We start from the raw sequence: 72,089 nt of genomic DNA on the forward strand, positions 1-72,089 counted from the left end.
AAACTCGTTATAGTACATTAGTATTTAATAAATTAATTTTATAGACACAGTATCAATATACTAGGTAGGTACTTATATGCCATGTGTATTATTATATTTTATTGAATAGACCAAATAGATACCTACATAGTACATATTATACGTATAGTTGCAGAATACACTTTAGTATGTGTTTACTGTTATGCATAAACTGTTTTTCTTTTTTTTAATTGATAATTAAAAAGTAAACCATATTTATTAAATTAATTATGTATATGTATTATTATAATCATCATGAACTGCAATATAGGAGTGACTGTACAATGTACATAATATGTTGATTTTAAATTTATACAGTATGTTCGATGTTTATTTCATAAATAATAAAGAATTGAATATAGGACGTTAATTCTATTTGACATCACTCAAAAATGAGTGATAAGTTTTTAAGAATATGAAGACCATTATTTTGCGAAAATGTCCATCTCTTTTATCAAAACTCTATTTCTAAGAATACAATTTGTATTTTAATACAATTATTTATTTAACTACTACTGGTAATATACTTTTCTATTAGGGGCCAATAAGTATATCTAATAAGTAATAGGTGTCTTAAAATAATTTTAGACCATTTACATAGCAATAGCCTAACTGTAGCGTGTTTTTTTTTAAATCTAATTTGATTTGTAGTTCATGAATGTTCTCTTTATAACATAGTAAGGAGGTACTGAATAGTAAATAGTTATTATGAATAAAAACAATTTGTATGCCTTTTACCGGAAATGCAATTTTAATTGTTTGTAATGATTAACAATTTCTTGAAATACATCTGCGCTATCTGCAAATAATTTTTCAAATTTTTTGTTTAGACTGTACATGAAATTTAAAATTGTTTTACTAGAATAAATTAATTCTTTTATAGTTTTTAGATTTAATAAAGTTTAACGATATTTCAACATTCGGTAATGAATAGATCCATTTAAAAATAATACATTTATTAATAATTAAATTTCAAGTTATTAGTTTAAAAAAAATGTATTATGATATATTAATGTAACCTTATTCTTTAATACTGATAAGTAAATACCACAAGTAGTTCCTTAACTTTTTTCCTATTAAAATAAACATATAATATCTAATATAAATTAATAGGGTGAGCATCGAGTATCAGACCGTCACAGTGATCAAGCACACGAAGAACAATTTTATGGAATGCTCTGTAACCCATAAAAAAAATTAAGTATCTATTGAAGCCGCTAAAACAAACCTACAATATGTATCATTGATTGTAAATACTAGTGTTAATATGCTATTATAGTATTATTTATTAATGTATAAAATTGTTTGCTATGACCTCTGTAATCGTACAATTTTTGCTCAGTCTATTTTGCTATCAGGTTATTTTTTCTGTGAATTTTTTTTTAAAATTATTATCGAATTCTGCGTTTATTGTTTAGATACACTTAAAGGTCTTTTCAATGCTGTATTTTTATTCGTTTAAGCATACTAGCGCCATCTATTAAATTACTTAAGTGTCAATATTGTTACATTTTGTCACAAGATATAAATTGATTATTATGAATTATGATTCAGAGTCAGAGTATAAATATGAACTAAGCGAATCATATTTTATTTAAACATCTAAGACTAGCATTTAATTGTAGTTGCTTATCTTACTACTAGTTATATTTATATTTATAAATTGCACTAACTATTTACATATCCTCGGTGATTATTTATACGTACCATCTAGATATATAAGTCATAAGTAAATTACATAAACTAATACTTAATGATTAACAGGCCTTTTATAAGTGTTTTATTATTTATTGTTTTCCACTTTTATGCAATCATTTTTATTAACGCATCATTATCAACATTAGGGACGTTGTGATCATAAAACCACTCACACTCACACTACATGTGTATACATGCGCATATCTACTCGCTAACGTATAATAGATAAATAATATTTATGTCACAATGTAGATTAATACCGTGCTCTAATTAATAAAGAATATAATATAACCAATGGCCCATCATTATTATCATATATTATAATTTATAATATAATATGATTATTAATCACTTATAAGTTCATGACTAAAACTAAGCGCATAAATATTAAATAAGTAGGGTACGACATTTTTGCAAACAATTATTTATAAATACATTTGTATCCAAAGGTACTAAATCATCCCATAAAAAAAAAAACAAAAGGTTATAAAATATACTGAAATATATGCCAATATATTATGTAGATTGTAAATAATAGTTATACGAAAGAAAATATCTACCCATTTGATATAAGTATAAAATAAATAGGTATACACGCGCGAGTACTTATTGATTTGCATAGTCGTAATACAAGTTGGTACTAACATGTAAGACAATGTTGAGCCCTTCCAAATAAAATTTTATTTTCAAAACTCAAAATCGATTAAACACGGTTAACTTTTCAAGTAGCATCATCACTACTATGGTAAAAAATGTAATACATTTTCTAGAGGGGGGGGGCTTACACTTGCCTTAGTTAGCTATATCTACTTAGTTTTGTGGTAATTATGATAACTGATGACAATAATTTCTCTTAAGTATTCAAAAATGTGTCTATCGAGTATCACAACGATCGATTATACCACGTACTTACTATAGGAGTAAATTGGTGGGGCTTAGGGGATTTAAGGAGACCTATCTACCCTAAACAGTTTTATAGCCCCCTCCTAAAATATTGAAGTTTATCAAAAAAAATTTAGATTTTTTGTTAGAGAAAATAATACAATTTATTTTGTTATAATTTTTAAGCAAGATAGCCGATTAGTATATATGTATGATATAATACTCTTAAAATAAATATAAACATTAAATCATGTATATTATTTCCTTTATAATTTATAATAAAGGTAATAAAAGAAAAAGATTACAGCTAAATAGTCTATCAAGTTTGCAGGTTTTGAATATCTACAACTATAATTGCTCAATACAAGACCTTTGAGGAATTAGAGTAGTGGTCTTCAACTTTTTTGGACCCACGACCCGTTTTTTTAGGCCTACATTTTTCGCGACGCACGTAAGCTTTGTAGAAAAATCAAATAAAAAGCTAAGATTGCTTATTGCTTTTTAATAATACCATTATAATATTATATTAAAGAATAGATTATATAAACTGTATTTTCAATTATTTCAATTATTTCATCTATTAAATTTAATTATTATTTTAAAAAGAAGACTGATAGCGACTAAAAAATGGGTCGCGACCGACCGATTGAAGACCACTGAATTAGAGAAAAGTAAAAAAGATTAGGTACTTCAGATGTTACGCTTATTTTCCTATATTGGATTGTATAATTCGGAATATTATGAATAAACGGTTCTCGTTTAAAAGTTTAGAAATGGCAACATCTATAGATAACTTTTTGAAACTGAATTTTGAACTGAGTACTTATTTTATTGATCATTATTCATTATAAAGTAAATATAACAATAATATGATTGAACGCTGAAATGATCATCACTAAAAAGTAAAAATCGTATAATCCAAACATATGGTACTTCAAAAGAATTAACAGCTGATAACTTAAATCTTATTTTCCAGGAAAATGTTTACCCAATTTTATTTTATTTGTATAAAGTAGCTTAAACATTACCAATTAGTTCTTCCGCGTGTTAGAGAAGCTTCTCTGCTATGCACCGATTAAAAACATTATTAGTGATTACGAACGTCTATATGTTACAAGATAGATTCAATAAGGTGTCTATCTTGTACATAGAAAAATGCGACACAAAAAATATTAATAAAGAGATCATTCTTAAAAACATTTGCGGATGAACATAAGTATAATGTATATTATGTTAAATTAATTGATATAAAAAAAATGTTATTAATAATTAAATTAATATGTGTATGGTGTTATAAAATAAATAATTTTGAAGTATTTATAGAAAAGTTTTGCAATTTTTGCAAAATTTAGATATTTGTGGTGCCGAGGATCGAAAACCTTTTCCGAGGCTAAGAGGCCTGTTCTATGTTTATAATGTTAGCTCCTTCCCCTCTTCTAACAATCCGAATTTACGCCTATGCACTTATACTACTTATGTAGTTTGATTTGTATAAAAATAATAATCTCATAGTAGTATCTTACTTATTAGTAAGTTATTTCATATTGCTAGTACTTAAAATTATTAACGTAAATAAAATAACAATCCACTATCAACTAACTGTTTTATTGGACTCAAATTAAGTGTATTACCGACTATTGGACGAAATTCAGCTATAAAATAATTTTAAATTTTAAACTGAATTGTACATCGTCCTGCAAAAAATATACTTACGTGTGTCGCAGGTTATTTTGTGCAATAATAATAATTATTCAAGTATTCTAAACACCATTTGTGTAACCTACTCGTCTATCGATCATAATTTATGATTCATAAGTGTTGTATAAACCGGCCGTCGACCGGATTGAACGACAACAAAAAGAAAAAAAACATAAATGGCATATTTTTCCGAAATTGGACTAACAAACGGAAACGTCATATCAGAACGTTTTACAATCTGCAGACGATATCAGTCGGACGATAAGAAATTTGTCTCCGCTCCATAACGACGATGCTAATCGTGTATAATATATTAATATTAGATGCGTGCATAGTCAGCTACCCCTTTAAATGTCGATTGCGCTACACACATTTGGCTGCACGTTATGTTGCCTATACGGCCGGCAGACGCGGCGGTTGTAGACAGTGTCTGCGGCCGACGGCAGTATCAGTCGTTGCCAACATCACATCGTCGGTCACTGACAGATCGGCATCATCATCGTGCCGGCGGAGTAATGAGCTTGATAATAATAATAATAATAATAATAATAATAATACTATATTAGTCTATTGGTGTACAAACCATTTTAACTAATAAACTGTTAACTATTAACTCTGAGGCAATAATAATCGAACACAACGCCATTACTATAACAATCATATTAATAATAACGATCATATTAATATAATAAATAATAATGAATTTATTATCTGTGTCTATAGCAACTACTGCTCGGCTGTTGCTGTTATCACTTATCGTTCGTGCGGACCAATGACTCGACCGTAGCGTGTATGTGTCATACGCTCCTTACATTTGTTATCAATCCGGTCGCCTTGTCGGAACGCCCGCCACACCTCACGTCCAAACATCGGACGAAGATGTTCGATGACTACTGACGACTGTTTTTGAACGAAAAACCTCTTGGCGCCGTATTCGGAACAATTTAATCGCGACGTTCGTGTGAGCGTTAAATCGAATCGCCGCTAGTAGCTGCTGCACTTACGGCCGACTGCCGAGACGATCGGCGTCATCTCCGGACCGGACACGCGCACGCACGCACCGCTGCATTCTAAAGTAGACCGTCTAGAATACGGCCGAGACTTTGATAACCGCTCGAAATGCTGGAATGAAATACCGTCGTTGTTTATTGTAAAATAAACGATTAAGTTTGCGCATTAGACGGAATACATATCATCGTCGGGTTTTCTTCTGTTTTCAAAGGACTATAACGACTCTCTCACTGTCGCAATGGACAGTCGCGGCCGGAAAGTCATCGTCTGCGATAACGGAACTGGGGTGAGTGTTATTATCCCATATCCACGTTGGTTCTTAATCGTCTATTTCCTACTACTTATTTATATGTTACTTTTATTTTGACGTTGATGTTTTGACTGTAGCTATCGACACTATCAGCCATATGCGGTTAGGCCAAGTTAGACCCTATACTTTAATGCAGTCTGGTTGTCCCTTAAACTGCCAGCAACTGTAATCCATATACAGTACAGCTGTTGTAATTAAATTATAACAGTCAGTGGCGGTTATCCTTAAAAATATAGGTGTAACGAAACATAAAAAGTAATATCCCACCCTCAATAATAACCATCCATACCTATAACATATCCCATCTACTGAATAGTTTATTCAACATATTAAAAAAAAATAGTTACTATTATAGCAGTATTATAGTATTAAAATATTCCAAAGTATTATTTTGTTTTATTCGCATACGAAAAATTACATAGACAACCCATCCCACCCACCTCGAATTAAAGGTGTAGAAGATGCTACACCTCTACTATAGGATAGCCGCCACTGAAACAGCCAACTCCATAGGCGCCAAGTACATGGGTGCTCGGGTGCTTGAGCACCCATTGAAAATATTTATAGGTATAGGTAGTGAAAGGGAAAAAGCCCCTCACGACTACTTGACATTGGTATGAGCACCCAATAGATTTTTGAAAACCTGGCGCCTATGACCAACTCTATTGAATATTAAACTAATATTAGTTGGAGTTTACCCATTTGCAGATAGATACAACAATTAGATAAATAGTTAACATTTTTTTTTTTTTATTTATCAAAGTATATTTTATTAAATGTTTATTTATTACAATAGATGTTTCAATTTACTGTTATACTAAAGTATTTCTTTGTTTTAGTTTGTGAAATGCGGCTATGCTGGCACTAATTTCCCTGCTCATATATTTCCATCAATGGTCGGTCGACCGATCATTCGTGCACACAACAAAATTGGTGATATTGAAGTTAAAGTAAGTTAGAAATATTATTGATATTTTTTGATATCTATTTTTGATATTTTTTTGAAGCTTTATTAATTTAAATTTCTAATTGGGTTAATTAATGTTTATTATATCCTTATAAAAGTGTTTATAATCATATTTTAACTCATTCAATTTTATTTTTAAATGTATAAAATATTTTTAACTTTTCTTTTTATATATATTTATCATGATTATTAGAATTTAAAATAATAGTTAGAAAACTATACTTTACAATATTTAAATTTTTCTGCAATATATGAGCATAAATTGCAATATATTATATACTTTCATACAAATAGAAATATTATAAAATACTGAAAAAATTCTTGACTAAGTTTTATAATATTTTTGTTCACTCTAATATTAAAGCTAACAACATAAGATTGGATTTAAACATACTTATTATGTTATGGATGGGTTAGATAAATAACTATAAATAGTGCTCTGACCTTTTTTAAAGTCTTAAGATACATTTTATTGAAAGAATAACATTGTTATTGTTATTAATATAGTTATTATTGGTAGATAATGTAATACATATTGTATTTTAATGTTTAAATCTATCTATTAAAAGTTTGTTTTAATTTTAATTATTTAAGTGTTTTGATTGAAAATGATAAATAATTCAATATTAATTTCTGGTGTTAATGTAATATTTATTTTGTTAAATCATCTTTTATAAATTATAATTTATACCTGATGTTTATAACTGCATATTTAATAAAAAAATTTAAATTCATATAATTTCAGAAACTAGTTTGAAACTTGAATTCATTATTCTAAAATGTTAGGTACTATGTATTCTTTTTTTTTAGAAGCTTTACCACCTAACTGTTAATACAAATGGTTATTTATAGTTTAAATATTGTTTCTGAAATATATTCTATCAATTCTCAAAACAACATAGTATGAAAGATGAGTAATGTTATATATTATTTGGATAAGGTGAACGCTACCCATACTTATTAGATAAAGTAAAAATATTATTTATAAAATGGTTATTTGATAAATTATTAATTTGTATATTATACACAGCTGAGTAGTTAAAGTACATACTTTAAAAGGATGTTACCAGCATGTATTGTCTCCATCTTACAAATGTAAAACATACCAAAAACTATTTTGTGTGAGAAAAAGCCGAGTAGGCATAACAGTCATAACTAAGAAGCAAAATATTCACCACATAAAAAGAACTTTGGCCGTAAAACATTGTTTTCATTTTTTTTTTTTTTTATATCACACATACAAAAAAAGTTCTTTTTGTTTCAAAATCCATTACTTTTGTGTTTTTCAAATTTGATTAACTTTTTATGTTGTTCCGATATCAAAAAAATAAAAACAATAGTTCATAGATAATGTTCTCAACTATATTGCATATTAATTTGGAGTCTTAACTATCACTACAACCTGAGTGGTTCTATTTTGTGTTATATATTTGTAAGGTAGAGACGTGTTGTCTACCAAATGTGGGTAGCGTCCTCTTAAAGTATCTACTTTAACTATTCAGCTGTGGATAATATATAAATTAGTAATTTAAAATTTTTTTGGTGGTCAAGGTTAAAAGATAAAAAGGTCTATATAAAAGTAAATGCTTATCAAATAAATGTAAATGCATGATATGATTTGGTTTTTGCTACTAGAATTATAATTCTACTGAGTATATTCTGTATAATATGGTATAATTTAACAAGTTGAAGTGTTTGGTATATTGATCGTGTTGTATCAGTATTATCAATAGGGTTCGGAATTTTATGCACTAAAATAACAATAAAATGTATGCATACATATTATGCATTAAAAAAAATTTAATTATGCAAACATATTTATGAAATAATTATTTTTATATGAAAGTATATTATATTATATAGAAATTTTAAAAATGCATAATTGCTCAAAAAAAATAAAATATTTTCTAACTATAATTTTTTGTTTGATAAATATTTAAATATTAATATTTAGAATAAAAAAAATAATTATTAAAACTTGAACAAAAACACAGTCATTAAGGTGTATTTTTAACACATGTATTCTCAATACAATATCATTAGCATTAGGATGTTTTATCAAATGAGCAACTTCAATTGTAATTACAAGGTAAAGCTCGGCCAGTTATTACCATAACAATTAAAGTTACAACTAATTCTTACTTTTAAGTAAAAAAAAATGATATGGTAACATGTGACACTAATAGCAGCAATGACAACTCTCAGTAAAAATAAATCATTTATAGTTGATAAAATATGAAATATAACTTGGCCATTCAAAATAAATTTACAGTTAATACTCAGTATAGTATAATTCAAATTTCAAAATATAGGTAAGGCGACAATGTGCTATTGTTTTATAAACATAAATGCATTAATTTGCTTATAATATTTAACTATATAAAATCACATAAATTTAAAAAAATATATGATATACATTTTTGTATTTTAATTGTTTATATTATGAAATGGATTTGTTTCGAATTAGATTTTTAATATGCCGCTTCCTAAAAAATATGTAAAGACGTGAAATGTTCTATGCCCTGATTAACAGTTTATAATTATACATAGTAATAAAATGCTTTATTCACTGCATACTGACTAATGTATATATCATACATTGTTCATTTGGAAAAGTTTATTTTACCTAGACATATTAAACTAGCCAATTTTGAACCTTATTCATATCATGTATAATATATATACATATACAGTAAAATCTAGTTACAACGAACTCCAAGGGACCAAATTTTTTTTTTTTGTTATAACGGAAAATTTGAATAAGCTCTGTATAAGCCCTAATTTTCGGCAGGAGACTTCTATGACTTTTGTTATAACGGGATTTTTTGTTGTAACAGAAATTTACTGTATATCAATAAAAAAATAATTATTTACATAAAATATTTGTACAAACTCATGAATTATTGCTATATTCATTAGTTAAATAACCTTTAGCTTAATTGTTATTATTTTTTTAGGATTTGATGATTGGTGATGAAGCTAGTCAGTTACGATCCATGTTAGATGTCACATATCCAATGGAGAATGGAATTGTGAGGTTCGTATTTTTAAAATGTTATGTTAACTAAAAAGAGTTTAGTAATTTTTTGATTAATACTTAATAAAATTATTTGTAGGAATTGGGATGATATGTGCCATGTATGGGATTATACTTTTGGACCAAAAAAGATGAACATAGATCCAAAAGAATGTAAAATTATGTTAACAGAACCTCCTATGAATCCAATAAAAAATAGAGAAAAAATGATAGAAGTAAGTATAAATAAGCAAATAAATGTATTAAAATATAAATTAAAAATATATTGTGATATCACCAGGTGATGTTCGAAAAGTATGAATTTAATGCTGTTTATGTAGCTGTTCAAGCTATTCTTACATTATATGCTCAAGGTTTGCTTAGTGGAGTGGTTGTTGATTCTGGCGATGGTGTTACTCATATATGCCCCGTGTATGAAGAATATGTTTTACCACATTTAACTCGAAGATTAGATATTGCGGGTCGCGATGTCACCCGTTATTTAATAAAGGTAATTATTTTTAAACGTTCATATTTTATTAAATTAATGCAACTTAATTATTTATTTCAGTTGTTACTATTAAGAGGATACGCTTTCAATCATTCAGCTGATTTTGAAACTGTTAGAATGATGAAAGAAAAATTATGTTATGTTGCATACAACATTGAGACTGAACAAAAATTAGCTTTGGAAACTACTGTTCTTGTGCAATCATACACAGTAAGTTATATTTTTTTAATTATTTAATATAATCTACAGCTCTTAAGTTATTTTTCTCCACACATTTACTAACTATAAACTTTTTATATTAATATCTCTTACATTTTTAGTTACCAGATGGTCGTGTTATCAAAGTTGGTGGTGAAAGATTTGAAGCACCTGAAGTATTATTCCAGCCACATTTAATAAATGTAGAAGGCCAAGGTTCGCATATTAGTTTAATGCTGCTTTATCTATTTGTTCATTGCTATATAACTAAATCTACAATTTAATATTTATTATCTGTACAAATTAAATATTTTTTTCTGTACATGGCACATGATGTTCTTGATTATTTGATTATTTCTATAATATTTAAATACATAAATTATTAAAAAATATAGATCTTTGTGAAAGAATTATTATTTTTGGATAAAGAATATTCAATTTTCTGCAGGTTTGAAATAAGTATCAGTATCTTTTTTTTCATGATTCTCAAACTCGTTTGTTTTTATTAATATAATCATATTATGATAGTGATTTATTTATTATATAAAAATAACAAAAAATATAAATCAACTATTATTTTTCTCTTTATCTTGTAGTTATATTTTCATATTTAATTTTAAATACTTTTTTTTTTTTGTAATTTTCTAATACAAATTACTGTGTAATCCGCCAGGTATTGCAGAACTAGTGTTTAATACAATCCAAACAGCTGACATTGATATGAGAACTGAACTATACAAACATATTGTGCTCTCTGGTGGTTCAACAATGTATCCTGGACTACCGTCAAGACTGGAACGTGAAATTAAACAACTTTATGTGGAACGAGTGTTGAAAAACGATACAACTACCTTATCAGTACTATATTTACAACTATACTTTTGAAGTTAATTTTTTAAAAATGTCTTAATGATTTATTGATTTTTAGAAACTTAAAATCCGTATTGAAGATCCACCACTGCGTAAAGACATGGTATTTATTGGTGGAGCTGTATTAGGTGAAGTAACCAAGGATAGAGAATCATTTTGGTTATCACGTGAAGAGTATCAAGACAGAGGAATATCTATTTTGGATAAGCTTGGGCCAAGAGCTGGATAAACTGTTATCTCAATATAACTGAATATAAAATATAAGCAATACATTTTTTTTAAACAAAGCCCATATTTATTACCTATTAAAACAATAAACAATGCGCTCGTAAAATTGAACATTAACTCAAAATTGATACGCTTTATAAAAATTACAATTACATTGATGATCTAAATCATAGATTTATAGATAAAAACAACAAGCTTAACATCTAATATATAAAATATCTACTTCCAATTTAAAATATGCCTTATGTATTAAGAAAGGTAAAAGTAATATAAGAATCTTAATTCTTTTATTTAGATGAGTTATTTTGTTTTTACGTGGGCGCATTATAATATATTATTGTTATATTGTTTATATTTTTTAATTAATATTATTTTTACATACCAGCAAAGCCAATTTATGTTTAAGTTAAATGTTAACAGGAATAGAATTTCTATTTATACTAATTTATACTATATAATTCAATATAATTGGAACACCAAATACCAATATACATTTTTTTCTACAATACATGTTATTTATTTGCTTTTTTTAAATAACGTATTTTTTATATTTTACCTTTAAATTAATTTATTATGTCAACTTTCATGTGTATTTCATTTTATTATGTAATATCAAAAAACATTTATATTTTTCAATTAGGAAAGTATATAAGTGATATAGTTTGAATCGTTATAGTTAAAAATTACAATAAGATTAATTTAAAAGTAAAAAAATATACAATCAAATGTCTACAAAAGCTGTACAGTAGAAAATTGTCGTAGAAAATAATTTGACAATGTACCAATGTCTTGAATACATTATTCCTAAAATATTGTAATTTCATTTAGTAGGGTTTGTTACATTAGTAATTTCCATAAGAAATATAACAATAAAATAACGTCAACTTAAAACTGGAGCAATTCAATTGAGTTTTAACTGTACTTTTTTAATAATATTTTATTCATATATATTGTTTTAATATATTAACACCAAGCAAATGAAAGATATAAAATACATAAATTATTTTAACTTAGTTTTGATTCTATTCTGATTAAAATTGTATTCATGGTTTATTTTTTCACATAATTTCCATTTAAGTTTGTGTTTAATTTATGTTGGTTTGTAAAAGTTAACTCAATAATTGTTATTTAAAATAATCAGAAAAGCAAATATACATTTGACATTTTAAAACTTTTTTTTTGAAAATTTAAACAAATTATAATTAGATCAAATTTATTTAAATATAATTGTTTATCAAAATAATAATGAAAAAAAAATAAAATATGATTAGAATTTTATATTTAACAATGTCATAAAAATGTAATGTGTTATAGTTAATATCTTTTTATATTTTATTACAATATAACAACAATAAAAAAAGTGTATTAAAGTTAATACTTATTATATTTGTAATATCAATGAGTTTAGTTTTATATTAATTGTAGTTTTTTAGTTTACAATTTTTGTTTTAACTATGTACTTTAAACTTATAAGAAGAAATTTAAATACTTATAAAGTAAGAAATCGTTAAAAGTTTTCCTAGACTTCCTTTCTAAGCAATGTAAAATATGGCATGTTTAAAAAAGAATAATTGTACCAGGGAGCTTTTTTATTTATTATTATACATATATTTCAAAATTTTTAAATGGTTATAAAACAATAAACACAAGTGTTGAATTAAATACTTGCATAATATTTAAAAATTTACAAGATAAATATTTGTGTTGCATACATATCATATTTTCACACTGGATCCGTCCTTGTAGATAACACATTTTAACAATTAGTAAATTAAATAAATATTCTTTATCTGTATCTGAATCTTTAATAAATTAACATTTAAATTTTATAAATATTAGTGATCCATTACTTCATACTTTTAAATGTTTGCTCATCCTTTAGATTAAATAATGCTATTATACATTAATAAATTGTTTTATTTTTCATTGAAAGAATGTGGTGATGACAGAGTAGACTAAGTTAATTTATTAAAAAAAAAAATATATTACCTAGTTACCTACTCTATACTAACATTGAAGAACTTATTATGACGACGTCCAAATATTCAATGTTCAAATACTTTTTTTGATTCTAAAATATGATAAACATTTTTTTATAAAATTTGATCTAAGCTAAATATAGTTTAGATTTTATCTTGGGCAAATAAAAGCATTTTTATAGTATCATTTATTATTATAACTAGAATTATACATTTGTTTTTGTTATTTTTTTCATAACTTATAGTTTTGCTTTTAAACTTATTAATACTCTAAATTTAGAAATTATTTGCATTAAAAAAAATTAATTATTCTATGTATATAATTTAATCAATGTGACTTATTGATATTTATCATGAAGAGAACAATTTTTTTTTTATTATATAATTAGTTATTCTACAAAACTTTAATAAATCATTTACATCTGGACACAAATTAATAATTTAATGATTATTTTTTATTAGAGTACATAGGTATTTATTATATTAATGTCATACAATAATGGATATTATTGTCAAATTGGCAAATAGCTCATGTTAGGAAACACTTATAATAATATTGGTAAAGAAATAACTAGTACAATTATTAATAATAACTCACCCATATTATGAAATATGCTCTCAGAACCTCCACTTACACTGTTACCCTTCTAGTCTGGCAATGTCTCTTACACTAAAATAGTCGTTTATTATGCACGCTTGTCGCATTTATATTATTATTATTCCAAAAATACTGTCTGTTTTCAATCGCTATAAGCAGTAAGTACATATTTTTTGTACATTTTGCTACTACACACTTGCCCATTTTTTTTTTTTTATCATATCTTGACAAACATCTTTTAAGAGTTGTAACTAGTAAACATCAACATTATTTTGTCTAGGTATTTGTCATTTGCTACTGCGCACAAAAATAGGGACTACCTCACTGCCTATAAGTATGTGATCTATATTACATGGATAACAATAATTAACAAAATTTAATAATATCTTATGAAAAACAATTCAACTGGCAATTTGTAAAATCTATACACATTATAAGTATAAGAGGACGCCATACCCTCATGTGTTGTCTCTATCTTACTAATGTACATCATAACAAATTTGCGTTTAGCAGAACACGTTTTGTGATGTTAGCTTTAATATTACAGTAAATTCACCTATTGGTTATTATTAAATTTAAAGGTAAGAATAATACGAATAATATTAACGATTCATAAAAAAAATTTTTAAAAATTAAACAAACGACACAATGAACGTGTTCATTTTTTAAAAGAACGTGAACGCGTTCGTTTGAAAAAAACACGAATGTGAACGTGAACGAATTCATTTTTTAAGTGAACGTTCCGAACACTGATGAATGATGATTATACGTGTATAATATGCGATATGTCTACATGTAATACCAACGTTGTAGCCGCGAATCGAGTTATAATAAATAAAATAGATAAATATTATAATAAATATTTATGTTAAAATTATAGGAAAAATTAAGTGAAAAGGAATTGGATTTATCAATCTTTAAAAAACCTTGTGCCCTTGTTTTGGATAGGTTTGTTGAATTTAAAAAAAAGCGCATTACTTAATAAAGAATTCATATTAAATTGTTTTGCTATATTATTTATATGCAAATTTTATTTTAATAAATTTAAAAGTCAGTAAATAAAATTGTAATTTTTAACATATGTATATGGTGGTGAAAGGGGAAGTTGAATTACCTACTGTCTTAAAAAACACTAGTACCTAATATTTGTTTTTATTTATAATATAAGTTTAATACTATATAAGTTTGTATCACTATAATAATGATACCACTTAAAAAAACATTTAAGTGATAGGAATTTAATTGTACCCATAGTTACTGACCCCGTGCCGGATTATCCACCAATGCAAGCAGTGCATTGTACGGGGGCCCTGGGCCCTGATATTATGTATATTAAAAATCAAAGTAACATAAAATAAAATAGATACTTCGTGAAATTTGTTTTTTTCAAAAGGTGTATTGAATTTTGGTTTGAAACTATTTTTAATTTATTTCTATCGGTGGTTGATTATATGTAAACCTTACTCAAGACGTTTTAATGAAACTTGGTTTAGATATTAAAAAATGTTAAGGCCAGGGATACGACGTAGCTTCTGTGATGAGTGGAACACATTCAGGAGTGCAAACAAGGATTAAATATATTGTTCTATCAGCCAAGTATGTCCATTTATTCATTTTTATCTGTATAGTTTTTACAGGTATTCTGTTAAATAAAGATAATTATTTTATCACAATATAAATATAATAGTTCTTACTTATGGTAACTTACACAAGTATCAGTTAAGAATTTAAGATTATGTTGTATGTCAGATCTCATGTTAGGTATTTACAGCATCAATCAAATATCAAATATCCTATGTTAAATTGTAAGTAGGGCCTATTAAGGGGATCGAAGCAGGTCGAAAAAAACTTGTAATATGTGTTTGGTAAATTTTGATTTAGAAAACATATTTAAACTTCTATTAGTTTTTTTAATTTTGATCAAGGTGATTTTAGATATTTAAAAAAATGATCACGTACTTAAATCTTCATCAACAAAGGAAATTCATGGTGCTTTTTGTTAATTTATTTATTTTAATGATTAATTTGCTCGTGCACCTTAGCTTACTCGAAGCTATATATATATATATATTGTGCTGTAGTTTAGTTTGTTAACAAAAATTAAAAAATTTCAAACACTCAAATCCAAATAAACAACACTGATATATTTCTTTAAAAAAAAGATGGGTCAATTATCGCTCGCATGTTGCTGATATCAAAAAATAAAGAAAAAAAATTGGCTCTTAAAATTTAATAATATTTAAATTTTAAATTTTGCCGATCTAAACATTTCTTTATTATAATTAAAAATAAGATTGAATATCATTTAAAAGTATTCATAGAAGTCATTATAATTCATAATAATTTACTCGATTTTCAAATTTACCAGTATTCTAATCGCAATTATATGTAGTAAATGCCTTTATTTTTTTTCTACCATTCAATTCTTAAAATACTGATTGTATCATTTTAAAAACTTATGATAATAGTTTGTAGTTTACCAATTTTTGGGAATTCTTTTATACGAAAATTCAGACAATTTTATGACTTCAGGAATATACATACCCAAAATAATGAAAGCAATGCAAAACATTTTAATAAGCTACTGATTATTAGAATTTTAATCTAAAATATTTTTTAGCAAATTAATTTAATACACCATCAGCTGATATGTTATTCGAAATACTTCTTACAATATTAATAATTGACAAATCTGAAAATCTATCTTGTTCCATTGAGGTACGCAACCAATTTTTATTTGCTAACCAAAATGCAACGTGTGTTCATGTACTGTTTTCGTTTCGCACGTCGTCGGAATAGTCCTAAGAGCAGCGGACCAAGCACTCGAATGGAATACGACCATGCACTGAACGCAGCTATTTTGTGTACGCAAAGGGCCTATCTATCGGACATTCGGACCTACCTACATAAACAGGTCAATAATCAAGCTTCCATAGAACTGATAACGATAGCCAAGTTAGGTCCCTTCATCGATTCAAAAGGAACCATTTAAGTCAGTGGAAGATTAAAACATACATTGTTTAGTGGAAATGCAAAATATTCAATTATTTTGTCTCAAAAAACACATCTTACTGAGTTAATCATCCAACACTTTCATCATATATTTTAATAGTTTAGAATATTTCTGGTTGAGCAGCGGTCCGTGACTTTACCTACTCTCGTATTCCCTGCACCAAGTTTGGAGTTATGAACTAACGACCGTTTATGGGGGATCTACTAGCTGCTAGAGTTATAGAAAACCAACCATTTTTTGACGTAGGAAATAGGAATGAATTATAGAGGACCTTTCATGGTTCGTAAAAGTTGACGTCGTGGTGCTCTTTAAAATATATTTAGCCTTCTTTGTATGTATGTCGGTGAGGTTAGGAAATCGTGTAAGATCTATCCACAGACGCATTCTTCGCCACATTAGATAGATTTGTTTTGCGCAACGTGGTATTCCCAACACCATGTATAATGTATATACTACATATCACTATAGTACATATTATATTGTAGGTTGATGGTTAGATTGTGGTACAAATTATGTAGGTGCTACACTGCTACCAAACAATTAAAGCGATTAATCGACGAAGACTCCAATTAACAAATCTTTTATGGTCGTTTACCATGCACGTGGTAATTTAATCCATCCGGAGCCCCACATTTTGACGATATATGAGAGACTGCCATCAAAAACACTAAAACCTATCCAAGGAAAGTGATCGGTGCTCAAGTATACATTACCGAGGAATTCACGACATTAATTACACTATCGAGGGCGTGTAACACTCTCGGCTGATGCTACCTCTCTCCATATTGATCATATAATGACTAAGCGTGTGTTACCGCAGATCATTTTCTGATTAGGCGACCTTTACTAGCTCTTCCAGAAAAATATGTAGTGAGCACTCAATCAACCGTTTAAGTCGTCAACAGCTACTCCGTCAAGCTCAACAGTCATTTCGACGACGATAGAGCAATTAGAACAATGGTTGTTTACATTTTACACACCCTACAAAGAAGGCAGAAGTGGTTTAAGCAGACATCAAATTTATCCGTCGTCATCAATACACCGACAAGATCAACCACGGCTTGGCAGATCGGTTAAATAATCGAGATTCGTCCCGGTCTGGATAATATTGTTCGTGTGATGGTTACCGTCAAAACATAAGAATGTATCCTCAAGCGTCTTGTTGCCAAGCTGGTTAAACTGCCAGTTGATCCCAGACCAAAGGGCCCCCATATTACGTTATCCTTAACATTTTTTTTTACCTATTTATGTCTTGTGGCTGGGGTCATTCAATAAATGTATGCAACACGGAGAGCGTTACTCTGACGTCATGAACCACCTGTAGATTTATGACGATGTGTATTATGTACCTATTGTACCTATAGTGTCCTAGTACCTACAACTATAAATTTGTGAGATTTAGATTTACCATGACATCTTGAACCACCTGAATGTTTATAAAATATAAATGTATCACAATATTATTATTATGTTATATGTACCTAGCGTCTATACAACTATAAATTTATCAAATTTAAACAATTTGAACCCATCATGGATCGCGAGAACTCTGCGTTCAAATTATGACACACAGTTAATTCTGGAAGAGTATACTCCTGTACTACAATATGTATTGTCTTGACAGTCGATCGGATGTTGTACCTAGTTCTATTAAAAATGTCTAATAAAATTTTAGCTACTTACTTAAAGGTTTATTTATTTTTAAAATTAGATAGATATATATTAATGTGTATTTTTTTTATAAATAAATTTGTTTTTATTAAATATGCCTATTTCTTATTGTTTCATTTTCAATATGGTGATAAATTAAATTACATGCATTTCTATAAATGCAATCGAAAATATTTTCTTTCCGAAAAACTGCCCGGTAAACATTTACAGTATTTATAATCAATGATTATATCTTAGTCAGTACTCAGTGTATAGTATTAAATATTCAATATAATTAAAATCGATAAAAACAACTACTATGAAATCGTATAAATCAACATTTCTCAAACTCTGGGTAGCAAGTCAATTTGGGTCTTGTAATTTTTTTTTAATTATATAGTATTATATTATATTTTTTAGAACTACTTATTGATACTATATGGGTCGCGATAGATTTTCAGAAAAAATATTAGGTCGTGGTTCTAAAAAGATTAAGAACCACTAGTATAAATTGTTGATTGTTTTAAATCTATGGTGATTAATTCCAGTAAATAATTTATAGTTATTCGTTATATTCTAAATATTCTAAATATAAATATTATGATTTGACTATTCAATTATATTTTTTTGTTAATTTAGTTATATCTGTTACCTAACCAAAAATATGGTACACCGTAATGCAGAAATCGTTGATAAGACTATGCAAAACTTTAAAACGAAAATAGGCAAGGAATACTCAATTAAAGGTAATATAAAATACTATAACCATATTTATTTCACGGTATCTGGTAAATTAGTTATTTTTATATGCACAGATCTACTGAAAGTATGGGATTGCATTTCTAGTTGGATTGAAAACAATATAAGCCAAGACAAAGTAAATTTTTTTATTTTAATATACCTGGGTACTTATATAATATATGCTTGAGTATTTGTTATTTTTACTATAGAATAAAATTTAAAGCTTATAAATACGATTTTGTTTCTATTTTATTCGACGAAGAAACTTTTATAGCCTTACATTATATATCACGTTAACAAATACATTTACAAAAGAAAATTACTTACCCGTATGACCATAGATCTCTTACAATTCTCTCGCGCCATACGCATAATAAAATATTTTGATTAAATTATCTGCATCAAGACATTTATTTTATGTTGTTATTGTTATTACAAATTTAAAATTTGTAAAAATCAAGATTTTACTCTATTGGTGTTTATCTGCATTGTTTTAATATTATTAATAGAATAATTGGTATACCACATAATGACAAACATAGCGTTATATATTTATGTTGATATTTTTTATATGTTTTTATGAAAGCTTTTAATTATAATTACTACAGTTTTAAATTTAAATGGTACATATAATACAATATTTACTTTTTTTGTTGTATCGTCTTATTAAATAGTTTTTAAGTCTTAGAATTAAAACAAAATAATGTTCTTCGAATTATATTCTTACTATAAATTATTAATAGTATATAAAATACACACAATCAATGTGTATTGATTAAAAATGTGCAAATTATAGTTAATTAGTAAAATCAAAAATTAAATTGTAAAATATTTAAATTTTAAATAAAAATAGTACGTTATGTGCATGTACCTCAGGTACATAAATGTAATATCTTTCCAGAAACCTATAGCTTACATAATTAAAAATAACTTTTAACTTTTAAGTACCTATGTGATCTACTCCTAGAAATACAACTAAACCTACAATGTTAATATTTTTAATTTATCTTATTGAACCATTGGCTAAAAAAAAATGTTATTATTTTTTTAAATAGGCAATAATATTAAAAGGAATCGGTTATTTTACTGTGGCTAAATGGGTGATAAATCAAAGCGAAATACATCCATATACAATAAGGAAGCCAGTTTTTGTCATCGATGAAAAGCTAGCGAATGATTTTAATTTAAAAAGAAAAAGAGAATATAATACCGGAATTGTAAGTACATGTATTTATTTAAACCAAATCAAAATACCTAATCTAACCAAATATGAAAAAGAAAAACGTTTACAAAGTATAAAAACAAACTTTTAATAAAATTATTACACCGATAAGAACAAACCTACACAATTTTTTAAAACTATTTTCAACTATTTACAAATACAGATACGAGAACGCTATTTAAATGTTTTATCGGTTGCCCAGAATTGTAATTTAAATGTGGATATGGTGGGTCATTGTTATAACGAAGTCGTTGTAGCCTTTAAGAAGTTACTATACGAAGAAAAAAATTGTGAACTTCCTTTCCCGAAAATTGGTAAATTACAAATAAAAAACAAAATGGTAACAATGAAGTATTATCAAGAGTTTTTAGAACGACAAGATCGGGTTTTTAAAAATAAAATGCTAGAAAATCGAAAAAAAAATAAAGCCATTTACTATCTTCCAGATTGGAATGCTGATCAATTTGAAAAACAAGTAAGTTAATGAATTAACGACTAAATAGAATACTTTTAAATTATATTAAAGTAATGTTTAATTCGTCAACATCTAAAATGCAAATATTATTAAATTCCAAAAATTAAAATTAAAACGTGAAAAATGTCAATTTTATGAATAATTCATGTTTTCTGGTGTTTATAATGTAATAGGTACAATACATTTTATAATTTGTTTAGAAACGACCGTGCTCTGCAATGTCAACTATTTCTCGCCCGGCATCTTCGTTGTCTCAATATAGACCAGGAACTGGTTATGAAGGCGTGTTGCCTAATACCTGTGGCACAACTAGACCCAACTCTAGTATGTCAGTACATCCCGACAACAACGACATTATCTGCAGACCCGACTCAAGACTGTCTGTCCGTTCCTACACTTCACATGAACAGATTATACCAACTAGACCCGATTCTAGATCTTCTCTACAGTCCCATAAACAGCCGATAAGCAGACCCCTGTCCAGGACGTCTGTCCAGTCAGCTGAATCAAACAGACCTATCATCAGTGCTCAGACCATGTCATGTGATAATCAGACAAGACCGATTTCAAGGATGTCAAAACAAATTAGGCCGTCGTCAAGAACATCAGTGCGGTCAGTAAGATCTAACTGCAGCATGCTTTCGCAACACGAGAAAATTTTGCCTTGTGCGTGTCCCGTTAAATCAACTGCAAAATGTAAAGATTATGGACTACCAGAATCGCTACCACACGATTTAATCGATTCGGCTGTACCACTAGATTCTAATTTGTTAACGTCGAAACTTGAAGAAAAAAAGCACTGTGTTGATGGAAAAACCACATTTATGTATGGAATTGATAAAGGTAAGTATAATTTTGTCTTAATAGCGGTAACATACACTATTATTTATTATTAAATATATATATATATTATAATAATATTACAGCTTAATAATACAATTTGTTAATTAAATCAATATATTTTCGTTACAAATGATAAATAATAAGACAAAACATACAAATATTAGCAAAATACAATTATATTTCTCTAATATAAATTACTTTAATAATAATTATATTTCAGATGAAACCCTCTGCCATTCGTGTAATGTTAGAGAATATCGTTTAAGTCAAATAAATAATATATATAAACCTGAATTATCTAGAGATAATTTTATGAATGGAGATAATCCAATTAATGGACTTTTAAACATAGTAAAATAAATAATCTATATTCATCACCAACTTTATGTAATAAATCATGGTGAATAACACAAGTATATTTTCAGGAAACTCAAAATAAACGTAAAAATAGATCAAAGCAAATATCTGAATTTAATTATAATACTGCAAAACAATTAGCAAATGCGATTAAAAATGAAAATAATATAAATCGAAAAGATAAAAATTGTGATAATTATATTTTGAAACAAGTAAAATAATATATTTATGTAGTATTATGAAAAGTACTAATGAAAATATTCAATATAAAATGTGTTGATAATTTATTGATTTAGAGACCAGCAAATATTACTAATATTAAAAAAAAACCACTTTAAGCAATCTTTACTAAATCAAATAAATTATAACAAAATTAAAAAAGAAACAGAGAAGATTCAATCTTTAAAAAATGAAGAACTAATACAAAAAGAATTGTTAAAAAAGTAAAATATATTATTCTGTACCTACCCGAAATACTTTATGAACTTTTTAAATTACATTTAGTCTATGTGATGAGAGAATAAGAAATATAGAAGCAAAAAACAGGTCAAAAAAAAATTATTTAATTATCCTTGATGAACAACTGAAGAATAAAACCAAAATAATAGAACAAGAGAAGGAAAAAGATATAAAATTACCGTTAAATACAACATTTGTTATCGGCTCTGATCAATTTAAATCACAGAAATTAAACAATTGGTAAGTCGATTTATATTAATAATTTATTAATTTATTATAATAACACAAAATTATATAACATTTATATTAGGTTGCATTATAACTATTACATATCTCTAATATTTAATACAAGTGATAGTTTATTCACTAAAAAAATTTTTTTTTTATTAATAATGTACATTATTAATTTTATATTCTGAAGGAACACATTTTGCAGAGTATTTTAGAACAAATAATCAAATTATACTAATAAATAATAGTTAATTAGTTATTATATTATTATCTTATTAAAATATTTAAAATATATAATTTCAAAACATTCATTAATGAATGTGCATAATATAAGTAGTATGTAGTAGCTAGTCTGACTATTAATTATAACAGGTTAAAGTTATTAACATTATATCACTATACTATACAACAAATGTGAATTGTCAATTATAAACAAATTTTATTATATTGTTTTAGTAAACCTTAGAAAATGAATAATAATAATAATAATTTTATTTATTTCCCAACTATAGGGACTAACTATATTTTAACAATTTATAAGAGAAAAAAAATTACATTGTAAAAATTTATAAAATATACATATTATATGAAAAGCATAAACAATATAATAACAATGATACAAGTTAATATATAATAATATTGGTTTGTACATTTTAAAGAATATAAGTAAAATTATAATTGAAAAACAGAGCGTACAAAATAATTTTTGATTTAAAATAATAGAATGACAATACATTTATACATCTAATGTTTAATGTAGTTGGATAAACTTATGCTTAGCTACATAATATTAAAAATAATGGCAATAATAGTTTTTTTTTTAATGGTGACGATTATAAAAGTTATGAGGGTTAATCTTAAATTGAATACAACAATAAATGAATACATAATCTAGTCCAAATTGTGCGAAACATGTTATTAATTAAGAAATAGTTAAATTTGTATTGAACTTAAAACGAGTAGAATAGAAATGATTTGGTAGTAAAATTTTAGGTCTATATTTAAATAATAAGGTACAAAAATACAATAAATGAAGCGAAGTAATATTTAATATTTTTAATTCTCTGTACAGTGAACATATAGCGAATAGCCTTGGTTTATAGTAAAGATATTTAATTAATGAGTTTAATGTGGTCTCCATTTTATTGATGGAGGATTTTATTGATTTTTTTTATTTTATGTTTGATATGCAGAACCCCAAAAGGCAATTCCATATGTAACTATAGATTGTATCAGAGCTTGGTACACCATATTTTTGAGTTTATTATTCAAAATATTTTTAAGCTTTTTAAATACATAAAAAATTTCCTTAAATGAATTGATAAATTATCAATATGTGCATTCTATTTTAGACAATCATCAATATATAGACCTAAATATTTATCTTGTAAATAGATGGGCAAACATTTTCACATTTTTAATTTTTAATTGCAAAAATTTAGATTTATCGTGATTAATTTGTAATGAATTATTATCTAACCAAGTTTTGACTTTATCAAGTCCAGTGTTTACGATGCTTTCAATGTTAATATTTTGATAGTCACTGCTAAATAAAATAGCAGTGTTATCAGATAATCAAAATATTTCCCCACTATTAATATTTTAGTTTAATAATCCGTTTAAGTAAATAATAAAAAGTAAGTTACCTAGGACAGTTCCTTGAAGGACTGAACAATACACCGGTAATTCATTACTAAGTGTATTGTTTACCCTTACTCTTTAATACCTATTTTTGATTTACGATTTAAATAAATTAAATTGTATGCCTCTTATTCCACAATATTCTAATTATAATTATTAATCTCTTTTATGTAATGTATTGACTTTAAAATTTGAATTGATGTTTATCGTTTTTTCTACTTTTTACATTAGAAATAATGGTATAAATTTCAACTTCAATATTTTTTCTAGTGTGAATGTAAATCAAGTTAATCAAAAATAAAAATTTCTTGATCTTTTTTTAGTAATTAGTAAAAACGAGAAAAATATAAATATATCATGAAATATAGGTATTTATAGTAATATATAGCCACATAAGCTGACAGCCCGCTTTCGCTCAGAATCGTTATTCATATGCAATGATTTATCACTAAATTCAATAATTTTGATGCATACATTACAAATAAATTAAATTTAACTTACTCAATTACGAGATACAATACTGTAAAGCCAAGCTCAGATTAAGACCTTGTGGGGTCCAGGGGCTAATACATAGTTCACATAGTTGTAGCCGTAGTTGTGGGCCCTCGTCAATGAAAACTATTCTTTAAAATTATTAAAGTATAAAATAAAACAAATTTTAACTTTTTTTATTTAAGTACGATAACGAGGATAAAAATATTAAAAACATATTATTTTTTTATTTTTATACATATCTACAAATATAAGTATTTTAAGTAAGTCTTTTTTCTTGATTTTTGTGTAGCAAATGCTTAAATATATTTTGTGCACATTAGACTAGCTGTTACGCTTGTTACTTTCAGTTTATTTATGAATGTAAATTGGAATTTTGATTATTATATTAATGATTGTGTGTTCTGGACTTAATTTTTACTTTTATAATAAAAAAATTTAAAGCTAAGGATAAAATATTTAATACATAATTAATGGACTTTGTTTTAGTAAACATCGTCAGATAGCTTATTACCAATTAAAACAGCAAAATGCGAGAAATATTGAACTCGAAGAACAAAAAAAGGAAAACATTGATTTTGAAAGAAAATTATTGAATAAGCTTAAAGAAAAGTATATATAATATCATATGATAATAGTATAAATATCATCTTCTATTAAATTATGCTCTTAACATTTTGTTTTTAAAAGGGACGAAACATTTCAAAAAAATTTGATACAAAAAAAATTAAACCAAAAAAAATTGTTAAAGGAAGATTTAGACAAATTGTTAAACATTTCAGTAACAGAACGTCATAAAAACGAAGTACCTGGTTCATATGTAAGTTTAGTATTACTATAAAAGCATATCACTGACGCAAAGAAGGGGATATTTTACCTAAAATATTGTTCTTCTAAGGTTTTTGAAAATAAACCAGCGAGCAAGTGTATTTTATTGTCATAGACATAAGATTTGGAAAACTAATTTTGAAATAAAAAAACTCTACACGTTTCTAATTTTGACTAAACTATTTTTCGATTTTTTTATGAAAACATAAAAAAAAATTGTTTAAAGTAATAAATATAATAACATTAGTCATTAATAACTATTATATTCTAAGTTTATTCTCAATTTTTTATGCATATTATTAGTGTATAGTAAATACTTAATTATATTATATTTTTTATAATAATTATTACTTATCGATTTGCTGTATGACAATAAACCATACCATACTCGTAGTTATTAAATGTTTAATTACAGTGTTGTACTGTTGTATATATTAAAGTACTATGAATATCTTTAAATTAATAAGGTTCAACATTTTTATTTAATGAAACTTAAATGACTTAAAATAAATGATTACCTATTTAATATATTTTAGATAGATTTAACATTTTATGATATTATATGTCAGTATTACATATTATTATTATTATAACCAAGAAATACATTTAATAATTATGTGTTCCCAGCCTATGAACTTTCCACTGAAAAAAACTGTGAAACGATGCCGAATATGTAAACAAAACGGACTAGGATTTCCAGTAGAAAAAATAACCGATTTCATGTGTTGAACACCGCCATATATATTATTTGCCACCATATAAAATCTACAAGTTGTATTAATAAGTTATAATTAATCATAGTATAATAGGTTTATTTAGATGGATAAAGTTAAAAATCTGCCACTGTCAGCTTATCATGGGTCCATGGGTGAGTATGAGAGTGATACATATGTCGTAGCCACATTGTGAAATTCATCTTTTCATGAAAAGATGACCATTTCATGAAATAGAAACAGATTTTTTACACTTCGTGAAATCGAAAATATTTCACGAAATAGTCATTTTTTCATGAAATGGTCACATGAAAAATGTTTAAAATTTATGATGAAAGTATAGGTACTTAAGACTTATAATTTAACTACACATATCTAGAAACAATTGTAATGATATATACATTATGATATATCATTACTTAGAATTATAATAAAATGTCAATACAGCTGCACAAATAAAATCGGAAAATAAAATATCTTTAGTTATTAAATAATTTTAGATTAAAGAAAATAAATAGAATATTATTTATACAACTGTATAAACATTAAATAAATTACTATTAATTAACTCACTCTTAGATTTTGGACAGTAAATAATCATACAAGGCGGCTATCAACATTTATAAAAGCCCACACGACAATCAACACGGCGCTCAGTCATCCAGTAGCTCATCCTTTGTTATGTTTTTAACAATTTGTAAATTTTATATGTGTTCATTTTTTATAAGCAAAAATAAATTCAATTTACCGTAATTATCTTCACCGATTTATTCATTTACAACATTCCAATATACCTCTCATTATTTTGGTCAGTCGACTTCAACAGTACTTCAAGTCATACAAGAATTTCAAGGAATCTTGCTCGGTTAGTCTCGTGTAAATATCTTCTTGGTTTCTCTTAGCAATTTATCTCAAATAGTTGAGTTTTCTGTGAATCCACCATTAGTTACAAGTGTTTGATGCCAGTCAATTCGCATTTTAATCCAATGTATTTTAGGATTTTTTTCATTATTTTATTTTTGCGTTATTACAATATCTATATTTGATGTGGTATTTTCCAATAATTAGGACATGGTCTACAGATCAAACGATTAAGTACTTATTAGATTAAATTTCACAAGACTTTCGATTACTAGTTGCAATACCTATATATTGTGCCCAAAGGTGTTTTCATAAATGCGGCAAAACGTGTTAACAATTTTCAGGTAAATTATTTATACTGTACCCAAACGGGTCATCCCCGGGGAAATTAGGCGCTTCTTAATCCGTTTATAGGTGTACCACACCGCGAAGTTGAGTTGCATTGGAACGAGTATATTATAGGCTCCTGGTACATTTGTCGAAAAATACTTATTATTTGAAAATCTGTATCTCTGTGACCTCAAGTTCGAGCTTATCTGGTTTTCGATCAAATACTCATCAGTAATAAACCTATCGAGCAAAGTTATTTTAAAAAGAAAAAAGAAAATTTTCAAAATTGTTCATAGGCCCTTGGTACCATAAGTGACCATAATATGACCGAGGTAACCGCTCGGTAATGAATCGATTTGATCAGGTCGGGTAACGTTAGCTTCGGTGAGGTGCCCCGCACGTTTTTGGATGGAAGTGTTAAAGCTTAACTCCCGGTCAGACTGGAGCAGTGGAGCCTGCACTTTGATGCTGTAACGCTCTATGCGCTGTCAACCTGTATATTGTGCTTGTTATCGCAGTATCGCACAGTGTGATATGGTGAACTTTGTGTACATCGCAGATATCGCGGACTGGCGCATGGCACCGAAAATAGAATAGGTGTAGACGTGTAGTGTGCTTACCATGAACGGGCGACCGTATTAAACTTATGGCAGATATCAGCTTCCTACTCTCTGGAGCAGTTTTATACAAACCAACTCTAAATCGACACCGGATTGTTTGCGCACTTTTTAGTGACTGTGTTGAATAGAAAATTCAAAAAACTGTAAGTAGTTGCATAAGTTATTGGCCAAACCATTCTCTGCCGCAAGAGAGCGTCACTCAGATCTGAACCGAGGACAATTTTTATATCAAAGTTAAAAAATTATTATGCATTTAATACACCTCATCTACGGTCTACCAATATAATATCATAAATAAGTATATATTTTTTTAGTACCAACCTATTTTAGATGGCCTAAATTAATTTTAAAATTGTTTTAATATTTTTCTTACGCAATAATTGTAATCTGGGGTGAAACAAGCAAATCTTACTTGTATAAATTAGAAGTCGTAGTTAATACTTTCGTATAATTATAATTAATAAAGATAAAATATTTTATTCTATAACTTTATGAAGATTTTGGAATTTTTTTTTTTTATTGATTTGTGGGGTTTATTTCAAAAATATTTATTCCAAAATGCTAAAAATAGACCCATGAAACTACACTAGTCGACATAATCATTCTACGAGATTTAAAAAATTATACAATTTAAAACTATTTTTGGTCAAAAGTGTAATTTTTGTTAGAACTGTGTTTCTCAGAAAATTTAAAATTAATTTATGTCATCTAAAATACGTAAGTACTTAAAATATAAATGTATTTATAAATATTAATATTATGCACTCTATGAATTTAAAATACCTAAAATCTTGCATTGTAATATTTACTTTTTTAATATTTTTATTTTATTTTATACGGACAATGTCCAATTTACAATATAATATAATAACGATAATAATAATATGATAATTATTGACAATTAATACATTTTTGAATAATTCGATATGTGTAGTACAATTAATACAATAATACAATAATAATAAAAATTAATTATTACAAATATAATATAATGACTTGTAGATCGAAACGTTTGCATATATTTATTAATTTTATTTACACGGATAGTGTTCAATTTACAATATAATATAATATGGATATTAATAATAGTATAATAATATTTGAAAATTAATACATTTGGGAAAAATTCGATATAAGTAGAAAAAATAATACAAGGAATACAATAAAACCTGAATAATGGGAGACAGAGTGAAGTATGAAACAATATAATATTATAGAAAATTAAATAACAATCAGATTACATTACTTAAATAGTGTATTAAAAATTTGATTATTTCCACAAGACATCAAAATATTTAAGGGATCATTTAACATGTAATTCTGAGAGAAATGTGGTTGTTCGAACACCGATCCCCTTGGCGCGTTTCAGCCGGGTCAAAGGCCATCACAACGCAGGTGACAGTCCGGTCATTACACTTGTCTATTTCCCTACCGAGTGGTCAAGCCGTGATCGCCGCGAACTTGTCGCCGCCGTCTCGGTCGACGTGTGAACTCGCGCCATCTTCACACCTTTTTCTGTCTTCCGTCAAACCGGTCGACCTGTGTGTTGCCACGGTAGGCGTTACGCACCGTTCCCGCGTGCCCATGCTCTTATGTCAGGTGACACCTGAAAGTCACGTGTTTTTTTCACACCCGCTAAGTTCGCGTTCGTAGTCATCAATATTAACTTTTATTTATTATTGTTGCGTCTTGTGCGAACCGATATAATCGTGAGTTATTACTTATTTGTCATATTCGGACATTCAACGTGTGATCGCGTTTTTTTATACATTTATCGGCCAAGTACCATCTTCGGTTGTTGCTTTATATATATACGGTAACCGCTGCGACCGTATTTTCTATATATATATTTATTATAATATTATATTATTGCTACGTCGTCAAATTAATCCGAGCATTTCATCATACCAAGGAAGATTGCCAACTCGGACCCGGGAAGTTGGATCGACACCACTACTGCGCAGGATATCAGGTCTATTTTTTTTTATTGTATTATACCCTTTTTGCCTTAATGGTAAATTAATTATTTATGTTATAATTTATATGTTATTATTATTTTGGGGCCCCGTGTTGTTATAATATTATATTTGTAATACTTTTCGACAGTGTCGTATTATTATATATGTTGAGAATTCACCATTGATTTATTGTCATAATAATTTATTATTATATTTTGGTAACCTTATCAAAGTCCACGCGAGTCGCGGCAAACAACTGCCCATACGTCGTAAGATTTGTCGCGGCGACCAAACAGTGATATATAAAATAAATCCTTATTGCGTAATTTATGAATATTCGTTTTAAAATGTATTTGGTTAAGTAGAAATGCATCATCAATTTCGTTGTTTAATAACATAAAAATAAAGTTGCTATAATTATTAATTCTACGTGTTTTTAGTGACTCTAAGTGTAAAATATTCAAAATGTGTTCGTATCCTGAGTGGGGGGTTCTCGGTATATTAGATTTAATGCATATGTACCGAAGGACTTTGTTTTGTACTTTTTCAAGTTGATCGCTATGTCCAATGCTGTTATTTTCCCAAATTATAGGAGCATATTCAAGATTTGAGCGGATAAGTGATGTATATACTATATAGGCATTTGAAAGTGAATGGATCGTTGAATTTTGAGCAATTTCGTTTTATCATACCAAAAACTGATAGGGCTTTATTTTTAATTGTTAATATATGCATGTTGAATAATAATTTTGTATCGAAAGTTATTCCTAAGTCCTTTATCATATGTACACGTTCTAAACTAGTGTCTGAAATGGAATAATTATAGTTGAGTGTAATACGCTTTTATGAATATGTTAAAATTTGACATTTATTAATGTTGAGTGAGCGGCCATCAGAAATGCACCACTCGTTAAATGCTATTAAATCTTTTTGTAGGAGTAAATTATCATCTAGGGATGAAATTGATTTATAAATTTTTGCATCATCAGCGAATAAAAGTATATTTTAATGAGTGATGGAAGATACTACATCATTAATAAACAAGTTAAATATAAGAGGAGAAATATGATCTCCTTGGGGAACTCCGGAAGTTACTTTTATAGGAATTGATTCATAGCTTTTATACTTAATTATTTGTGTTCGTTCGCCTATAAATGAGTCAAACCATGACAGAAGAGGTATAGCGAAACCAGTTTTTTGTAGTTTATGAATTAATAATTTATGGTTAACACTATCAAAGGCTTTTTCAAAGTCAGTGTATATTACATCTGTTTGTTACCATTCGAGAAAGATTCAAGTATAACATGTTTTATTGTTATTACTTATTAGGTTAGTTACCGATGAATTATTACTACGAAACCCACATTGGTGTGGTACTATAAAGTTTTTGAAAATAGGAGTGAGTTTATTATTAACAATTTTTGAAAATATTTTAGGAAGGATAGATATTATTGAAATAGGGCGATAATTTGAGATTAATGATTTATTTCCTTTTTTATGTATTGGGTTGATGTAGGTGGATTTCCAAATAGATGGAAAACTACCATTTATTATAGAAGTATTAAAAAGATACGTAATAGGTGCGGATAGTATAAATCTACAATTAAATAGAAATAAAGGAGATAAACCGTCAGAACCTATAGAATTTTTGTAATCAAGAATATTTAACTCGTTGAAGACTTCAATGAGCTCAATGTGAAGTTTGTTAATAGAGTCGTTAGATTCTATTATTTTTGTTGTATTCGTGTTAATTTGAATATTTGAATTTTTATATACGGAAGAAAAATAATGACTAAACAAATCAACAATTTCTTGACCATTTTCAGCTGTTACGTGGTTGAGAGACATAGAATTTGGTAAGCCGGGTGATGATTTAAGATTTTTTATGAAAGACCAAAATTTTTTGGGTTGAGATTTCAGAGAATTTTGCGTAGTATATAATAGCGAGAGTAATCTAGTTTACTTAGATTTTGTTATAATATAACCGTTGTTACTGTAGGTAGTATATCATACTATTAATTTTAATTTTTTAATCTCTATTTGAACTTAACACGTTCCTTTTCTGACCAATATAATTTTTTGGTTTAAGATGCATTAAAAATTTAAGGTTTTTGAATGTTTCCCAAAAAATATTAATGATTAATATTTATGGCCTACTCGTACCCCCTTAAAACGGATACATTATAATTTATAAGTATGTGTATTGTGTATGGCGCGCGTATAAATCTGGAATTTATAAATCTGGATCGTATAAACCAGGTCTGTACATATCTGGACAGTACAAACGTGGATTAAACGTTTCTGGACCGTACAAACTTGGACCATAAAATTCTACTTATGTACAACTGAAAATGGCATTTATAGAAATTCAAGAAATAATGTTAATAATCAAGTTCTAAATGTAAACATTTGCATGTTATACGATATAGCATTCCTGGATTTTATATTGATTCCCGCTAAGGACAAAAACCGGGGTAACAAGAAGATTAAGGCAATATACAATTTTCTACAACCAAAGAAAAAATACAATATTCCATGATTTTATGACCGAACAAGTTTTCTTAGAAGGTTCGTGTTCTTATTTGAATAATGAAGACAATGAGGTATTACCAATAATTAATAACCTATTAAAGAGAGATGTGGAAGTTAAATTATCAACAAACAAGAGGAATCCTTCAAATTATTAAATACAATTTCAAACTAATAAATTTGTCATATAATTTATTACAAACGTACCTACAATTTACAAAATATTTGATAATTATAATCGTACGAATGTTATTTTTTCGATTTAACAAAAATTTACCTATACTCGTATGATATAATTTTAGTTTTCATCTCGAAAACTGACCCGTAAGCATCGAAACATCCAATACCCTCACGGCATACCCAGCTCGTTAGCTATGAGTTCTCAAATTAAACCGTTTATTTCAGCCACGCCTTGTATATTAACGCCAATTACTTTTACTATTGTGAAAACCACCGACTCGAATTGACCACTAGGTTTGTGACGTTACGGGCCAATTTACGTGGTAAGGACTAGAATATAAAATATTATACAAAGAAAAAGTGTAGAATCCAGCCCTACACTAAATTACGGCTAAAATTTAAACCGCCATTGAACATTATTTATAAAAAGGTCGCATAAAAAATGTAGTAAATATCTAAGGTCGCTACTACACAAAGGTTAAGGACCGTTGTATTACCCCACCACACATTTAAACTGGGACTCAACAGTAGCCCTTATTTTCCTCTTCATAATTGTGGAGGGGATTATTGCGACTTCCAGCACCTTCTCCTCAATTGTCCTTTTCTCTGTATTCAGAGAACCCACTTAAAGTCCCATTTCTCCACTTATGAAATTAACTTTTCCCTCTTTGAGGCTCTTTCAACAGACAGCATCAATTTAATTAAACTTACACTCACGACTCATATATTTAATGCAGTCAGGCCTTAGAATTTAAAAGAGTGAATTTTATTAGTTTTTATTTTTTACGTTATATATAAGATTTTATGTAAGTATTTTATTTTTAATTGTCGAGATATTATAATATTTTGTTAAAATCTCAATAAAAAAAAAGTGTAAAATAAGAGTTTTGATTTCATTAATTTAAATTTGACTTTAGATGATATTATCATAGTTTATAAAATGGACATTATGCTGCATTATATATATTATATTATATAGCTACCTAGTTAATAGTCACAAAAAATCCGGGAAATGATTAAGGATTTAATTAACTTTTTTTATACTTAGTTTGTAATATATAACTCTAGTGGGTATTGAAAAAGATAAAAATATATATTATTATTAGTAGTATTAGTATTATTTTTATAAAGGAATTATAATATTTGAGTTGATATAATACGAAAATTTATTATACGAACATAATATAATATAAAAAATCGTAGTAACTATTCTAAATTCTAAACATGATCCCCATCATTTTCATCACACATAATTTGGTATATGTTGTACATAACAATATAACATGTTAAATTTCTGTAAAATTGGTGCAAATTATTTATTATTAGTTTGCTAAGTAACATGTATGTTATTTAATTCATAACAATTTCTAAATCCTATTTTTTTTATTATTATTCAGATATTGTGAAATAATTTGAGAAAACTTTATTATTATGGCAGATGAGCAAGTTGAATTAGCGTCAAAAGATGTTTTTGTTTTATTGGGAGTCTCTGTTCCTGAAAATCTAGATGTCGGAACTAAACGGCAAGAACAAGGTGATACAAAGGACATTGAAAATGAATCAGTATTTACACTCGATGAAAGTGACAAAGTGCATTTTATGGTAATGAGTGACATAATTAGTTACAATTATTCATTAAATGATTAAGTGCCTACTCTGCCCTGATTTTGTCATATTTTTGTGATTTCAAGAATGTTGTCGAACCACTCGTGATCGATGTGACACCACGGGAGGATTTGGACAATAGTTCTACTGATAGTTTAACTCAAACTGAAATGGAAGAACAACGGTGGTATAATCCAACATTGAACACTGGACTAGAAAAATCTGATTTTGAAACTTTAAAAAGACTGTTAGCAGAAATTAAGGTGAATACATTTATTTTTAATTAGGGGTAAGTAATCTATATATAGGAATTAGAAATATTAGGTAATGTGATGTGCAAATATATTTTATAACTTTATTACGTAATACCTTATATTAAGATTGTATGATATAATATTGTAAGTTGTAATAGTTATTAACAGGGCTCGAGACTTAAAGCATTTGCTTATTTTTATTGATTGACTTAAAATGTAGCAGAATACCTACTATGGAACTATGGAAGTGTATGTCATGTTAAAACACGTTCAATTATACAATTTGAAAGTGCTTTTTTTGCTTTTTTCAATGATTTTTTTAAAAATATGCTTTTTCCAGTTTTTCTGATTATTTTGTTTTTTTGACCAATTTTTTTACTTTTTATGGTTTTTTAAGTTAAATTTTTCTATAATTTAAAGATTTATTTTTATTTTTTTATTTTTTAGTTATAAACTTTTCCTAATCATTTTGTTTCAATATTTTTTGTAGTCTTTAATTATATTATTTTTAGCACAGTTACAAATTATGTCTTGTACTTTATCATGTAAAATGAAAGTTTTTTTTTTTTTTTTGATTAAATATTTTTACTCAAATTTAAGTTTTTTAAATGCTTATTTGAGTGCTTATATTGATGTTTTTAAGCGCTTATTTTAAAGATTTTAAGTGCTATACGTCCCGATGCCTGGTTATTAATTAATATTCTTAAGATAACAATATTATACACAATTTTTTTATATACCTATAACATCAGCCATGTTCAAAAACGAGTAGGTAATAATTATTTAATGTTATTTTCTTGATTCCATAGACACGTACTGCATATAGTAAAGATTTGTATAATAAACTAATACAACATTATGTACCTATATACAATATATTTAGGTACATGTGTTCTATTACCTAGTTTACAATATAAGATATAAAAATCAGTTATTACCTTTTATTGTATATTATTTTTATTTTTTACTTTTTACATTTTTGTTTTAAGGTTTAATTTTGTAAATATTCCATTTATGAATTTATCATAAATTATATAACTATCATTATTTATAAACATTGTTTATACATTCGACTGTGATTTTCATAATCATGTATTATTATTATTATTATTATTTATTATCATATACAGCCAACTAATAAATTTAATAAATTATTACTAACCAGTAACCAATACAATATAGTATTTAATATTTATTTATTTTAGTGTATTTAATATATTTTAAGTTTCACTAATATTGTATGCGCTGTATGCATTAACATTCATAATATTTTTAAACCTCGATCTCCTTCAAATAGAAATCGTGTCCTTTTTTTGCAACGCAGTTATATTATCATTGTCTTTTTTTCCACTGATTCTTTAATATTCTTAAAAAAAATATTTTTCTTGAAAATCAATTACACTCATAATTTATATCAAATAATGACTGAGAAACTTTCCGACCATAAATAATGTGAAAATTACACTTATATAATAATGAATATTATTGCACTCACGAACTAAGAAATAGGCACTCTAAAGCTATACGAATGATTATATAAATTACATGATATTCACAGTTGTTATATGAATATTATGTTATTATTATTATTATTATGTATATACAATATTGGAATTAACTAAATTATGTTAATAGCCGACCAGTTGAAATTATCTTAATTAATTTCAAAGACGGCCTATGGAAATATTTCTTATGATGGTAGTGCATGTTCTAAGTTTTATTTTCAGCTATACCTACTTCAATTAAACTAACTTTTTCATTTAGACATTTAATTTGAAATTAAAACTTGTTTTGACAGATTCCCAGTTCTAACTGTAATATCATAGTATTACTTGTCTTATATATTTAAATTTACTTTGAAACTTTAGAATACTGACCCGACAAAAACTCTGGCTGCGTTGATCAAACTCAAAATGGAAAAAATATTAGAGGGACCATATCAAAACATGTTTGTTGCTTTAAACGGCTTCAAAGTGTTAGTTAATTTACTGGAATGTAACAATGAAGATTGTATGGTATATAGAAAACAATCTCATTATTATAGATTCGCTACTTATTCTTTTGATCACAAATGTAACAATGATAATTTAGGAAAACGCCTTGATCATTATACACGAAATGTCCCAACATTACGGAATCCAATGTTCGTTGTGTAAATTGGACGCAGTGAAACCATTGATGAATATTATGTTATTAAAAAACAACTACAACGTCAAATACTTAGCTTCAGAAACGATATATAACATTTCCAAACTGAGAAGAGGCAGAAAGCTTATTCGTCTTAGTGGCGGTATTAAGATCATGGTACACACGTAAAGTATTTTCGACGCTCATTGATCGCATATTAAATTAAACAAATTCAACTGCTGGTTGTTGGTCAAATATTTTAATAAAATTAACGATCCAAATTTAAGGTAGCAATGATAAACATATCGAAACACATATTACCCATGTACTTAAATAGTATGGACGAGACAAATCGGACCACAGTGAGATTGATGAACTGCTGTTCCGGTACCCTAAGACAACTGTGTCGGTCTTTAAAAAGCCAAAAACAGTTGTGGTAAAACGAATGAACAATTAATTGCTATGATGGTGCGTCAAGCATCAAATTAAATATATGTTTTTATAGGGAAACTGGATTCGTGCAACTGCTTTCTGAACTGTTGAACTCTGTACATGGCGAAACTCAAATTTCTATAATGAGTTTAGTTGCAGAATGTTGCCGTACGCGGCCAGAAGTTATTAGACAAAATAAAAGCATTAGAGTAGCACTGAAAGAGCTAAACATTTTGCAGCAAGTCATACAGTTTTTAGTCAGTGATACTACCCCGCTTGCGGAAAAAGCGGCTGAAACGTTACTGTGCATGTTCGATGGCAGTCCTGATATATACGACATACTGCTGAAATACAAGGGGATGGAAGCCATATTTAAAGCTTTATTAAAATTCCAGTAAAAACAAACCTATATATTAAAAATATAATAGTAAAAGTATATGCATAACACTAACCGGAAATCACTTAATAGAATAGGTACTTAAAATTGGTCGTTCTGTAAAATTTTTGTTATAATAAAGATTCTTGAAATAAATCCTTAATAATTAAACATTTTAAATATAAATGTAAATATTTTTAAAATTTGGTTTGAGAGTCAGTTCTTCTTACTATAATTATGTCCATAGTGATAACTGATAAGTATATAAGTTAATATGTTAATATGTGTGACATCTGTGGTCCGTAAAATTGTTACTCGCTAATTAAAAATAATTGTTATTTATTTTGTATGTTTCTTGGGCCTTGGAAAATGTAGACTATTTTTTTTTTTTGCAAAACCAAACCGTCTTGTTTTACCAAATATACACAAACAAACAAATAATCGTTTTTCGTGACCTAACAAATCCCTGTACAAATTTATCTACAAAATTAGAATTTGTAAAATCGTTTCTTAGTGCGCCTATAGTAGTAATAAATATATTGCCTCGAAATTTCAAATGAGTCGGTCGGTAGTAAGTTTTGGTTGTACGTTGATCAGTCAGTCTGTCAATTGCAAATATATACATAAAATATAAGTGATCTATAACTCACAAGGAAGATAAAATAAATAATTATTATTTATTTCTAAAAATATGTGCCATATTATATTCATACATAATACATATTATAACACCTATTAGCGCCTATATAACAATCAATTATAATATGGACTATTAATAATATACTTAATAATAAAGAGTACAACTAAATCAATATCAGTAAGTACTTATAACTTTCATAAAATAACAATTAATGCATATCATGTGATTTCAATATTATTAACCTTATCACCGACAACCCCAACTTATTGGCACCCCTTTTTAATCTCCAAAACATATTGTTTTATTAATTATGCTGTCGCAGGTATCCATTACCTAGTGCTAGTATATAACTGTTATAACTAGTATAAAAACTATATTAATTATTTAAAATTTTGTGTTCTATAGGAATGACGACCACGTTATGGTGTTAGTTATCACCCTGCTGTGGAAGACATCGTTGCACACGAAATGCAGACAAGTTATCGAGAAAGACCTCGTTGTAGATTCCCTATTGGAACTGTTAGCATACAAATATGACGATCGGGTGATCGGCTACGCAGTTGCTACGTTGTCTGAACTGTGGACATCGGAATCTTTGCGAAACAAACTTAGACAATTAGCCGTGCCCAAGTATCTGGACCTACTCAATATTAGTCTGCACAGCTTAGTGTTGGCACACGTATGCACCGCTCTGGGTCGGGCATCCAGTGACCCACAGACTATGGAAATGATCGATGAAGCCAAAGGGTTTCGGTTGATTTTCGTGCTGTTGCCGTCCCTTGACGTGGACGAGTTTGACAAGTACGAGGACTTCTATGAGCCACAAACGATTATTGCCGTTGCTGAATGTCTGGCCATGATAGTTGAAAACACAAAAGTAAATATACCTATTATAAATTATAATATTTAGGTATTATTAACAATATTGTATATGTTTAGTGGGTTATATCATAGAAATACTAGTTTTATCATTATTTTTTTGCGTTGTATACGCTTGTTTAGTTCAGTCTGAATCCTCTCAAGGGAATGTACGAGGCGGTCTGTGATCTAGTAGATTTATTGACGCACAAGAATTTGGATTTTTTAGCGGCAGTTTGTCATCTGATTGACGTGATTGCTACATTCGAAGAGAATTTAAAAATAATGCTTGATGCAGGAATCGTTGAAAATTTGTCAAATCTCGTATTTACGGCAAGTTTAAATCTTCATGTACACTTTACTTGAATGATTAATTATAATATACCTCTCTACAACCTATACGATACATAATAATACGATTTATTAAAAAATTAACTAATAAATAACTTTCTGAAAAATCTATAGATATTGGTAATATAAATATATAATTATCTGTTACAGGAGCATACAAACTTGAGAGCTAATCTTTGCAAAGCTTTGGGTAAATGTTGCACCATTGGTTTGACGGCGCGTAGATTCAGTAGCCAAAACGTTATTGATCAATTACTTAAGTACACGCAGTCAGAACACTCAGTCGTCAGAGACAACGTTCCTCTTGCGCTTAGTGGACTATCAGAAGACCCATTAAGTTGTGTAAGAATTGAAGCTTTAGGATTTCTTCCGGTATATTAATATTTTTTTTTGAAAAATGTGGTACTTATATATTTAAAAATATTTATGAAACTGTTTAGTTTTTGAAAAAATGTATACATTCGGATAAACCTAAAACGGCCATGGCTGCTGTTAACTGTTTAAGTAACGTAAGGAAAGCAAGCGCAGCTATAGGCCAGCTTCAAGAATGTACAACGAAACATTGAAAATTATGTAATTATAATTTCTTTATTATACGTAAAAATATATATGCAGTATACAATTTATTATCATACTATCAGTAATAATATATATAAAATAAAAGATGGGCAAGTGGAAATCGCTTTGTTGTATAGTAGAAATTGAGAGTAGATCACTATAATGGATGTGTTAAATTTGAATGCAATGACATATAATATCATTGTATACGAAAAACAATTCTGAACGGAGATGATTTGTCAGTCTAGGATAATTGTAGGATATATTATATGATATATTTCGTAAACATTTGAACTTTAAATGCTTATAAACAAAAATTATGACTAACGATTTTTGATTTTTTTTTTTTACTACAATAAGTACAACTTATAATAAACCTTGTATTAAATTTTAAAAAATTTTTGGACAGCCAATTTTTTTAATAGTCATTTTAAAAAAATAACTTAGAAAAATCGAAAATTTCAATTATTTATAAGTAGCTTAAAAAAAGTCAAGATATTTTGAAAATTTAATCGTAATTAGATAACGCTAATATAAACATTTGTTGAAAATGTCAAGTATTTACAATGATTCGTTTTTGAGTTACAGCAAATTAAAAAAATCGATTTTATCGAAAAACTGATAATGTGTAAAAATTTCCGTTTTTCCGTCACTTTTTTTATCGTTTTTCCCAAGCTTTTAAAAACTACTGGAAATTTTTTACTTTTGAAAGTACCAACTCGATTCAATTTCCTTTTCAAAGAGGAACTGAAGTCAAAAATCAAAGCACTATTACTACTTTAAATCATAATGACAGACATAAAAAAAATAAAAACATTGTAAAATCAATATGTTACTGTGAATGTCCGCAATTGGTGAGTGCTGACAACCACCGGCTAATGTCGTCATACATCAAAGTCATTGGTGAATGTTGGCATATTGATTAAATTTGTACTATTTGTAAACATTTACTAGGGAATGTCGACTTTGACGATATTGGTGAATGTTGGTAATGCCGATATTATTTAATCTGATCTTATCTAAAATTCTAGTACCTACCTATACAAGATGTAATTGCAAATTAAAGTGCACCAAAAAAAGTGTGGTTGTAGAAATGTTGGCATTTTATGCAGTTCAAAATGTCATGACAGTTTGTCATGTTGTAATAAGCAGAACAATTTTCGCCTTTTTTTTTAAAATAATAATTTTTGTATGGCAAATTGGCAAAATAATCAAAATATTCGACATACACATACTAAATTGGTGAATGTTGAAAAATTAAAATAATATAGACATGTACTAGTGGATGTTGACATTTACATTAGGAATTTGGTCAATGTTGACATAGACAACACGGTTTTGGTTTATTGACATAGGTTACGTATTCGCACATAATATTATAGTATAGTACTATAGAGAATAGACAATAATATAAAATAGAAATGATACGTTTAGTTATAAATATTAACAATTACTTTTATTAATTATAAACTCTAATTGAAGATTTTAATAATAATTGCAGATGCAGCATACAAAATTAAGCAGCCCATTTTTTTTAACAATTCGCCAAATAAATGTTGAACAGTAAAAATTTATTAAATTTTGATTGTATTATACAGAGGCCGTGTTATTGTTACTATACAGTGGCTATAATAATATAATTATTTATTTTTTAACAATTGATAAATGTAAACACACACCCTTACATTCACTAATTTTGAAAGCACCAGGTCATTGTTACTATCAGACTTTATTAACTGTATAGCATTAAATAATTAATAAATCGTAGAATAGTTAATCGATTTAGTGTTCTTAAAAAAATACATTGTACTGAATTAATGATAATGATAATGCTAATAATATCATAATTTATAATATAATAGTAATAATTAAATCAGAATATCCAATTGTAATTACTTATTATAAAATAAGTGATATTTCTATCATTTGGTACAATTAATTTAAACTGGTCAATTACTTCATCAATATTAACATAAGCATTTAGCAGTTATTTTTTATTCAACAAGAATAACGTACCTACCTAGGATTTTCCAGCTATATTTAAAGCATATTTGCCTCACGCTGCCCCCCCCCTGGGAAAAAAAAATTCTAGTGCCATGCTTGATGATAATATTTACTATTTAGATATTAATGATATTATACAATAACAAATAATATATTATAACAAATTAATAACTATAAACAGTATAAACATATTCACAATCACAATTATAAATCACAATCACAATACTGAATATTGATTCAGTACCTAATAATTATTTTGTATAAAGATTAAAGATTATTTGGGCCATAAACGTATATATGTAATCACAATTTGAGTAAACATATGTTTTTTTTGGGGGGGGGTAGACGTTTAGTAATTAGGCAGATAATGAATTTCGAATAGTGGGCTGGACCTTCCCCAGTCCACCTCTGGTTAAAACTTAAAAGAACGATCTAAAAATGAAAACATCTCTTTGAAACTTATGTATGATGATAAAGCAAAAAGGTAATGTATATGGTACCTACACTGGTAAATTATGTATTGAATACCTACCTACTATTATTGAAAAATACTGTTATTTTATCAATAATTATTAAGGTTCAAATATTTGTAGGTATTTTAGTATTTATATACATTTTGAAGTGAAACTTCTTTACGGTTCTATTTTTATAAAGTATCTTACATGATTAATTCTTGTGTCACATACTAAACATTTTTTAATATCCTACTTAATTCTGCTAATAACTATTAATGTATTCTAGACACAGAGTTGCTGCTTGTCTTATGCTGGTCAACTGCAGAAAGTATAATGCGCTCTGTTAGGAGATCCTCCCTACCTGCTTTGCCATAAATATTGGTTCTAGCCTTCTAGCCTCTAGGTCACTTTATACAGTCGATCATTAAAAATGCGAACGCGGATACTTTGTACTACCTATTATATACAATTTTATTAAGAATGTTTAAATTTTATTTGGTATATATAAGTATCTATCTTATACATTCTCCGAGTTTTTAGACAATTTTGCGGGCGAATAGATACAATTGAACGAATATGGCAATAGGTTACATAAGAAGCAAATATCTAATTCTAGTGAAAATAATAAGCTATTAATTTTATGTAACCAGTACCAAAACATAAATAATTTTGATAATACAAAGTGTCCGCGTTCTGCAATCTAAAATTTTACCTGACCATACAAAATGTCCGCGTTATACAATTTAAACAATGGACCATTGGACGGTACAAAGTGACCGCTTACCCAAACATTACATGAGTTGGCTATTAAATTTGATAAAGGGGATTTTGTAGATATACGTGTTGCAACAATTACATATTTAGTAGATTCATTAGAGATTTTGATGGTATTATTTATATTTAATTTGAATTGCTTATAAATAAAATTTTTTTTTAATTGTACCCTGCAGAATTTAAAAAAATTATTAGAATTATCAAAACTTTATACCTACTTCTTAACCTTTTTATTTAAAAATCTGTAGTATCTGGATTTATAGGTAATTTTAGTTTTAACTTTTATAATTACTATTAGTGTCTTTTCTTAAAATGTACACGAATTTTTATGATAATACCTATTACCTATATTATACTTTAAATTTGATAAGAATAATCATTAAAAATTAAGCACCCACAATTTGTACGAGTATTACATCTTTATTATGTTTAAATAATAGTTATTAGTTACGATTAATTTATTAAAATAAAATTATGAAATAAAATAGTTTATTAAACAATAAATTCTTAGTAAGATCACAATACCTATATAAACAGTAGCCCCATAATATGTTTCTTTATAATAATTTGTTTACCTATTTTAGAATATTAATATTTATTCATGCGATTAATTAAAAATGTGTGATAACATGTTTTAGGTAAATACAGCGTTATATTAGCATGTACACATTTAATAAATATAGTAGGTACTGTCACATGGCATAAACAAAGTCCACGCAGATGCCACTTTTAAAGTTGTTCCATCTATTTTGGGCATTGGGCAATCAACTTCTGAGTATTCATTTTATGATTGATAATTATGTAAGTTATATTTAATTTGATGTATAGTTACGTATTGATAACTATTATTTTTATTGATATAATATCAACCCAACAGAAAATGTTAATTAGTTGTAGTTAAAACTTGATATTTTCTTTTGCAGTCCATACCAATAGCATATGTGTTAATGGAAACTAAATCTAGAAATTCATTTCGATGTGTAATGAATTATATGAAAAATAATTTACTTCCTAACTTATCGCTATCATTGATTATAACTGATTTTGAACTGGCTCTTAGAGATGCATTATCTTCTAGTTTAGGTGTTGAAGGCACACGTATCTTAGGATGTCAGTTTCATGTCATATTCAGGTCAGTTTATCTACTGTTGATTAGTACTTTAAGTTTGTTACATAAACCAATTTAAATTATTTTTCTAAAAATATTAATGTAGGTATACCTGTATTGAATACTAATACATCATTCAAGTATAGATTGTAGTTTTTTATTTATAAACATTTTAAATTATTAATTATTAAATATTATGGTACATTGAACATTTTTCAATGCAATAAGCATAATTTTATATTTGACTGATACCTACTTGGCTGCTTATGCTATCTAGTCTATATTGATTTGACAGGAAAAATAGAAAAATTAAAATACATAAAATCAAAGTAATACTCTGGGTTGAAATTTGAGTTTATACATCTATTAAATACCAAACTTGAATATGAGACTATATAAATATTATTCAAACAATATATCCTTTTTGATAAAATATTTATAAAATTATCCAGTTTTGGATTATTATCACTAATTTCTACATTAATACAATAATATTTTACAAATACCTATATTTTTTTTTGAAAATGGTATATTTTTAAACGAGTACGTTAGATAGATGGAGATAGCAAATTAGAATATCACTGCATCTTAAAGTTTTATAATTATAAAAAAATGAAAAAAAAAAATGTAGAAGTTTACTGTATAAATAGTACTAATTAAGATATTTATCACTTATTATTTTCTTATTAATATAAATTTAATTTACAGGCTGTATTGAAAAAAATGAAATCACTAAATTGTTTACAAACTATTAATTCAAATCTGTATGCGTTGAAAATGTTGTACATTTTAATGTGTTAACCATTATTGCCCAGTGCAGAAATTGAATAAGGTTTTTTTTTCATTAAGGCATATGCTATCCACTACAACATTCTATTACCTAATTTGTTTCAATATTACTAAAAGTAGATAGTAAATCATAATAATTGTATGTACTACAGATATGTTTCACTTATTAAAATTCACATTTTCTATTATTGTTAAACTTAAGTTACTGGATAAGACGTGTCGGAGTTAATTTATTATCTGTGAATGGTGTCTCAAGAAGGACAAACAATAACTTAGAAAGTTTTTATAACTTTTTGAGACAGAAGTTTCTATCGCACATCCAAATTTAAGGGTCTTTCTTGTTAAGTGTTAAATTAATTTCCATTTTTTATCTGTGTAAAAACTGACAACAACACATTTTGAATAATATAATACATTTTATTTTATTTTTACTTTTGACAATAAAGTAAAACTTTTTAATTTCTTTTAATGGTCTAAATTAAAGCATTGTTAACTATGGCCATTAGCAGTAAAAAATTTTATTATAAATATAAAATGAAATCCACTCCAAGGATATCTTGGGTACTCCTTAGGTATGAGGTATCTAAATAAAATTAACCAAGACCTGGCATAGGTTTTAACTTTCAAATTAGCATCTAAAATTAGAATTCACTTTTGAGTGTTTAAGTGGGGGTTTTATGTAATACCCTAAATTCATGAATGCATTTTTACCTATCATAGAAACTAATATTACCGATATTGGTATATAATTCTAGTTATAGGTAATATTATAATATCTTAATATCGAATAAACACTGTACTGTACAATGTAGTATATATTGTAGTGTATATTATAATTTACAAAGGTATTACTGTAACAAATATTTAATTTACTATTTAGTTGCACCCTATACTTTTGTGAGCCATTTCCGAGATGGTCTACTTTCCATTTTCATAGCTGGATTTAAAAATATTATGTCATTTTCAAAAATTCACATTAAATAAATTTCAGCTTTTAGCTAACTATATTACATTTGTCATTAGATGTAATAAATGGTATAAAATAAATATATATTATTGCCACATTATAAATTATGTAATTTAGGTATTTAACTATACAAATGTACTAAAAAATGGTCCTAAGCGTTTTACTAATAGTTCATAAAAGTAGATCATAAAATAATGTTTATTAGTTGTAAAATAAATACTTAATTAATAAATTGTAATAAATATAATTCAAGTAAATAAAATCATAGGACTCAAATAAAACAACAATTGTATTAATTTTTATTTGTATTAAGAATTTCAATAAACGTAAGGCTCATACGCACAGTTATTATTTTTACAATCCTCTAGTTCATCATACAGTTTACCTAGTTCATTAAAACAATGTAATTCACATCTAGAAAACAAATAATTATAAAAATTATAAATGCCTAAAATGTTAAATTTTTCATATTTCAGTTTTATAATTTCTTCTAAGTTTATTTCAGGTTCTTTAAATAGTTTCCTAATTTTTCGGTTTATAATTCTGATATTGATTTTTTTTTGATTTTCATCATTCATCAGGCTTTCGTTCTGTCGTTGCATTAGAATCAATAGATCTTCGATCTTGGATTTAATGTATAATATTTCGGGCGATTCCATTTTTTGATTCTGTAAATTAAAGGTAAATATTTATTTTTTTGGTTATATATAAATTAGGATTATCATCAGTAATAAAAAACGGTTATGAAAATTTGAACATAAATAATTATTGTCTATGAATAATTAATAAAAAATTATAAATATAATTAATTATATTTTATTAATTTTTAATTTTTTTTTTTAAATAAACTTTAAGTCTGTATAAATACTATTATTATACAAAATACAATATATCACTGGGTTTTCTCAAAACCATTATTTAAAAAACATTTAATTTATATTCATTAATAAAATAGAAAATATTTAATTAAAATATACTCATAAAAAAAAATTAATTAATAAAAATACTAACTATAACTTTTTTCAGATAATTTTAATATTTTTCTTATTAATTAAGGCATTTATTTATATGCAATAAAAATCTATAAAATATGCAGATTCATTTCATAAATATACAAAATGATTTTTCACAATTAATAAACTATATGGAAAAAGTAATAATAAACAGACTCCGCATCAGATACACTAGACTTACACATATCATACGTCAGGGGGGGGACCCAGGGAAGTGTTTGGGAGGTCGATCCACAGTTTTTTTCTCAGTCAAATGTGCCCCTTCAAAATTACAAACTACATAAATATGTACAATACTACAATAACCAAAAATAAAATAATATTAAATAATAATAATTTCTAAAGTGTACACAGAGTCAAGAAAAATATAATTATAAATGTTAAAATATATTATGAAGTATAGAAAGATGTGAAGACTGGGTATTGAAGTATAAATATTGTGTATGAAATTGTGCAGTAGGCGCATATCAACAAATAATATACCTAAAAAACATTTGTACCGTACGCGCGGCTTCCTTAGTCTATCCAAAACATACACACGCTGTTGTTTATATAAATATACAAGTAGCATTATGCACGGTGAAAATAATTTAGGAAATATTATTGAGTGCTGATTAAAATTTTTGATGTAATACATACTTTGTTATTTTGGATTCTTTTACAATTACGCTGAAATATCGTTTTGAAGATTTCAATAACACTGTTAAAAAATTTAAAGTACTAAATACAAATAAAACTTAAATGAAAATCTTATTTTTATTAAAAATTTACTAAGATACATCAAATCATCAAAATATTAGATAGATAAATCCTTATTCCTACAATGTAAAAATTATGAAGCCGACAAAATGGCCGAAATTCTCTTATCTAAGAAGTTGTGGCGACACCGATTGTCACCACTTTACTGGTCGACCCGTCCGACCGACGTTACCACTTGTGATACGTGAATTATACCTTTTTTCTATTTTATATTCGTTCACAATTATTTTGAATTATATTCGTTTTTATACTTTTACATGTATTCGACCATTGTGAATTTTATTTATGTTTTTATCTACGCGACGCAGCGATCGCGCCCCTACTCCGCGCCGTACGCGCCAAACCGTCCCGCGAAGGCTACGACGCCGATCGCGACGTAAAGCTCGATCTTTGCTCACGACGTTAAGCTCGATCTCTTTGCTCACGACGTTCGACCGAGCCACATCCGCGATAGTCCGACCGAACTTTTAACCGCCAACCCGAACCCGACGTTCCGCGCCATTTTACACGTGGGTATGGACCACGACCTCGCGCATCGACGATCGCACTTTTGAGATGTAATGACCACCGACACGACATGTCCGGTACGCGCTACGACGCGCACGGTCCCGTTACATCTCGCGATTCCACGACGAACGAGCACTCTCAAGCCGAATCTGGTTTCGACCCGCTCTCGTCCCGTCGACCAACACGTTCCCGGTCTCGCGACTCGAACTCGACGGCTTTCGCGCCCACGCGCAACCGCTCACGATTCCTCTTACGAACTCGCGTGCGCCCCGACGCTATTACCGCACGCCCGAGCATCGAGCACCTGACGAAACGGCAAGTATTGTAAGCCTAGTCACTCACACGTGTACTTCTATCAACGACATAATTTCGTCAATAATAAACGACTTTCGACGCAAACGCGTCCGACTATAATTACGTGTACAATTATTTACCTCCATGCCTGTCTAGCCTCCATAACCTTCTACTCACGAAGTCAGATCGACAACGGATATTAGGCGGCAAGTGTATCGGTCCGGTGGTAAAACTTACACCGCGACCACGGTAACCCATACACTTGTGCACCAAAAAGTGAATGTTTACAAAATATATACATACCTATTATGTTAAAATGATAAACCATAATAATGTTATGGCGGGAAACAAAACTATTAAAGATGTATTATAATAATAAATCATAAACATTTAGATTAAAATTAAAAGTATAATTATAATCATAAATTATATTATTATTTTAGTTAATTTAATTATAATAATATAATTTATTACAACAGACGAGAAATACAATGTAGATAAGTTTCAAGCTTATCCAATAAACAAATGCTTAAATTCAGTTGATCTGAGTACATATTCAAAATGAACTAAATAAAAAATAAACATTTATGTAACACTATAGTACAACATAATAAAGTAAAACAAAAAAGTAGGAAAAATAATTATATTAAATATAAGAGAAAATATTATTAATGTATTTTTTATACTTGGTGAAATAATCAAAATTGGTTAATGTTGGATTAATTAAAGACACCTCTAATTATTGGATTTTGAGTTCAAAAATAACTAGAAAGTGTGTAAAATGGTGCAATTAAATTACAAAAATTGATTTAAAAATAATAAGCCTTTGTAATAATAAATTTGCACTTGATAATACTATTTTTAATACTCTTCAATGCGATAATGTTCCTTTGCTAGATAGACCATATAAAATGGTATTAATTTAATTATTAGCTAAAAAATACCTAAGTATTCGACTCCATTCTTTTGGAAAAATGTCTTCAATAGAAATTTAAAAGCCTGTCAGTAAAAGACAACAATTAACAAAACAAATAATTTTTATGAATCAATAGTTGATACATATTTAGTACTAACTATTAATTTTATGTTGTGTACCAGTTTTATTTTAAATATTTTATATTATTATTACTAAATCTGGCAGTACCTGTACTAGTTTTGTTTTAAATATTTTTATGATAATTAAATTACCAGTTATTTGTTTTTTTATTTTATCATCATTTTTATACTATATAGTTATGATTATTAATCTTGTTTTAATTGTTCTAAATTATTTTGTATTGTACATATATATATATATATATATATATATATATGTATTACCTACAAATATTAATAAATATATTATATTTGATTGATTGTTTGAATATTTGTATTTTTTTTATCTATACTTAAATATTAATTAACATACCTGTTGAATTGGTCGAAATTTAATAATATAAATTGCAGACTTAGTAAGTTATAAAAATCATAAACTCTTAAATAAGTCAGATCACTCGGAACTAATAATAATTCATAATATAATAAATTAATAACAATTAACAATGATACCCGTATCAGTATTCAGTGTTATGAAAATGTAGACATTCAGCTTGTGGTGACTTCTTAGATCATAAACTATGGATAAAGCGATGGAGCAACAGCGTATTATATTCATACAAAAAAATGTTGTCAATATTAACGACAAGTCTCCGAATTAGGTGTTAAGAGGAGCGTAGTATTTGTCATCTCTCTCTAACCCACGCGCAACATAGTAAATATTACGTTCACAAAAATGACAATAACCATATTAATTTCTCAAATTAGAGTGAAATGACTTATTATAGAATTTAAAGTTAAGAACATTATCTAGGGCATCTCATAAGAGTTTTATTATATTTTAATTTTAAAGCGAAATATGAGTATTTAAAAATTATAAATTGTTTATACATCTTAAAAAACTCATAACTCGCTTTAAAATAAAAATATAATAAAACGCCTATGAGATTCCCTAAATAATGTTATTTACTTTAAATTTTATAATAAGTCATTTCACTCTAATTTGAGAAATTGATATGGTTATAAGTTATAAGTTATAATCATTTTTGTGAACGTAAAATTTGCTATGTTGCGCGTGGGTTAGAGAAAGATAACAAATACTACACTGGCATCCTCTTAAATATGCGCATGTGCAACGTAACTTCTTGCATATTTATCCACCTAACCTATGGATAATTATGCGAGGAGTTGCATCACGCATGTGCATATCGAACATCTAATTCGAGACTCGTCGCTAATACCTATCCGCAACAAAATATTACGCTGTCGCTGTCCCACACTATCTCATGAATTATTTATCATTGTAAATTATTGTAATTCTTATCATGCATTGTGTGTTATATTTTCTGGTTACCGCAATCTAGTTCTTAACCATATTTTGTACTCATCGTAATTATCGTACCAATACGTTTATGTTCTATATTGTCGAGTCATTATCAACCGTCTTTCGTGCGTATTTTTGAATTGTACTTCCCTATCCCTACTAGTGTCCTTCTTAAATGTATATAATATTAATAACTCGCCTTTATCGGCCTACGCCACCGTGTACCCACTCGAGTCGTCGCCAACTTTGAGTCTTTCTCTTTTGCGTCACCCGTCGTATCGTGTTCGAATTTGATCCGAATTGCAATAAAGCGCATTTAATATTACACCAAAAACGGTTTACTTATTTATTTCAAACCTTCTGATGACGATAGTGGAACTAGTGTCGTCGCCTGCCGGCACTAACTAATTAGCCGCGACCACCAAAACGTCTAAAATCTCTTCGATAAGACAATTTCGGCTTCAAAATCATTTCAAAGTCGACTATCTAGTATTTTTATATATTAGCTGTTGTCCGGTCACTAGTGGGCGTGACTGACGGCCAGTTGATTTTTCTTTGTGCCGTTGCCCGTTGTTTGCATTCCATTTTGTGCAACACTGTACGCTGCGCCGCCGTCACCGTAACTCGACATCAACAGGTAACTGACTTGTATCGCTGTCCGCTACGGCCACACCGATATCACAAGGTAATAACTAATAAGTAAATAGTGTTTTGTAGATTTGTTTCGTCGACTCGAAAATTGTGAAAAGCACGTCCTTGTATCTGCATCTTGCAATAATAATAATCAGACGATTTGTGTTCGAATCATCCACAGAAACGTGATTTGAAGTTAATCGATCGAACATTGCAATATCATATCGGTCTAGACATTTTATAAGCATTCCATTACTGCCACCACAATGAGCGTAGACGCCGAAGCTATTTTTTACATCACCAAGGGCATTATGACACTAGAAGAATCCAGGTGAGTTCGATTTACTCGTGTACCCTTTTGTAAACTTTAATAATCGAGTTTTGATACAATAAAGGAAATTAAATGACAACCGTGAAAACTTGGACCTTTCATTGTTGATTGGCGTAGCGACCGATGATCAGCTATATGACCAAATCAAAGTTGAAATTGATATATTTCATAAGTGCAATAAAATAATTGAGGTAAGGACAGCTGTTGTTATATTTCCTTATGAGGTGTTTAATTTATTTTATTAAAAATTAAAGAAAGAGGAAAAACACAATAAACATGCCACATTTTTACTCTTGGTGCTGTTCGATCGCATAAACAATATGTTTGCGTATATGTTTATCCTGTTCCCCATCAAGGATGAACGTGTCCATAAGTACATACAATTTTGCTTAAATCATGTAAGTATAAATTAACTATGCATTAACCAATACAAATATTAATTAACTTTTTTTTTTTTAATTAAGCTTTCACTCGTATTCACTCTAACATCTAAAAATAATCAAAAATCAGAATAAACCACTTTGTTACCATCTAATACACTGGTTAATTAAGCATTATAATATTTAATAATTATTTAAGATGATTTTTTTTAAATTTGTATTATTGTATTAATTTTTTTTTTTAAATTAGAATAAAATCAAATATAATTATTATTCTACAAATTATTGTTAAAGCATTATGTGAATTGTATGTAACAAAAAGACTTATTAACGTTTATAATATTTATACTAAGGTAAGTACCTATTTATTTTCTACTACAGTTAAGTTACAATAACATAAACCTCAATTATTTGAATTTTATTCTCACCTCTTGAAGTGTTCATAGATTATATCTCAAAATTAACAAAAAACACAGAAGTCAAATTATTTTTTATTCCCTTATGAGATTTTAGTTATTGAAAGTTGACTGTACATACACTAATTTTTTTTATTAAACTTTAATAATGTTATATTTTAATAATTACTCAGCTTATATAATTCACATATTTTAAATGTTCATTTTTTATTCAAGTTGACAACTATTCTTAACTCATGTAATGATTAATATTAAGTTATATGAATTAATTAAAAATGTTTGTGAAACAGAACACTGTTGATTGAATTCTGACTTAAATGTAGTAAAGGTAAAGTCTGTTCATTAATGATAAATGACGATTAATGGTTTCATCGTAGAATTAATTTGTATTTACTTAAAATATTTATTGATGAATATATTTAATACAATTCTTGTCTATAAACATAAAAATCTTGTAACTTACTGTAATAGTTGATATACTAAATTCCTATGTTAAAAATACTAATCAATAAACATTGCAACGAGTAATTATTATAGGTAATCTATATTATTACTCTACAGCATACAAAAGTATAATAAGTTATTATATTTATAAGATTCGCACACAAGCAGTTTATTTAGGATTATAACTAACCTGTGATGGTACACTTACAATAGTAACTAAATACAATCGCTTAATTTTTTTTTCTATAAGTCAGTTTGATAAGTTTTAATAAATACAAAATTAATTATGATAAAATGTATTTGTTATATAATAGTTGTAAATAACTATTCACTTCTGCCAGTGGAAATTCTATAGCAAACTCAATAAGTTTGAACTTAAAAACATAAATACACTTTAAATTGTTAAAAGCATATATTTTTTCATACATATTTTTTGAACATTAAATCACACATATTCTGTTCCAAGAAGAAAGTTCAATAAAAAATTATAATTTTTGTATTGCAATGATAAGATAAACTGAAAGGAAAAAATCAAAAAATTTATATCAATACAAAAACAAATATTTTTTGACATTTTGTGAAAATACAAATATTTAATTTTTTTATTAGCTTAAATTAACAGTCTAAAAAGTTAGAGGCCACCAAAAGTTGTAGAGAATCAACCTTGTTTACATGAAACCTTGGCACTTTTTTTGAAGGAAAGTTAATATAATGAGCTTTAAACATGAAATACTTGCATACTGTTTCCAATATGTTTCCACTGCAATATTATAAGAAAGAAACAATATTAAAATCAAATCTATACGATTAATTGTTTAATATACAAATATATACATAATTATCTACAAATTATTACATCTTGCTTCTATATTAGTTTATGTACATATTACTATAATTTTATAGATTAATATTGATATTAAATATTATATATATATTGATATATATTATATTATATATTGACTATAACTTTTTCCTAATTAATCTTTGAAAAAACAATAAAATATTTTTTACTGATTGAATAATATTTATCATAATCAAATAATTATATTGACTTGAGATATAGTAATACTATTTTATTTAGTAAAATTAAAATAGCTGTAATAATATGTAAATAATGATAATTAATATTTGTGATTGGGATATATTTTTTTACCAAGGAAATATTTGCTGGTCACAATAGTTCATTCAATATTTTTTATAAATAAAATACATAACAATGATACACGCATGTCAAATATGCATACATTATAAATGAAAATCCTATTAACAACCAATGTACATTAACACTTACGGTATAACTTTAAAATGTATTTTATTTGTCTGGTTTTCGATGAAGTGTTCAGTGTTCGTAACCATTTATCAGACCTTGGATTGTATTGGACATGAGAGCATACTCTCTTTTCACAATGAACTCTCGATTGTCGCTCGACACTAACTTGATGAACACCGAGTCTGGTCCGTCCAGAGCCCATCCATGTTTCTTCTAAATAGTTGTCAGCCATTAAATATATTATTAACAACACTCAAAACACGACGTTTATTATCAATCGTTGTTATTATTATGAATTAATTACCGATCGGTCGCCGTCCGATGATCTGTACGTCCCGTCCATCGAATACCAGCGATTTGTGCGGCAGGAAAAGACTTACAAACCCGAAGGGACGTGCACGAAAGTTTGTGGGATATTCCTAATATATTATAGTAAAATCGTCTTCGGCCTTCGCGTATCGTGTGAATAGTATATGCGCCGTCAACGCTTACGGTCTTCGAATTCGCGGGGCAATAATGATAAGCAACGTTTATCGGTGCGCCTACGCAAAGTTTTTGATAAAATCGATGAGACAGTGTTATGAACTATATCATATGTATACTGTATAGGTAGATAATAATATATATTATTTTAGTTCGTGGACACGGAACGCAGTGCGCTATTACAGATTACGCCGTTTGCTGTTTGTTGACAGCCAAAATATTGATCGCGTGAACCACCGCCCTGTCCTGCTGCAGTAGTAGGTAGCTGTAGACAGTAGAGTGACAACGCACTAGCACATATGCCTACACAGTTCCAGCATTAGGTACTTGATCGTATTATTATTATTATTGTTTTCTCTTTTAAAAGTTACAGCCCCCTTCGCTTAAACCCCATCTTATCTGTTTATTCATGGCGCATAAATAGCACGTCGGAGAGCGGACTCCTGATCTAAGAACTCGGGATAATCTATAACAGCGATCACGCTTTTACTTTGTCATTAGTCCACTAAACCGCAAGCTTGCCGACGTATCCCACCACATAATATCATATCAGTCGTGTCTAGTAATCCATTATAAAACAATGACCGAAAACGCCACAGAATATGTGTCGTACGAAGCGTGACTATATTAAAACCTACCTAACGAGACATTCTCTCTAAAAATTTTTTAATAATTTAACATTTTTTTTTCATTCTACCTATATTATACTCTACTCCGAGTTTGGCACATCGCTTCGTTCGTATGTTCCATTTGTTGAAACAATGTTCTAAATCATTTTCTTGTAATGCCTTTAATACCTTCATCGATTTTGTTTTTTAGCTTTAACACACTTTTAAGTAAGAGCCATAAGTCGTATGGAACGAAATATGTCGAATATGGAATGTGGGTTTTGTAACACTTGGGTGACAGTCGACAGATACTACGGATTAATCGAATAAATAAATATACTTATTATATGACATAGTAGCTAATTTGGTAGCTACTCGTATAATAATATGTATACAACAATATTAGTTAATCCGAGATATCTTCCAATTATTATTAATGATAAGACTCTATTCATAAAAGCTATTGGCCAACGACCGAACGGTAAACTATTGAACATCTTGAATAATTTTAATTAGTATTTAGTTGTAAATTATTAAAAACGGCATGATTGATCTACTTAATTAATGTCTTAAAACATCTTAACAAATTGCAAATGAGAAATAAAAAATAAGTCATTTATAAATTGTATTACTATGGCATTTTAGCTTAAAAAAACGTGATTTAAAACATTAAAAGTGTAACAATTAATAACGAGTGTTGACCAGTTGCTCTCAACGACTGTTTTTGGTATTTTTTAAATGTACCAGTTGGCAGTTATCCTCACATATTATTAATTTATTATATGCACGGTTTTAATACTAATCTGTAAAATAGAGGAGGTAAATATATAAATAATAATAATTATTGTATAAACAAATAATAAAAATTGTATTAATAATAATAGCTTGGTACAAAGAAAGTAATTTATCAGAGTGTAATTTTAGACGCGTTTAAGTATATTTATTCTTTTATTGTATCTACCCAGGGCCCCCAAATACAATCTCGAGCCCCTGTACTAAATGTTTGTACGGGCCCTTTATAAAACTTCCGAAAATACAATTTACCATCTATACATATAACAATTTTTGGAATAATATTTGTTTTTTAATTATACCGATTCAAATTCAATATACTTAATATAAGTACATTGTTAAGACAGGACAACATCTGCCGGGTTAGTTAGTAAATTAGAAAAAAAATCAAGATTTATAAGCATTTCAACATTAATAATGTCTTTTTAATTTTTTTATTACAATATTATCTAAATTAAAAAAGAAAAAAAAGTTGGCAAGTGGGTATCGCTCTGCTGTATAGTAGAGATGGAGAGTAGGTCATTGGTCACTATAATGGATGTGTTAAATTTGAATGCAATGACGGGTATCATTGTATACGAAAAACGATTCTGAACGGAGATGATTTGACAGTCAATGATAATTAGTTGGATATATTATATTATTACCTATATTTAAATTGTAATATATCGTTATTTTACGCGATTTCGTAAAAAATTAAATTTCATACGCTCATAAAATGTTTTTTCTATATTGACGCTGGAATTTTTTTTTACAGTTACTTGTAGGAAAACTTATGGATAACCTTGTATTGGATTTTTGAACCTTAAGTATAAATCACAAAAATTTTATGAATTTTCAACTTCAAAATTCCTTGCAAATTTTCGCGATTTTGATATATTTCGTAAACATTTGAACTTTAAATGCTGATAAACAAAAATTGTGACTAACGATTTTTTATTATTTTTTTTTACTACGATAGGTACAACTTATAATAAACTTTGTATTAAATTTTAAAGATTTTTTGGATAGCAAAATTTTTTTTATCGGCATTTTAAGAAAAAAAACTTAGAAAAGTCGAAAATTTCAATTGTCTATAAGTAGCTTAAAAAAGTTCAAAATATTTTGAAAATTTAATCGTAAATAGATAACCATAATATAAACATTTGGTAAAAATTTCAAGTATTTACAATGATTCGTTTTTGAGTTCAGCAAAATCAAAAAACCGATTTTGTTGAAAAGTGGTTATGCATAAAAATTCCCGTTTTTCCGTTATTTTTTCAGGGTTTTTCCCGACGCTTGAAAACTACTGGAAATTTTTTTGACCCACCCCTCCCCCCTCTCCTCAATACCAAATTTTCAAAAAGGGGCTGAAGTCAAAAATCAAAGCATTATTTCTACTCCAAAACGTGATAGACACAAAAAAAAACACCCACATCATTGTAAAATCAATACATTAATCACTCCATTCAGAATCTAAAATAAGTATATTTTGATATATATTTAATAAATTTTATTTATTTTGATTCAAAAATAGTTTTAAAGACATTAACTAAACCGTTATTGTTAGTTTATAAAATATCTAGTTACTAGTTAGTACCTATCTATGTAGAATAACTAGTTGAAGTATGTATATTGTATAATTTATTTTATAACATCAATTTTTTTGGTCATTTTATACTATTTTATCTTTTTGACAAATTACATTGTATATTTGTATAGGTAATATGCCGCTGATAATTATTGTATTTATCCTTTTATTTTAAATATTATTATTGTTTACGTATTTACCTCCCCTATTTTATGGATTGGTATTATAATCGTGTATAGACAGTGACGTACGCAGGGGTAGGGACTAGGGTTTTAGGGTATTATCCCTCCCCGAAATTTTTTCCTCCTCCCAAATTTTTTTTTATGTTAAATAATATGTCTATTGTCTATGGTCTTTAGAATAAAAAACTAGCTGAACTATGGACTTGTTAAGATAATGAGCATTACTGAACTAATGGTAGTCTATGCCTACGACCCGCGGAGTTTACACCACAGACAATATAGAACTATTGGCTATTAAGTATTAACAATTTTTTTTTAGACTACTATAGTGCTATCACAGTAACACCACGCCATATTCATATCATAAGAGAAATCATTATTCAAATATTTGATTAGATATTACATTTTTATTGATAATAAATTATAGTAACTTTGAATGAACTTAACTTTTATCAAGGCACTTGAATGTTGACTTAACACTATTACAAATTACAACTTATGACTATACAGTTTAAATTATCAAGTTATAGCTATTGTTTGGTATTCAGCTACCATTTACAAATAACATGAATGTTAAAAGAAAATTTGTCTCGCTATTAAGTTTTTTTTTCAAAAAAAATGAATGTTGTTTAGTTATTTTATTATTTTGTTTATAGTATACATATATTATATAATATGTTATTATAAAATTATATTTTATATTTTAAGTGACTAAGAGAAAACAATTAATACAAAAATAGGAAACTGAAAGAAAATATTTTGTTATAAAATATTTATATTTACTAGTTTATCTATAAAGTGGTAGGGTAGTGTTGATGGAGCCTCCCACAGATATCTAATCAATCCATAGTGAAAATCCTAACTGAACTAAAATCCTGCGTACGCTACTGTGTATATAATATGTGAGAGTAATTGGTGGATTTTATTCTCGGTAGTTTGGGGGGAATTAATACAAAAAAAGGATGCTTTTGAGGGCAACTGGTATATGTCCTTAATATCGAATTACCATTAGGACTATTAGATAGGCATTAAATTACTATTTTATATGACTACGTGGTGTGTACATTGTATTATATTATCCTACTTTTTTATTAAATTGTCACAAAAGCATATTTGAACAGTTTCAATGATAACTTTTTTAATTATATTATATATATTTCATCGATTTGAGTTCTTCCACTGTTCTATCATATTATTAGTCTAGTAAACGTTCTGTATACTATTTTTAATTTCATAATTGAATTGCTCAAATTACAGCGTATATACACAACGAACATGACCATTTTGTAATAGATTGATAATAAACAATGGTATTTCCCCTACGTTAAAAACTATCAAATGTCAATATTACTTATTCTACTAACTATCAATTATTTAGTAAACGAAATAATACCGTGTTGTTAATATTTATATGTTGTATAACAGTAATGACTAATGACTATTGAGTAATGCTCAATCCACGACTAGAAAAAAGTAATTTGCGGCCAATTTTTAAGCTGAAAAAAAATATATAAAATAATACAATGGCTTCCAAGATATTTAAATTCCACCATATTTTGATATTATAATTTTTATTTTTTTACCTACCATCAACGTAATATATATTTTTGTAATTTTACAATTTAGTTAATTTTAATAAATAAATCAGTTTTCCAATGCATAACATACGCATTTTATAATTTATATAATACTGTATAATTTATACACATGTATAAGTAAATTAATAAACAATAAATAATTACTTAAAGTATAGGTTTAATAAACAAAATACACATAACTTTTTAATTACCTTGCTTATTATATAAATTTATAAATAACTTTAATTAATATTTTTAAAGTTTAAGCGTTTACGAGATAAACAAAGATATACATTTTTATATTTATAATATAGGTATGTATTTTGATGTTTAATATAGCTATAAGAATAATGCTTAAATTTAAGTATGATAATCTTTCAATTTTAATTTAAAACTTAATTATTTAAACTCGTATATTCACTAGGTATTCCATATTCAAATAATTTTTTGATGATCTTCCCAGTTGACCCACGTGTTGTTGTACAAAGCAGGATTTGCATCTTTGGTACCTCTCACGTTCATGGGCTTGGACGCAGATTCTCTGAATTTTTTTAAAGAAGTCTCGAAATAGTCAATTTTTGCCTGTACAAATTTTCTCATTTTACTGTTAGGTTTATAATTCAAATTGACCTGTTCACATGGGTCTTTAACAATGTGAAATAAACATGGTTTGCTAAACGGCTTGCAAGGTCTCATGTCTTTCTCGAAATCACACCGTACTGTCGAACTGTTGCGGAGAGACGCAATCAGCGACAACGTTAAGCGATCCCCGTTAATGTCTGACAGTATGCTGGCTGTAGTGCTGTTTAATACAGCATCGACATTATAATGGTGCGCACTTGGAGACAACGATCCAGACCAATAATCAAGATAACCCAAAAATGTACTTCCTATAATAATAAATAATATTTATACACTACATAAATTATAAATATAGTATGATAATGTAAACGATTCGAGTTTAAGAATAATATACGTGAAGAATATATTGTAATTTTTTACTTAGGTAAAGCATATTATTGTAAATCTCAAAATAAAACTTTTAATAAGTGTATTTAGATAGTTAGATATTACTTATTGAATAGCCAATATAGATATATAAATATATAATATAAAAACAAAACTAAAACTAAAACGATGAAAAACCTACTATCTCTTTTATATGTGTCTGTGGTGTTTTCAATTTAGTCAAAAATATAATTTTAGATAATTATGTTTTCATAGTAGATGTCTATTTCCGGTGCATATTAAATGAGTCTAACACCTGAACGAGGACGAAAATAAAATACTAATTTAAGTCCCGGTGTAAAAGAGTGGATTTTTGTATTTTGTTTACTGAGAATTTTTGTAGTTCTGGTTGAAACAGAAATACCAACACTGTTAAACACCGATTATAAGTAGGTACAACGAAGAACAGGAAAAAAATAAAAAAAATTAGAAAGTATGCAAAGCTAATTACAAACAAAACAATTACCAAAATTTGAATTTACAAAAATTATGTCATGTTAATTTTTATCGATACATAAGAGTATAATAAGACATTTAATTAATTAATTAATGTTAATAACTTAATAATACTAATAAGTAATAATAGTAATTACATAATATTATTAAGATATATATTATACAAGGTCTTAACTAAAAATTCGGGGTTCCAACATTTTTTTGAACATATATACTGATAATTTATATAGTCAATGAACTATATTCACCACTAAAATGTTTATAGTTTTAAAAATTATAGAGACTAGACCTAGACCCCCCCACAGTTACGGCCTTGTACATATACATTTTATTATATAGATAATAGATATGTAATATTAAGTAGATGGGTTATATATTTTTTATTGCGTTTTTTACTTAGTGAGTATACATTTTTTTTAAAGAATACCTAAAAGCTAAATGATTGAAATGTTCCCACATTGCGTATAACATGAATATAAAAATATGCACAAGCGGATGAAATTAAAAAGTGTAATCATGCAAGGTTATTATAAACTTTTTTATTTTATATATTTTAAAAATGTATAATTAGGTATACGTATTTCGTAGATAATTTTAAACTTACCTTTTATGTATTTAAAGTTAGCATCTCTAATTGCTGCGTAACCAGTTATGTCGTCAATGTTATGTAATACTTGTTTTCTAGGAGATTTTTTATTATTTATAAATGATTCCCACATACTAATACCATCAATAGTTCCAAGATCTTTAGTATTTCCACCTGAAAATATTTACAACTTTATTTAACACTATAAGCTATTATATATATAATATATATATATATCTGTATACTACTATACTAATACTATTTATTTATATAACAGGATAAAAGGGCGGCAGAATTTAAATTGATTGTATTTTTTCATTAGCTATAGGTATCTGTTGATTTATTTAATATTGTGCATTTTAATGGCTTAATACGTAAACGAATTGCGTCATACTATATTGGTTAGGTATTAAAATCTTTTTTAGGCTAATTTCTGGGTATCTGTTTACCTACGCCGATACCGTTGAGTTGATTCCCGGGTCAGAGGTATATACGAATTTATTCCCTGGTCATTATAATTTTTTTTCAATATTTAGTCAAATATTCAGCCTATTAGCGTAATTCAAGAGACACCACGAGGAGCTTGGCTACCAAGTTTTTCAAAAATGTAGTTTTAAAATTTTAGTTTTTTCATATTTTGAAAATTATTCAATTTTTATTTATTAAATATATATTGTATTATATTATAATAAATTATTTATTAAAAAAAATTTAGCGGTTAGGTGAAAAAATATTAGAAGCAAAATACCATTGTGTGTTGTGTGTGGCGGTCGAACTCTTTACGGTCGTGAAGTCTATTGGCAAGGCCGTCCTTAGGATTTGCGAGGCCCAGGGCGAAAATACTTGTACATATTATAGGTATTATAGATAGATTATAATATGTTTTTCTGTATTAACATCGTCACTATGGCTCAATTGGAGATTAACATTTATTCTACTTTTAATTTGACCACTATCGACTATAGTATCATTACTATAATTTCAAAAATTTGAATAAAGAGTTTTTTTGACGTTTATTTTGATGTTCAATACTTCAATAGCAATCTTAACTCTTAAATTTTCGTTTTTCACCACCACTTTTAAATTTTCGATATTTATCACGTAAACGACCACTCATTTTAATATTATTGTACTAGAATATTAGATACAACCGATGTCAACAGCAAACGCACACACGAAAAAGTAAAAACTACTACTAATAGAATCAATTTACCTACTATTTATTCAATACATATTATTTATTATTATCAATATTTTCCCGATGCCCGACGGTGTCAACCGACGGCGACGTTTTAAATCTATTATTATCTATTACTATAATAACTAGGGCTCAGATTTTAAAGCATAATAAATAACAAAAAAAGCACAAAATTGTTTTAAAAAAGCAAAAATAAAGCATATTATAAATATAATATAAATTAACATGAATAATTAGTAATAATTTATAAAACTGAATAAAAAAAAATTTTAAAATTAATTTAAATTAAAATAAGAATTTACTGCCACGTATTTACTATATTCAATAGTCGATAAGCTATCGACCTTTTAACTATCTGCAGATCGATAATCTATACGTTTAAGGTCATTTCACACTAATGGTACGATCACGGTCATTATTGCGGGTTTTCACATTTCTTATTAAGTAAATAAACATTTTTTTTTATTTTTATAGCATAATAGACATATAAAAATTCCACAGTTAGAATAACTGAAAAAGGCACAAAAATAATTACCAAAAAAAAAGCTAAAAAAGCCAAAATAAATTCGTTTATTTGGAATCAGATTGACGTGAAACGAATTTATGTATAATAATTAGATTTCTATCTTAAATATATAAAAAGAAGCATTTCCTTTAAAATCCGAGCCCTACTAATAACTAATAAGTAATAACAATTCCACGAAAAAGACGGTCCGTAGCTGCTGCCTGTTACCTGCATCACCAACTACCAAGGCTGATGTGTTGCGATTACGAAAATATTGTACTATGGATATTCCAATATTAGTACGTGGAACCAACTTCGTTATTATTTATACATTTATGCATATTTACTAATTAGGTATATAAAACATACAATTTAAATACTACGAAAAAAAACGCGAGGCCCAGGGCCTGGGCCCTGCTAGCCCCCCCTAAGGACGGCCCTGTCTATTGGTATACAATATCAACTCGTACATACCACTTAATGACCCGGGAATAAAATCGTACATAATGTAGGTCAAGGGATTCAACTACTTACTGCGCTTTTTTAAGGGTTTTCCGTCATGTATTTATAAATGCATCTGGGCTCTAATACAATTTAACCAGTGGTGTACTAACAGGAGAAGATCCCCCTCAAAAAAATGCAGTTTAAGTACGCCATTGAATGTAACTATAAATACGTACAAATACTTAATACACACTATTCACTAATTGTTATTTATACTAACTATAAAAATTAAATAACAAAAAATATAATTGGAAATATATTATCATTTACCTGCTGCCTCGTATAATGTTGGTAACCAATCAGAAATATGCATTAGTTGATTTGGAAGTGTTTTCCTTTTAGTTAACAATTTACTCCATACGAATGCTGCAGTTCGAATACCACCTTCCCAGGGTGTAGCTTTTTCCTTTTACAAAAATGAATCATAGTTATTGATAAGCATCAAGTTAACTAATTATTTAATTTAATATTCCCAGACTCAATAATATTGAAAATTATTAATTATAAATTATAATTTATAAAATATATTCATAGGACTAAAGTAATACACAATACTATGTTTATAGTATATCATAATTGATAATGTAAATATAAAGTTTTATCGTATTGTAGGTATCATTATAAAATCTTACTCCTTTCAACGGCCAATTGGAACCATGATTTCTGTGAATACCATTAGTTGGAGCACCGTTGTCCGAAACAAATACGAATATTGTATTATCGAGCATGTTGTTTTTATATAATGCGTTAAAAACTTCAGCTACTGAATCATCAAGATTTGTTATCATTCCTAGAACACATACCGTAGTTATAATAAGGCATCAAATATGATCATATAAAAAGGGAAATTGGTTACTTTGAACGGTCTATTTAACAGTGGTCTTCAACCGGTGGGTCACGACCCATTTTTGAGTAGCTATATAAGTCTTCTTTTTAAAATAATAATTAAGTTTAATAGATTAAATAAATGTCATATAAATGAAAATACAGTTTATATGATCTATTCTATAATATAATATTATAATAGTATTACTAAAAAGCATTAAGCAATTTTAGCTTTTTATTTGGTTTTTCTGCAAAGCTTACACGTGTCCTGAAAAATGTAGTCCTAAAAAAGTGGGTCGCGGGTCCAAAAAGGTTGAAGATCACTAGTCTATTGTTTAAACTGCTGACTAATGGTCACCAGCATTGGATTTTTGTACTTTATAAAATCTATTGCCACGTTCGTCCATATTTATTGACTGCAAAACTATCCAAAAATTCGGATTACTTGTTCTTACTAATTTATTGACCGAATTATTCCACCCTAAAGCTATACTGAGGTTATTTGTTCGACAAGATTTAGACATTGTTTGATATCTTAGTATCTTACATTCCAAACAGAAGGAGGGTATCTTGTGTTGTTGATATTACCACTAATATAAGTTCTGTCAATGTATTGAATAAGAGGTAGTAACTCTTTTGAGATAATGTTGTATAGGTGACAAAGGACTCCATTAAAAACTCTATTTATTACATTTATCACGCTTAACTCAAAATGTATAATGATTCTCTCAGGAGAAGTTGCGTTTCAAACATATGCTTTAACGAGTTGTTTATATTTCATGTATACAGTGGCGTATCTAGAAAAATATGTACTTAATAATACAGTGTCCGCGCGCGTTTTACTATTTAAATTTTTACCTGGTTGTAAAATGTGACTAACAGCCTATAAAATGCAATAAAGTAAATTATACAAAATAACTATAAATACAATTCTCAGATAGTCTACAAAGAAAAAAAATAGATATTTATGTAAGTAGATGGTACGTGCCCGCTAGATTAACTATTAACCTAACATAACCCGTGACGGACCGGGATATTATGGCACCCCTGGCAAATTTTTATTGTTTTACACAATTTATTATTATATAATTATATATTTCTTACTTACCCATACAAAAATTCCTTGTGTGTATATTATACAGTATACACGATTTATTAACTCTATAATTGTAATAGTACCCACATGGTTTTATATTTAAATCTATTTAATATACTCATATTCATAATACGTATAATACTTATAAATAATAAGTAATAATAATAACAATGTGTGTAATATATATTTTATAAATATTTAATTTTAACATACCAGCATATTTACGGCGGTTCTTATCTTTGATTGATTGAAACTTATTTATATCTTCTTGAGGTGCTTGTAATGGATTTTCATAAGTACCTGCGTGAGGAGCTAAATGGGCGAGGTACAAAAACAAGGGCACAGAATTATTATGATTCGATATAATATCAGTGGCTTCCTTGGTGAATAAATGTGTCGAATATTTCCCAACACTTGACCAATCTGGATTTAAATTACGCCTCATATCAAACCCTTCAAAAGAAGCAAACTATAATACAACAAATAATAAACAAAGATAAAAAAACTCGAGTTTAATGCTGACAAAAATCATAATCAATAGCATAAGACCCGTTGCGAAGAATTTTCTCATTTTCTATAAATATAATTTCTTATTACACACACATATATATATATATATATATATATATATGTAGAATAAATACTTAATGTAGTATAGTAAATTTATAGTATAATGTCCAAGGTGAATTGATAGTGTCAGTAGTTCATTGTGATATTTAATAAGAATTTTCCCGGTCAAACTGATATCACTGATATCAGTCGCAATTTTGTATTTACAGATCCACGAACTACAAAGACCCGATGTCTTAAAAATTGTTAGTTTTTTTAGTTAACCTTTTATAAAATATTTAACAAGTGTATTTATAATGCGTTCAAATACTTCAAAAAAGCGTCTCACATAAATCACTAGTAATTTTTATGGAGTTAACACTACTGTTAATGATAATAATAATAAAAAGGTTTCACGATAAACAGCATCTAGTGGTATTAACCAAAATCAAGAAGTACGTATTTTTTATTAATTGGTTAAAATAATTTACTACTACCTCTACAGTATAATTATTAGTTATTATTCATTTAACGGTATTTTTAAATGATAAGTTGATATGCATTTGCTATTAAATCAGTGACAATTCAAAATTTAAGAGAAAAAAACCTCTATTTTATTTATGAATTGTTTTTAGTCATACTGCATACGTATTATTGCATATTTATATTTAGTAACTATATTCAGCTTACTATCTAGCTAAATCTGAAACAAAATTTTCATTACATTTCTATTTTCAAAAATAATAGCTATTAGCTTATTAGTTTACTTTCTTGGCTTTCCAATGCGTGTCACCTAATATCTAAGCTTTTTAAAATGTTATTGATCCTTGAAATATTGATGTTGGCTTGTTTATAAATGCTAATGGTACTTTGACTGATCACTGATGAGTAAAAGTACCTAGTAACTTATAAAATTCCAATCTATGGAACTGGACCCATAAAAAATTCTTAGCTAAGGCCCTGATCATGTTATATTGAAATAATGTAATAGCCACTAGGTATATTAAAGATGTTATTATGTCATATTATGCATCCTAATATAAATTTCATAAAATTAGTATAAAAATTATATAAATTTAATTAAAGGTAACACTAACGATAATCATCATTTAGCTTACATAGGCAATTTATAAGCAGCTTCTCTAATAATAATATGAAAGATATTGATAAATTTAATGTACAGATCATATTATTTTTATAACATATTTTAACAAAATAAAATGCATATTTGATGATTAAAAATAAATCTTAATCCTAGTTAATATAGTATAATATACTATGTAATATGCTGTGTGCCGTGAGCACTATTGAAGTGTGCCGAGAAAAATCTATTAATAGTTATATAAGTATGTATTTATTTGTATATATTGGTATATATAATATATATAAAATATATTTCACATATTATATGGATTGGAGTGTCGCGAAAATTGTGTAGGAGATGAAGTGTGCCGCATGGTTAAAAAGATTGAAAACTTATAATATGTATAATTTAAGTATTAATACTAAATAGATATATTATTATATTAAAAACAAATATAACGGTCTTAAAAACTAGTTAGGTACCTACTTTTCTTATGTAACCTTTAAAGTGAAAAACTTGTTTATTATATTTAAAATTAAAAATAAATAATAAAAGGAATTATTTTAGGTGTTATTTTAATATAATAATTCAATTGGAAAATAACGCTAACAAAAATTATTCACTTAGTATAAGTATTTAATTTAGCAACAGATTTTCTTAAAATGTATAGGCTTTATATTTTTCCAATATATATATTATACTTTATGTAACATCATTAAATAAATATGTTTGTAAATTATACTTCAATGAAAAACATTAAAAATAATATTTAATATGATATGATATAGATTTTAGTTTTACTTACAGTTGCTTGGACCATATGTGTATAATAATCTTGATATCCATTCCAGAAACCATAAAAACTTTTGAAACCCCGATATGTAGGTGTGTAAGCTTTCTTGAAATAACCCAAATGCCATTTACCTACGGCATGAGATGTATAACCTAATTTATTTAAACGTTCAGGCAGTAATATCTCATTCAATGGTAATCCCCAAGGTTCAGGTTCTAATATCACATTATGTTGAGTCCCTGAAAAATAGAAAATTTACAAAAATATTTAATAAATATTAATCAGTATTTATAGTAAATTAGAACTTATTAGTTCAATGTTATCAAAATATACTCAAAAGGGTAAATACGGAGATTTGTAGAGAAGGAGGTTATCTATTTACCTGCGTAAACATTTTATATTAACGACTTGGTTAATTCGTATATTTAAAATATGACGTATCTGTAACGTATAATAAAGTTATTTTTATAAGTCTATAGATTTTAAAGCTTTGCATATTATAAACTATCATTACCTATATTCTATAGTTTTTAAAAACAATTTATACCAATCCTGATTATTGTTTCAAAAATTGTGCATTTTTGATTATTATTTTAAAAAATTCCTACAATTGACTATGATTTAAATAAAATTGTATTTGAGTAAAAATTATATTACTTTGTTATAATTATATGAAGTACATTTGGCGCAAATGGGCTGTCGGAAAAAAAAAAACCTTTTTTATTTTGGCGCAAATGGTCGATGCCTTAGAGAATACTGATCATGTGCGTTAATTAGGTAATTAAATATAGTTACAGGCCACAAGATATCTATTTGAAGTACGTAAATAATTTTATTAGGTAATATTTTTTAATAATATTGTTAGGTAATTATAACATAAAATAATATTGTACCAACAATTTAAAGTTTAAACAGATCAAACTTTAAAATCCATTCATTCTTTATATTAAGGGTAATTATTTTATAATTTGTGCTAGTGCTATTACCAATAAGTAGAGTAAGGACTTTAGTCACTCAAAAATCATTTATTATTGAAGTAAGCATTTAAACATAATATACACGTAAACAGCAACAAATTAAAAATATGTAGTTAAATATGTACTAAAAAAAAACTACAGCTAAATATATTTATTGGATCATCGTTCACTGTACTATCCGTAGTCAAAAATGTAATACAATTCGATAAATATTCATTAAATGCACTTAAAAAATCAGAATATGTATATAAATTCAAATATATAACCTTCATACCCCGAAATATGGAAAAATGCATTATTTTGCGTATCTGATCTTAAAGATATAAAGTATACATATCGCGTATTTTGTACTTACTAAACAACTGATAAAATCAACTTGCATGAAAGTCCTTGTTTTTGTAATATACTAATAGGCAATACAAGGTTAAGGTACCTACATCAAATTAAATTAAGATAATTAAAGTCCATAAATACAGTGTAACAAAAAACCTGACAAATGAAATACATTTTTTTCCAATCAATATTTTTCAATTTTTTTCATATATATATATATTTGCAGACGCTTGTGCTACAAATACAATACATTAAATTTTCATTTTTTATTAAATAGTTTTTAAATTGATATTCTTAGCTCATTACCTTATATTATATCATGTTATTAGTTTGTTAAATTAAAATATTGTTCATAATTTACTTTTGTATTTCATTAATTCCTAATCCATTCAAAACTCAAGAAGATCATTTCAAATAACAAGTTTCGTAAGAACTAAGGTAATACATATATCTATATTCAAAATATAGATTACACATAGTCCTATATACACATTTTTTACATAAAAGGAAAAGTTCTTACTTAAACCCCGAATTAAGATTAAATATTAATAAATATATATATAAGGTAATTAGCTAAGAATATCAATTTAAACACTATATATATTAATTTATATACTAATATTAAATTAGAACCTATTATATCTTATTTTTAACTCATTACATTATTAATATTTTTTTTTAGTATAAATTCACTAGAAACGTAGCAACTTTTTTAAGATATTATTTTTGATAATTTTCCGACATGAGTTAATCTTAAATTATTTATTACCTATACCTACCTAACGTTTTCATAGTTTTTTCTTACGTTTAACTTGTATTAATTTTTCATTTTTATTTGTCGTGTTTTCCTGTTAAAATCCTGTAGATATACACCAAAAAATATCCCATCACATGTAGTAATTTATTGTTTATATATAATAGTGTAAATATAATATATTTAGTACTATATAGATATATAAAATATATATTATGCATAAATATTAGCTTAGTAGATATAACAAATATCTGTAATGTCAGTTTCGCTAATCAATAAAAAAAAAAGATGATCCTGATTAGCTAAACGTATATATTGAAGTACCTATTCATTACAATATACTACATAGTAAATTATAAAAAAACCAGAAACAAATAGCCTAGCTTTTTGTACGTATCCTAATTAGAATTCAACAATTTTGCTTGTATTTGTATACCTAATGTTAGTGACTACAAAATGTGACTCATATTCAAATATTATACAAACAGACAGTATCTATTTATCTATCTTATTAGTAATTATTATGATTCAGGGTTTATGACAGCAGTCTGCGTGTATTCAGTAAATATATTAGGTAATATTTAATTGTTTGATAAATTACAAAAATAATGATTAATTATGTAAAAATATAATTATAAGATAATCAGTCATATTTTCTTAAATAATGACACTGGACGTTGTTAGTCACTATAGACCATATCAACCTTGACTAAACTGTAAGTATACCTAACTAATTTGATGAGCTTGAGAATAATAATGATCAAAATTTACATTTTTAAAACGATTCTTATCGGGTCTCTACAGTCCACAATGACATTATTATTATTATAAGATTTTATTATTTTATTTTTCATTATATTATATTATTTATTATAATATTATAGTTATGAAAGTAAGTGTACAATGACTTTCGTTATTTTGTTTTTAAATATATAGCAGTTGGAATAATATATAATCTAATGTATCTACATTTTAAGTCTAAAAAAAATGTGGAAATAACCAAGAAAATCAACTTATTTAAAATAATTATATTATTTTGTTATTATTTCCATTATATATTAAAATTATATGTGATTCCTAAAAATTATCAAGTTTAAAATATAAAAACCAACATACCTATACATATAAAAGTGTAATATCTTATTCAGTTATAACAGAAAAAAAAAATATATAAATATGTAAAATAAATACAGTGAAATCCCGTTACAACGAACTCCAGGGGACCGAATTTTTTTTCGTTATAACGGAAATTTCGTTGTAACGAAAATTCGAATAAGCTCTTTATAAGCCCTGCTTCTCGGCAGGGGACTTCTATGACTTTCGTTATAACGGGATTTTTCGTTATATTGGTATTTGTTGTAATGGGAATTTACTGTAT

At 27.2% G+C, this 72,089-nt stretch overlaps 5 protein-coding genes, 1 long non-coding RNA gene and 1 pseudogene across 8 annotated transcripts in view; 5 read left to right on the forward strand and 2 right to left on the reverse strand.

The window, feature by feature from the left end:
• The first annotated feature begins 5,097 nt into the window (after positions 1-5,097).
• On the forward strand, positions 5,098-13,069 carry LOC132926536 (actin-related protein 2). Its single transcript, XM_060990896.1, has 9 exons — positions 5,098-5,593; positions 6,457-6,567; positions 9,542-9,621; positions 9,701-9,836; positions 9,902-10,111; positions 10,172-10,321; positions 10,432-10,525; positions 10,983-11,167; positions 11,238-13,069. The coding sequence occupies exons 1-9, from the start codon at positions 5,546-5,548 to the stop codon at positions 11,406-11,408; spliced, it is 1,185 nt and encodes a 394-aa protein (XP_060846879.1). The 5' UTR covers positions 5,098-5,545; the 3' UTR covers positions 11,409-13,069.
• A 6,241-nt stretch (positions 13,070-19,310) lies between these two features.
• LOC132927006 (uncharacterized) lies at positions 19,311-26,665 on the forward strand. The gene is given in 13 exon segments (XM_060991448.1): positions 19,311-19,393; positions 19,463-19,524; positions 20,444-20,605; positions 20,774-21,085; positions 21,286-21,928; positions 22,149-22,279; positions 22,354-22,497; positions 22,582-22,613; positions 22,615-22,728; positions 22,790-22,984; positions 25,598-25,720; positions 25,799-25,928; positions 26,564-26,665. Coding segments are annotated over 13 exon segments (2,232 nt in total). The 5' UTR covers position 19,311.
• A 7,893-nt stretch (positions 26,666-34,558) lies between these two features.
• Positions 34,559-40,336, forward strand: LOC132924331 (armadillo repeat-containing protein gudu-like). Its single transcript, XM_060988565.1, has 10 exons — positions 34,559-34,729; positions 34,819-34,995; positions 36,855-37,001; positions 37,078-37,290; positions 37,401-37,549; positions 37,619-37,939; positions 38,967-39,438; positions 39,564-39,752; positions 39,921-40,142; positions 40,211-40,336. The coding sequence occupies exons 1-10, from the start codon at positions 34,559-34,561 to the stop codon at positions 40,334-40,336; spliced, it is 2,187 nt and encodes a 728-aa protein (XP_060844548.1).
• A 3,945-nt stretch (positions 40,337-44,281) lies between these two features.
• On the forward strand, positions 44,282-45,810 carry LOC132925047 (uncharacterized; annotated as a pseudogene).
• A 5,568-nt stretch (positions 45,811-51,378) lies between these two features.
• Positions 51,379-53,578, forward strand: LOC132924546 (uncharacterized). Of its 3 annotated transcripts, none has more exons than XM_060988921.1 (5): positions 51,379-52,042; positions 52,172-52,321; positions 52,386-52,512; positions 52,576-52,719; positions 52,786-53,578. In XM_060988921.1, exons 2-5 carry the CDS (start codon positions 52,257-52,259, stop codon positions 52,834-52,836), a joined length of 387 nt encoding a protein of 128 aa, XP_060844904.1. In that variant the 5' UTR covers positions 51,379-52,042; positions 52,172-52,256; the 3' UTR covers positions 52,837-53,578. The 3 variants fall into 3 exon arrangements, with proteins under 3 accessions (XP_060844904.1, XP_060844901.1, XP_060844903.1); XM_060988918.1 differs by having other exon boundaries at positions 51,380-51,994; positions 52,065-52,321; positions 52,786-53,577; XM_060988920.1 differs by having other exon boundaries at positions 51,380-51,994; positions 52,075-52,321; positions 52,786-53,577.
• A 376-nt stretch (positions 53,579-53,954) lies between these two features.
• On the reverse strand, positions 53,955-55,462 carry LOC132925440 (uncharacterized). Its single transcript, XR_009661384.1, has 3 exons — positions 55,136-55,462; positions 54,853-55,044; positions 53,955-54,321 (listed from the first exon to the last, which is right to left on the reverse strand). It is a non-coding gene; the product is annotated as an uncharacterized LOC132925440 (long non-coding RNA).
• Positions 55,463-60,114: 4,652 nt separating this feature from the next.
• LOC132926764 (arylsulfatase B-like) overlaps positions 60,115-72,089 on the reverse strand; it is a 16,768-nt gene continuing 4,793 nt past the window's right edge. The window contains exons 3-8 of the mRNA XM_060991154.1: positions 68,660-68,886; positions 66,435-66,690; positions 64,933-65,090; positions 64,571-64,706; positions 62,112-62,267; positions 60,115-60,933 (exon numbers count right to left, since the gene is read on the reverse strand). Of these exons, the coding sequence (XP_060847137.1) occupies positions 60,479-60,933; positions 62,112-62,267; positions 64,571-64,706; positions 64,933-65,090; positions 66,435-66,690; positions 68,660-68,886 (1,388 nt within the window). The 3' untranslated portion in view covers positions 60,115-60,478. The remainder of the gene's footprint in view (positions 60,934-62,111; positions 62,268-64,570; positions 64,707-64,932; positions 65,091-66,434; positions 66,691-68,659; positions 68,887-72,089) is intronic.

The sequence above is a fragment of the Rhopalosiphum padi genome, chromosome 3 (genome assembly GCF_020882245.1).
Source record: "Rhopalosiphum padi isolate XX-2018 chromosome 3, ASM2088224v1, whole genome shotgun sequence".
Classification (NCBI taxonomy): domain Eukaryota; kingdom Metazoa; phylum Arthropoda; class Insecta; order Hemiptera; family Aphididae; genus Rhopalosiphum; species Rhopalosiphum padi.

What these genes read in the sequence shown, in the direction of transcription:
- LOC132926536 (XM_060990896.1), top strand. Translation starts at nt 5,546, where the DNA reads ATGGACAGTCGCGGCCGGAAAGTCATCGTCTGCGATAACGGAACTGGG. An exon ending in ATAGAGAAAAAATGATAGAA is followed by an intron (nt 9,837 to 9,901) that starts GTAAGTATAAAT and finishes TGATATCACCAG; the next exon opens with GTGATGTTCGAAAAGTATGA. An exon ending in TCACCCGTTATTTAATAAAG is followed by an intron (nt 10,112 to 10,171) that starts GTAATTATTTTT and finishes TATTTATTTCAG; the next exon opens with TTGTTACTATTAAGAGGATA.
- LOC132924331 (XM_060988565.1), top strand. Translation starts at nt 34,559, where the DNA reads ATGGCAGATGAGCAAGTTGAATTAGCGTCAAAAGATGTTTTTGTTTTA. An exon ending in AAAGCTTTATTAAAATTCCA is followed by an intron (nt 37,940 to 38,966) that starts GTAAAAACAAAC and finishes TGTGTTCTATAG; the next exon opens with GAATGACGACCACGTTATGG. An exon ending in TGATAGTTGAAAACACAAAA is followed by an intron (nt 39,439 to 39,563) that starts GTAAATATACCT and finishes ACGCTTGTTTAG; the next exon opens with TTCAGTCTGAATCCTCTCAA.
- LOC132924546 (XM_060988921.1), top strand. Translation starts at nt 52,257, where the DNA reads ATGAGCGTAGACGCCGAAGCTATTTTTTACATCACCAAGGGCATTATG. An exon ending in ATGACACTAGAAGAATCCAG is followed by an intron (nt 52,322 to 52,385) that starts GTGAGTTCGATT and finishes GATACAATAAAG; the next exon opens with GAAATTAAATGACAACCGTG. An exon ending in AGTGCAATAAAATAATTGAG is followed by an intron (nt 52,513 to 52,575) that starts GTAAGGACAGCT and finishes TAAAAATTAAAG; the next exon opens with AAAGAGGAAAAACACAATAA.